The sequence below is a fragment of the Ylistrum balloti genome, unplaced genomic scaffold, assembly GCF_031769215.1.
Source record: "Ylistrum balloti isolate Yb309-2 unplaced genomic scaffold, AGI_CSIRO_Ybal_v1 Utg369754, whole genome shotgun sequence".
NCBI classification, from domain to species: domain Eukaryota; kingdom Metazoa; phylum Mollusca; class Bivalvia; order Pectinida; family Pectinidae; genus Ylistrum; species Ylistrum balloti.
The window spans coordinates 1,651,074-1,723,162 of NW_026781956.1; the positions used below are offsets into that span (position 1 = coordinate 1,651,074).

The 72,089-nt window shown below is 37.3% G+C and overlaps 3 protein-coding genes across 3 annotated transcripts; all 3 read left to right on the plus strand.

The window, feature by feature from the left end:
- Window positions 1–35,471: 35,471 nt before the first annotated feature.
- Window positions 35,472–44,667, plus strand: LOC132543381 (arpin-like). The gene is made up of 6 exons (XM_060206871.1): window positions 35,472–35,563; window positions 35,848–35,923; window positions 36,199–36,331; window positions 36,827–37,042; window positions 37,471–37,616; window positions 44,115–44,667. The coding sequence occupies exons 1-6, from the start codon at window positions 35,472–35,474 to the stop codon at window positions 44,118–44,120; spliced, it is 669 nt and encodes a 222-aa protein (XP_060062854.1). The 3' UTR covers window positions 44,121–44,667.
- A 13,471-nt stretch (window positions 44,668–58,138) lies between these two features.
- Window positions 58,139–59,357, plus strand: LOC132543413 (uncharacterized). Its single transcript, XM_060206915.1, is given in 4 exon segments — window positions 58,139–58,333; window positions 58,887–58,994; window positions 59,192–59,328; window positions 59,330–59,357. Coding segments are annotated over 4 exon segments (468 nt in total).
- Window positions 59,358–68,267: 8,910 nt separating this feature from the next.
- On the plus strand, window positions 68,268–70,103 carry LOC132543376 (cyclic AMP-dependent transcription factor ATF-3-like). The gene is made up of 3 exons (XM_060206865.1): window positions 68,268–68,462; window positions 69,552–69,659; window positions 69,960–70,103. The coding sequence occupies exons 1-3, from the start codon at window positions 68,268–68,270 to the stop codon at window positions 70,101–70,103; spliced, it is 447 nt and encodes a 148-aa protein (XP_060062848.1).
- Window positions 70,104–72,089: the final 1,986 nt, after the last annotated feature.

Sequence of the window (72,089 nt, forward strand, 5' to 3'; positions counted from 1 at the left end):
TGAATCGTCCAATAAGGCGCTGTGCTAGACTATGAAGGTAGATGGTTTGGATGGAGACAATGTGTCGGAGTTGCTCCTATCGGAGCAAGCTTGTCACAGCGAATGCTTTCCCGCGAAACTTATCATCCATCCTACGTCACCACAACACCGTAGATGGGAAAATTTCCCTGACAGTCATCCAATTCATGACAGCGTTTCACTAAAACACTACGTTCACTATTATAAGTATTCACAAATAGTCCGCACAGCGTACATGGAAAACAATCCTTGGAAGACATCACGCCTTCATCTGGTCTCCTGTGGGGTTGCTTTTTTTAACACTTTAAATTAATTTGAGTCGTGTTAATAGTTGTGTCGGGCGACGCTGTGAGAACTGTCTGTAGACCCGTATGTAGTGGGAGAGTGTCTCCGTACGTTAACTTCTCATTGTGTCGTCTGATCTACACTGTTATATCTCATCAGATGGAGCATGACGTGGTGCGTTTGAATCAAAGTAAACTTCAGTAAAACAAGACCAAAATGATCATCGTGTGTGCGGAAAGACTGGGACCATCGTAGCGGATCGTTTGGGGAGATAGGGATAACATCAGCATATGTTTCATGCAGGTAATCCCATTAGCAAGTATTTATACAATGGACAATGTCTTGAAGATAAGTTAAACTGAGCATATTTTGACATATAACGGGAACAAAGAAACAAGATCGGAAAGTAAACCAGTTAAAGCACAAGGCACGGAGTCAGCATGATCACCATAACAATGTGGACACAGGCAAAGGTAGACAAGATAAAGTTTGTACGCGGATATATGTATCTGTTGGATGATTTACGGTGTTGAGACAGATCTCATTGACAATATACAATGTGGACACGACAATATGTCTCTCATTGACAATATACAATGTGGACACGAGAATATGTCTCTCATTGACAATATACAATGTGGACACGGCAATATGTCTCTCATTGACAATATACAATGTGGACACGAGAATATGTCTCTCATTGACAATATACAATGTGGACACGAGAATATGTCTCTCATTGACAATATACAATGTGGACACGGCAATATGTCTCTCATTGACAATATACAATGTAGAAACGCGATATGTCTCTCATTGACAATATACAATGTGGAAACGGCAATGTATCTCTCATTGACAATATACCATGTGGACACGGCAATATGTCTCAAACTGACAATATACAATGTGGACACGAGAATATGTCTCTCATTATATACAATGTGGACACGGCAATATGTCTCTAACTGACAATATACAATGTGGAAACGGCAATATGTCTCTAACTGACAATAAATAATGTGGACACGGCAATATGTCTCTCATTGACAATATACAATGTGGACACGGCAATATGTCTCTCGTTGACAATATACAATGGGTCACGGCACTATGTCCCTTACTGACAATATTCAATGTGGGAACGGCAATATGTCTCTCGTTGACAATATACAATGGGTCACGGCACTATGTCCCTTACTGACAATATTCAATGTGGGAACGGCAATATGTCTCTCGTTGACAATATACAATGGGTCACGGCACTATGTCTCTTACTGACAATATACAATGTGGAAACGGCAATATGTCCCTTACTGACAATATACAATGTGGACACGGCAATATGTCCCTTACTGACAATATACCATGTGGACACCGCAATATGTCTCTTACTGACAATATACAGTGTGGACAAGGACATGTGTTTCTCGTGAAAAAGACGCAGTGTGGGTATAGTCATAGTTACGGTACTACACATTGCTTTAGATTTAATGGGCTCTCGGTTGTTGGAGATATATTGCTGCCGTAAATGGAGTCTCGACTAAAATGCTACTTTTAAGAGCATCTTGTCCTCATCAATAATTCGCTCTCTTTGCTTGATACTTCAGTATTGGGAGGTAATTGTTGGACATTTTGTCTCTGACTACAAACAAAAATGGTCAACATAAATATAAAGGCGTAACGATGTCCAGTGGAGCTTATAGAATAATTCCGGTGTGGGTGTAGTCAGCAATGTTAAAATAGCATATCATTAGAAATATATTCTAGGATGTAGATATTTGGCTGGAGGGTAGTTTTGGGATTAGGAAATCACTTAATAGAGAAAGAAAGAGGTATTTTTCTCCAAAAAGTGGAATTTTGTCATGTTTTGGGGCTTTAACTTTTTCTCTATTTGTTTTCGGACTTTAAATTTTAGGAAAGACTATTTATCTTAATTGGTTTTACGCCCGCTCCTACGGTCTTTCAGGAGAAGGACACTAGAATATCATTCAATATCTGTACTGAGATTAGATTTGAAGGTAGTTAAGGGACTATGATACCCACTTAAAAGTGAAACGTATATTTCATTCATATTGAATAGCTGTAGCGACTATCAAAACTAGTGATTGTCTTTCAGCCACATACATGTTGATAAATAGTCCAAACTATCTGGTTTTAACACTTCTTCTAAGATATTCCGATTAATCAGTTATCTTTGTATATACGATTACCATCTGGATACAATTACAAACCCACAAGCAATATACTGTTCGATCGAGTGCTCCGCAACTGAGGTTTGAAGTATAACCAAAGGTCAACTTTTAAATTGTTTAACACGTGATCAACTGTCAGAGAAAGACGTGTCTAAGTCCCCAACGTGAACAGGTGTCAGAGTAAGACGTGTCTAAGTCCCTAACGTGAACACGTGTCAGAGTAAGACTTGTCTTAGTCCCTAACGTGAACAACTGTCAGAGTAGGACGTGTCTAAGTCCCTAACGTGATCAGCTGTAACGGTAAGACGTGTCTAAGTCCCTCACGTGATCAGGTGTCAGAGTAAGATGTGTCTTAGTCCCTCACGTGATCAGGTGTCAGAGTAAGATGTGTCTTAGTCCATAACGTGATCAGCTGTCAGAGTAAGATGTGTCTAAGTCCCTAACGTGAACAGGTGTCAGAGTAAGACGTGTCTAAATCCCTAACGTGATCAGCTGTCAGAATAAGACGTGTCTAAATCCCTAACGTGATCAGCTGTCAGAATAAGACGCGTCTACGTCCCTAACGTGATCAGCTGTCAGAGTAAGACATGTCTTAGTCCCTAACGTGAATAGCTGTCAGAGTAAGACGTATCTTAGTCCTAATGGTTGTCAAACGAAACTCTATGAAGAACATTGAATGTGTGAAAGCCATACCGAGCATAAAATACAAAAATGCAATTTTATCGAGAAACAGTGACAAGCTTCATTCAAACAAATGTCCTGTCGAGAAGGCGTCAAGTTAACGAGAAGTGGGTCGATGAGAAAACTGCAGTACAAAAATTCCACTTTATGCAACCTTTAGTTTATTTAAAACCATAAACACGTTTCATTGCTCTTTAACATGGTTATTCTCTTTAGCTGCTTAAGAAGAAGAGGATTTCACATAACCAAAACAATTCATCAATAAATCGACTTCTCCTGGGTGAGCTGTCTAGAAGAGTATTGGCTTCACCCCCGGGGAATATAGAATGTATTACTCGCCTGCGTAATTCGTTAAAGGAATTCACGATCTGTTAATCTCTATACCTAATAAAATATTTATAAGGAATTGCTGTAAGTGCCTCACCTTAATCTCTAGAAGTACATACAATGGAACTTTACCACAACCGTTAAAGACTGATAAATAGCAAGGTTACCTAACAAACACCGTAAACGTGAAACATCTGTATCAGTGGTAGTTATACTTCCTCAGCTAGCTCCGGACTCCTAGCGGTTAGTCCTCGTCAGCTAGCTCCGGACTCCTAGCGGTTAATCCTCGTCAGCAAACTCCGGACTACTAGCGGTTAGTCCTCGTCAGCTAACTCCGGACTCCTAGCGGTTAGTCCTCGTCAGCTTATTCCGGACTCCTAGCGGTTAGTCCTCGTCAGCTAGTTCCGGACTCCTAGCGGTTAGTCATCGTCAGCTTACTCCGGACTCCTAGCGGTTAGTCCTCGTCAGCTTACTTCGGACTACTAGCGGTTAGTCCTCGTCAGCTAGCTCCGGACTCCTAGCGGTTAGTCCTCGTCAGCTTACTTCGGACTCCTAGCGGTTAGTCCTCGTCAGCTAGCTCCGGACTCCTAGCGGTTAGTCCTCGTCAGCTAACTCCAGACTCCTAGCGGTTCGTCTTCGTAAGCTAAAACCGAACATTGAGTGTTTTGTCCTCGTCAGCTAACACCAAACATCGAGTGTTTTGTCCTCGTAAGCTAACACCAAACATCGAGTGTTTTGTTTTCGTAAGCTAACACCGAACATCCGCGGTACCCCAGGGGTTACAATCACTACAACAGCGTTACCCCAGGGGCTGCAATCACTTCATCTGCAGTACTCCAGAGGTTACAACTACATCTTCGATACAGGGGTTACGATCACTTTCGCTTTCTGACCCGTGGAACATGTCATGTCAAAATTGAAGGTTCCATGTGCGACACCTTGTAGACAAGACGAAAAGACAAGTTAGATCCTTTGATGTATATCAAATTCTGAACACCTAGTGTTTTGTCCTCCTCAGCGAACATCTTATGCCAAAGGTGAGAGTGAGGTATCTGTTGTTTCGATAACGCCGTTTCCCCTGGATAATGTTTTTTTCCATTCGACAATTAAAGTTTATTTTGGTGGAATTGAACACATTGCTCTACCAGATAATTTGTTATCAAAGCGACATTTTAACAATGGCTGTAAAGACTGATTTCAAACATACGATATTTTCTTTTTTTTCTAACATACGAAATGTAGGGCACTGGTAGTTAATTTTCCAAAAATGAATGACTGTTTTGTACATACTTAGAACAGGGAAACAATACAGCCTGGTGTCGGAATAGGAAGATTAGAGAGAGAGCTGTGCTTATTGTACATGTCCAGATAACCGATTGTTCTGACGCATGTATAAAAATTATAAAACGAAAATCAATTTAAAGCAAACTTTCATGTTTCCTAAAATTACCCTACATGTCCTAAAACACTATGTAACTCCAATCGATAGTGGAATCAGTAGGAGCTGTTACACGGATGTATATGTTTACAGCGTTTCAGTTTTTACAAGAAAAAAAAGAACCCAACAAATATTCTAGATTTCGTTTCACTCTAATTTGAAAATTTGAACATGAAGACAATTGTGTTAAGTACTGGACTTCAGAGGGAATTCTCGGATGAGGAAAAAAAAACAGAAACGGCGCCGATGACTTGTCGTTAGAGAGATCCGTGCTAGCGTTGTATGCCTCACACTGGCATTTTTCATCTTGTCCCCGAAATCAATCGCCGTGTTTACAATAAATTCCTGATCACACACCTGTCTCAATTGATTGACATCTGGAAAGCCTTTCATTTCTAATGTATAAAATAAACTAATTTCCTATTACATTTATTGTAAAATCAACTGGCGGATAACAAAATACAAAATAGGAAGCAGTGACGAATTATATTGATACAGATCTGAGTAGGAGAGACGTTGAACATCTGACTCGATAAAAAAAGCGCCTCTGACAACCGATCATGTATCCCAGGAACCTTAAAATGGGCTTGTCTCGACAGAACTGAGGTCCCGTTTTACTGGTAACATAAATGACAACCGATAATGTATCCCAGCAACCTGTAGTGAACTGGTCTCGACAGAACTGAGGTCCCGTTTTACTGGTAACATAAATGACAACCAGTCATGTATCCCAATAACCTAGAGTGAGGTGGTCTCGACAGAACTGCGGGCCAAAATATCACTGGTACCGTCACTGACAACCAGTCATGTATCCCAATAACCTAGAGTGAGGTGGTCTCGACGGAACTGAGGATGCATGATTACTTGTAACCTTAGTCCTGACGGAGCTGAGGACCCCGTCACTGACAACCAGTCATGTATCCCAATAACCTAGAGTGAGGTGGTCTCGACAGAACTGCGGGCCAAAATATCACTGGTACCGTCACTGACAACCAGTCATGTATCCCAATAACCTAGAGTGAGGTGGTCTCGACGGAACTGAGGATGCATGATTACTTGTAACCTTAGTTCCGACGGAGCTGAGGACCCGAGATTACGGGTAACCTTAGTCCCGATGGAGCTGAGGACCCGAGATTACGGGGAACCTTAGTTCCGACGCTTCGGACTCGAGATTACGGGTAATCTTGTTCCGACGGAGCTGAGGACCCGAGATTACGGATAACCTTAGTTCCGACAGAGCTGAGGACCCGAGATTACGGATTCCGTAGTTCCGACAGAGCTGAGGACCCGAGATTACTGGTAACCTTAGTTCCGATAGAACTGAGGACCCGAGATTACGGGGAACCTTAGTTCCGACAGAGCTGAGGACCCGAGATTACGGGTAACCATAGTTCCGACAGAGCTGAGGACCCGAGATTACGGGTAACCTTATTTCCGATAGAACTGAGGACCCGAGATTACGGGTAACGTTAGTCCTGACGAAGCTGAGGACATGAAATTGCGGGTAACCTTAGTTCCGACAGAGCTGAGGACCTTAGATTACGGGTAACTTTAATCCTGACTGAGCTGAGAACACTATATTATGGGTATATCTTTCATTCCTGTCTGCAGAGCGCTTGCCTATCCATTTTTGAACAGGACTTTCACTTTTCATCACAATCCCAGATACGTGTTTAAACAAAGTTGCGTCCTGAACATCGCCAAGTTACACAATTTGACTTAGAAGCGAATGCCGAACATTCTAAGTAGCGTTATATTAAACTTAATTGATTTAAACAATGATTGCTTCAACTCTTAAATAGCCATGACTTAGCCTACATACAAACCAAGAGAAATGAAACACAGTGACCGCGTAATTGTTACAAATGCTTTCCCGAAGAACCAACACGTTTATCAATGTACAACAGTTTTACTCAAAAGAAAACTATCGACGTAGTTAATCAAATTCACAGAGCATTCAACACGTCTTCACTTCTAACAAAACACCATTTTAGAACATTATACAGCCCGCATGACTACAAACTGTTAAATCGATCAACGGATCTTTTGAGTTTTGCTTTGCGTAGTCATAGATATGTTGTGGTATAAAAATATTGATCTTTAGCTGGCGTGGGTACCGCGGAGTACCTTCCATGAAACAATTATTTTTGTGTAACCATATGGGGTGCTCGAGAGAAGCACTAAAATATGCCACTGAGTTATGGGAGTCATTGTGATGTTGCTGCCAAGTTATGAGAGTCATGTAATGTTGTCACCTCGTTATAACAGACCTGTTATGTTGTCATTATCTTGTCGCAAAGAAATGGGAACTTTGTGATGTTGTCGCCGAGTTATAGAAGTCTTGCTATATTGTCATTGAGTTATGGAAACCTCGTGGTGTTGTCGCAAAGAAATGGGAACTTTGTGATGTTGTCGCCGAGTTATAGGAGTCTTGCTATATTGTCATTGAGTTATGGAAGCCTCGTGATGTTGTCGCCGAGTTATAGAAGTCTTGCTATATTGTCATTGAGTTATGGAAACCTCGTGATGTTGTCGCAAAGAAATGGGAACTTTGTGATGTTGTCGCCGAGTTATAGAAGTCTTGCTATATTGTCATTGAGTTATGGAAGCCTCGTGATGTTGTCGCCGAGTTATAGAAGTCTTGCTATATTGTCATTGAGTTATGGAAACCTCGTGATGTTGTCGCCGAGTTATAGAAGTCTTGCTATATTGTCATTGAGTTATGGAAACCTCGTGATGTTGTCGCCGAGTTATAGAAGTCTTGCTTTATTGTCATTGAGTTATGGAAACCTCATGATGTTGTCGCAAAGAAATGGGAACTTTGTGATGTCGCCGAGTTATAGAAGCCTTGTAATATTGTCGCCGAGTTTACAAGCCTTTAGGTGTTGTCACTCGTGGAATTTGGACATAGTTTTGTTTCTACATTAAATGTTCATTACATAGTTTTTTTCGCGTTGTGATTGTTATTTTTCCATAAGTACAACAAAAACATACTACAGTTGAGTTCCTATTATAGATGGAGATTCAATTGTTACACATTGTTGACACATCTTAATTCGTGAAATACATAAGACAGTATAGATCAATTGTCATTTTCACTAGACACTCATGTATACATGTACTAATGCACCTCTCAATTGATGCAAATGAGGGTGTCTCGCCTAACTCAACTGAGTGGAATTATTTCATAGTTTAAAAATAATAATGATCTTAATTTGATTCCCGATTTTCATACCACCTTGAGCTCTTATGTGGAGTTGCATTATGTGTCCCGTTCAGAACATGTTGCCACACAGATTTATACATTAACATCAGTAATATACAACTATAGTTGTGTGGCAGTGGACTAGCTGTGCCATTTTAGAAGAGGTCAGAAAGAATTAAGAAAGCATAATGATACAGACAAGACTTGTACCATTTTAGAGGAGGTCAGAATGAGTTAAGAAAGCATACTAATACAGACAAGACTTGTACCATTTTAGAGGAGGTCAGAATGAGTTAAGAAAGCATACTAATACAGACAAGACTTGTACCATTTTAGAGGAGGTCAGAATGAGTTAAGAAAGCATACTAATACAGACAAGACTTGTACCATTTTAGAGGAGGTCAGAATGAGTTAAGAAAGCATACTAATACAGACAAGACTTGTACCATTTTAGAGGAGGTCAGAATTTAAGAAAGCATACTTATACAGACAAGACTTGTACCATTTTAGAGGAGGTCAGAATGAGTTAAGAAAGCATACTAATACAGACAAGACTTGTACCATTTTAGAGGAGGTCAGAATGAGTTAAGAAAGCATACTAATACAGACAAGACTTGTACCAGTTTAGAGGAGGTCAGAAAGAATTAAGAAAGCATACTAATACAGACAAGACTTGTGCCATTTTAGAGGAGGTCAGAAAGAATTTAGAAAGCATACTAATACAGACAAGACTTGTACCATTTTAGAGGAGGTCAGAATGAGTTAAGAAAGCATACTAATACAGACAAGACTTGTACCAGTTTAGAGGAGGTCAGAAAGAATTTAGAAAGCATACTAATACAGACAAGACTTGTACCAGTTTAGAGGAGGTCAGAAAGAATTAAGAAAGCATACTAATACAGACAAGACTTGTGCCATTTTAGAGGAGGTCAGAAAGAATTAAGAAAGCATACTAATACAGACAAGACTTGTGCCATTTTAGAGGAGGTCAGAAAGAATTTAGAAAGCATACTAATACAGACAAGACTTGTGCCATTTTAGAGGAGGTTAGAAAGAATTTAGAAAACATACTAATACAGACAAGACTTGTGCCATTTTAGAGGAGGTCAGAAAGAATTTAGAAAGCATACTAATGCAGGCAAGAGTTGTACCATTTTTGAGGTCAGAATGAATTAAGAAAGCATACTAATACAGACAAGAGCTGCTGTACCATTTTAGAGGAGGTCAGAAAGAATTAAGAAAGCATACTAATACAGACAAGGATAAAACAGTTGGTCGTTGACATTGCTGTTTGTAGGAAGGTCGGAAGTCTTAAAACGACGCGGACAACGGAGCCTTATCAGCTGAGAGAATCTGGCGGAAAACTTAAACGTTAGTATACATTCTCCGGATGCCGAGGTTAGCCTTTTACGTTCGATAGTTTGTGTCGGTTATAGCTTCTCATAAAATCTTAGTCGAGTCCACAACAGGATTTTAGAGGACTAATCAATGTGAAAATGTTTACCAGATACATCCTAATAAATATCAACAAAAATTAACCACTACATATCAGACACACATATACCAGACACATCCTAATAATCAAAACCGATATTACATACCGGACACAAATATACCAGACACATCCTAATAATCACAACCGGTATCACATACCATACATAAATATACCAGACGAATCTTAATAATCAAACCCGATATTACATACCACATACAAGTATACCAGACACATCCTAATAATTAAAACCAACAACACATACCAGACACACCCTAATAAACAACACCATCAACACATGCAAGACACGTCCTAATAAACAACACAAACAACACAAACCATACACGTCCTAATAAACAAAACCATCAACACATACCAGACACGCCCTAATAAACAACACTAACAACACAAACCAGACATATCTCAATAAACAATACCAGCAACACATACCAGACATGTCCCAATAAACAAAACCAACAACACATACCAGACACACCCTGATAAACAACACCAACAACACATACCAGACACGCCCCAATAAACAACACCAACAACACAAACCAGACACGTCCTAATAAACAACACCAACATCACATGTCAGACACGTCCTGATAAACAACACCAACAACACATACTAGACACGCCCCAATAAACAACACCAACAACTCAAACCAGACACATCCTAATAAACAACAACAACAACAACAACACAAACCAGACACGCCCTAATAAACAACACCAACATCAAATGTCAGACACGTCCTAATAAACAAAACCAACAACACAAACCAGACACGTCCTAACAAACAACAACAACAACAACAACACATACCAGACACGTCCTAATAAACAACACCGACATCACATGTCAGACACGTCCTAATAAACAACACCAACAACATATACCAGACACGTCCTAATAAACAACACCAACATCACATGTCAGACACGTCCTAATATACAACACCAACAACACAAACCAGACATGTCCTAATATACAACACCACCAACACAAACCAGACACGCCCTAATAAACAAAACCAACAACACATACCAGACACGCCCTAATAAACAAAACCAACAACACAAACCAGACACGTCCTAATATAAAAAAACAACATCACATAACAGATTCTTGTTAATGATTTTGATACAATTTTTGGTGTAAGTTCATCTAATAAACGTGTATATGTTTCGTTAATCCGTTAAATGCCGGATGACCGGATCTCATCATCAAGGCGACAATGTTTGTGATCCAGTAGTGGCGCCTCTGAGTCCGGAACTGATTATCTGTTCCTACCAATACAACACATAAGTCTAAGAAATGCTGGTTTCATTGCAATGAATTTCCATCGTGGCCAAACTCCCTCCTGCATTTTATTCACATCGTTTTTTTATTTATCGATCATTCATTCCTGCAAATCGTAACCTTCTCATAAAACGTGTTTTCCATATTCCAATGTTGATCGCGCCCAGTCCTACATGTCCTCATATTATACCTTGTCTGTGTTGTTTTAATTTGACGGATCTGCATATAAAACAGCACTATTGTAGAACTTCAGAAATGTGGAAGATCCAAATTATGATTTATAGGTCTCGGCACCATCGCCTAGATCTGCGGAATTTCATTATAGACGATGGCTGTCGTGTAAATGATTCAACAAAATGGTGGAGATTCGTAATGTATCAATAATATACCACAGCACGTTATGTAAGACTGACAAGTTCTCATACAGATTGTTTTCAGATAACATTATTCATATTATTTGGAATACCGTCACCCTCATGATTGACATACGCCCAAAACCGAACCTCGGGGTATCTGCATCTTAGAATCCCCATGATTTTTTTCTGGATTCAATTCCAAGCTATTTTCTCTTCATGTCTTTTCTGGGAGCCTGTAACTGCAGGTTAATTTCCTACACAGACCCTGTACAGACTCTATACAACATCGTGATATACTGCTATTGTACCAAAACTGACAACATCGATGCTGTCGAAACAAGGCATTTTGTTTAACTGGAATGGAGTATTCAAAAAGTAACACATTTGCTTTTTAAAATATTAATTCTTTTTTAAATATGCAATTGAGAGCGAGCTGGATAGAGGTTATGATCTATTTCCTGTATCTGTATAATCTATTCCCCTCCTGTATCTGTATGATCTATTTCCTGTATCTGTATAATCTATTCCCCTCCTGTATCTGTATGATCTCTTCCCCTCCTGTATCTGTATGATCTATTCCCCTCCTGTAGCTGTATGATCTATTCCCCTCCTGTATCTGTATGATCTATTCCCCTCCTGTATATGTATGACCTATTCCCCCTTGTATCTGTATGATCTATTCCCCTCCTGTAGCTGTATGATCTATTCCCCTCCTGTATCTGTATGATCTATTCCCCTCCTGTATCTGTATGATCTATTCCCCTCCTGTATCTGTATGATCTATTCCCCTCCCGTATCTGTATGATCTATTCCCCCCTGTATATGTGTGATATATTCCCCTCCTGTATCTGTATGATCTATTCCCCTCCTGTATCTGTATGATCTATTCCCCTCCTGTATCTGTATGATCTATTCCCCTCCTGTATCTGTATGATCTATAACCCTCCTATATCTGTATGATCTATTCCCCTCCTGTATCTGTATGATCTATTCCCCTCCTGTATCTGTATAATCTATTCCCCTCCTGTATCTGTATGATATATTCCCTCCTGTATATGTATGACCTATTCCCCCCTGTATCTGTATGATCTATTCCCCTCCTGTATCTGTATGATCTATTCCCCTCCTGTATCATCTATTCCCCTCCTGTATCAGTATGATCTATTCCCCTCCCTGTAGGATATTTCCCCCTCCTATATGACCTATTTTCCTTCCTGTATGACCTATTTTCCTCCCTGTATGACCTATTTTCCTTCCTGTATGACCTTTTTTCCTTCCTGTGTGACCTATTCCCCTCCCGGTAGGATATATTCCCTTCCTTTAATATCTATCCCTCTTCTGTACGACCTATTCTCCTCCCGATAGGATCCATCTCTCTCCTACATGATCGTTCATTCTCCTGTATGATCTGTTCTCCTTTAAGGATATAATCTCCGCCTATATGATCTATTCCTTCCTGTATAATCATAATAATTTGTGTTTTTTACGAAGCGTGAATGATCAGTGACATTAATAAAAATTGATCAAAATTAATAGCAAAAGAACACATGTATGTCTTTCACGTAGTTTAATAAAATTGTTTAATATCAATATTAGATACTTTAAGAGGAACGTAAAGTCCACTTGTATAAGAATTAAAACATTCTTGTACAGCAGACAAGGGAATTGTCATTTGTATATGTTCAGCTGTATCATTTCGTTATGTACATTTCTTTTCGCATATTTGATATATTACTATTTATGTATAGACGTAACCTTCACAAACTTGCAAAGACTATGAACCCAACAATTCGTTCCGTGGAAGATTTCATCTCATAGTCAAATGGAAATTCTACAGTACATGCTTCACAGGCCACTGAAAACGTTACTAATCTCAAGATCAATGAATTTTTACGATAAAGACAGGTCTATATTTTTTAGGAATTGTGAATGATAATGATTGACGTCTCCACGATGGGTGAAGAGGCTGGCGTCTTCACTGTGGTAGAATTTTGTACTTTATGTATTTAGTAATAGTGATCTGCATTTTCATCAAGAGTCGACAGGGGTAGATAACTGACGAGTACTCTATTTTACACCGGGGAAGCAGTGAGTGGACATTAACACAGTTAGTAGAAGGTTACACGACGAGATTTGTAACTTTCTTGACTTTTGACTTCTTTTATGACTCTACTGTGAATAGTTTCTTTGCTGACATTTGTTACACTTGTTTTTTCACCATAATTATCATGGTCGTATTCATCAGAGTTACATGTATATATCAAGTTAGTGTTCGGGATTTCAGACGTATAACACATTTTGGAGTAGTTTATTAAAGGGCAGTACGTTCAGGTATATGTAATGAGAATGATAATAAAACACGGAACAATAAATCTAAAGGAAATTGTACATATAAACCATACCTAAAGGTAGGTGTACCTACACTTGTAATAGTTTTATTGAATTTTCTTTTTTCCAAGTAATTATGTTTACTTTTACCTCAGCGCTTAAGAATGCATGAAAGTCAGGTGGTCAAATCTAAAACGATTTCATGAAAGTATAAATTTTATGAAGAAAATATTAACATTTACCTTTTTTCGCTGCAGGCGCCATACTTCGAAAAGGGAATAACCGTTTTCTCATAGAGAATAAAGGTACGAGCGAGTGTATCATACAAATTAACAGAAATGAAATAAATTTGTATCGATGAATCTTTGTCAGCGCAATTGAGTTATGTATATGATACAGTTTATCAATTAGTTATATAGGTAATGTCTGTTTTGTCATCAATCATTATATTTTATTAAAAAGGATTTGTCAATATTTTCGTTTATCACATTCTTTTTTTATATTCGAGAAAATCAAGTTTTTTCCAAAATATTCCATATTTATTGAAAAAAGCGAAAAATACTTTGATAATGATGATAAAATTGATATTTTTGAATAAGTAACTTTCATTGTTCAAAACTCAAAGCTCCAAACTGCATAGCAACTCAAAAAAAATTGAAAAGTGGCTGAATCCCAGTTTTGATTTGAATTAAACTTATTTCTGCTTTGATGAACAATTTTAAATGGATCCCAGTTTTTGACACTAAAAAAATCGTCTTTGCTAGGTCAGGAAATCAACTGAAATATCCATTGTCACTTATTCTTAATCTGTGATGTGTGATATTACACGGATTCATTCAAGTTTTTTTTAAATGTAGTCAAGACTTTAAGATTTATAATCACGTGCGACGGGAAAAAGTTGATGTTGTTGACGCTGTTAATCGAATCACACCGTCAACTTCATGAGTGACGTCACAAAATGTGGACCACAAACAAATACATCTACGGCACCTTCTAACAAGCGTGTCGTTTTAGCTTACAAATATAGATACAAAGTATTTAAGAGATCAATCAAAGATATGCGTTAAGTTACTTAATGTTAAATCATGACCTACTTCCAGTCCACCATGACTTTCATAATTCCTTAACGGATCTTAATAGATGTCGGGTTTATATGAGCGACATAAAGCACAGAAAAATAAATACATATAGCAACTGAAAAAAAAGAATACGGAAGTCACGTGATCTAATTGTTTAAAGATGTCGGAGTGATTTGAGCAGAGATTCGTCACGGAATGTTTGAAATGTTCCGTGTGAAGTTACAGGGCCAGAGTTAACAAGATACGTATTTAGTATTCGTCACTAACCATTGGCAGAATTCGACAATCCACGAAGGAGTTTAACGAGGACTTTGTTCCACTTGATCTTAAATATGCAATCGAACAATGTGAAGATATTCATTGTGTCGTTTTTGTTCTCCAGATTTAAGTTCATTCTTGACAAATCATTGGCAAAATAAAAGTTAGAGCAAAAAACAATGGAAAGTTTTCGATGAAATAGTGTTCTACAAGAAAACTGGCTCCTTGCTAAAGGATTGATGGATGGGGGCAGGGGTAATTGGACAAGCTTGCCAACACGGGACAGGCTGTGTATCGTAAAGGAATTGAATCCCTATCCATCATTCCGTAGCCATCTTATTACAAATCTTGCTCCAGTATCTGTACCCATGACTATATCCCCACGATGTTCTCTCGGGCGTAATCGGACCTCGAAGCATCCCAGTGATTGTATTATAATCCGGACTCCTCTCCCGGCGTCCACAAGGAGAGATAAAGTAAAGCTAGGAACTATCGTATCATACCATTACTTTCGTATCGGGTCGTCTGTGCATTTGTATTGAGGAGAAACTTGTACCTTATATGGAGCTAATCGAGTTTGTAACAAGACTAGCGGATATTGAGAGATTACAAAATGTCTCTTGAGACAACTGGCTTTGTGCTAATGTTAAACATGTCATGTGCCAATTGAGGCGATGGCTCGAGGCCCCCGCAGTACAATAGCGTTGCTGTGAGCGGGCCATTATTGGGCAAGATTAGAAATCTGCGACTGGCATCATCATTACATTCATTCTTTCTGCATACACTGCAAAGACAAGATTCTCCTAAAAATGCGGAATAAAAAAATAAATCATTCTTAATAATCATTCGGATGTGTTTCCTGCAACCATACAGCGATCGATGTGATTTCACAATGCTTTGGGAATGAAGACTAGATAGTGAAACAAATTCGAACAGGTCATTTTGACGTAATAAATCGACCTGGTTGTTGGTGTTTTATGAAAAGGGAGTAATGTAAGATGCGGAAATTCTTATGTAGTACACGTGTATCATTTTTTGTGTTAGGACGCAAAAAGGAGTGAATTTGTGTGATACATAGATGGGGAAGTGAACGCTTTTTGTATAATGTATGGAAAGGGAAAATAAACAGCCATGTTAACAAAATCATGATTCAAACAAAAATTGAAAAAAATCTTGGGGGAATATGAAAAATGCAAAAATTTCTATGAGAAGTGTTGAAAAAAGGGAAGAAGACGGAGAGAGGTCTTCTGCTTCATTGACCATTCTCGTCATGTAATTAATTTAACTCCTCATGTAATTGATTTCACCCGTCATATAATTGATTTCATGGGCAATATAAATGATTTCACTCCTCATGTAAATTGATTTCACTCCTTATGTTAACTGATTTCAGCCGTCATGTAATTGATTTCAGCGGCAATGAAATTGATTTCACCCGTCATGTAATTGATTTCATTCCTCATCTCAACTGATTTAATGATGAGTCAATTGTTTTTGCATTAATATCATTATCATATAAGTTTCTGACGTAAAATAAGCGAAAGTTGAAAGAGTTGTTTTTCAACAAATATTACCCATGTAAATATCTGATGTTCATTAACTTTGTATATAAACAAACTTTTGTTCAACGTAAAGTAGACTGGATTATCTGCCGTACTTGCGACTTTCATCCTCTAGATTGCACTCATGGTATTTTTTGATGTGAAGTCCAGCGGAAAGTTGAAAAACAACGACAGACAATCCAGTGTTAATGTTAAGCATCCTACTCAAAATGGCATCGTCTTGTTGTAAGCGTAAACAATCTCTCCCACAGTGCATGGCGGTACCCCAATAACACTGTGTCTTGTGACAACTATGGTAGAGATGAAAGCGCAACGTCGAATTATATGGCGTCAAAGAACGCGTTAATGTTTCTCGAACTTTTCAATAACCAATTTATTTCATGTTTAGACCGGCTTTTTCATTTGTAAAAAAAAAAAAACAAAAACAAAAAAAAACAAAACAAAAACAAAAACAAAAAACCAGAAGGTATACAGCGACCTATTGCCAGGTTCAGCAAGCCGGAGTCTAACATATCACGAGATGATAATCATATGGATTCTGAAGGCCATCTCTAGACTCCATCTTTAAAAACTACGAAGCATACTGCGACCTTATGACAACCTACCGATGGCTGTCCCAGAAGAATTTTTTCAGCTGGGTTCCGTTATTCATCTGGCACTTGTCAGTGGTTAAGTGACTCCGATCCACGGAGAGACATTCTGGAACAAGGCCAAGGAAGAAACGGTGATTAGCATATGTCGGTATCATTAACTTTCCCATAAGCTTGGTTGTCCAATGAGTTTGTTATGTATGTATATGTTAGGAGGAATGACGAAGCTATCCGCCTGGGACGATATTGTAAAAAGTGTGACGTGTTGTCAGCGTTTATTCAGGTGTAGTGTATTGTAACCTCTTGTTACTGTCGAAAAGTCTGCCATTTTAGAACCTGTCAGCATTTCAAATGTCACCTGCTCGTCTGGTTGTCTCACCACTTTTCGATTGTAATACTAGTGACTTGGAAACAATGGTAAATCACATTTATATTTCTTAACCATTAAAACCTTATGGGGCTATAGCTTTGGCGTACGTCTGAAACCCTTCTAAAAACGTTGATGCTTTTCAGAGTCATAGTTTGTCATAGTGAAACTGACGAGAGGTTTGTGAATAGTGTAAACTTATCAACTGTTGACAGAGGAAAAAGTAAACGGAAGATCGTCGCCTGATCAGGTAGACGATTCGACGTTAAAGTGAGTCAGCACAACACCATACACAATGTAACAAACTAGAGACGAACTCTTTCCATAGTTGTCCACAAGGTGCGATTTCCATATTGCTTTGGCAGAGTATAACATGTCCAAACACCGGAAAACTAAGACTTCATATAAGTTTTGCTTGTGAAGTTTAAATGCACACATTTCAGATTTTCAACATTATAAAAAATAAATAAAAGGGACCGATTCCAGATACTCCAACTAACAGTATATCCTTTAAATCAATGTCCAAGTAGGAAGTAAAATCGAAAAAGGTATATTGGACTTGGTGCTGTGTAAGGCTGTCAGCTAGGAGAAGTGCTATTTTGGCTCTTTCTTCACTACGTGGTGTATAAGGCTGTTAGTTTAGAGAGATGCTGTTTTGTCTGAGATTTTCCAATACGTGCTGTGTAAAACTTTTAGTGGAGAATGATGCTATTGGCTGTTTTTTAAACTTCGCGCTGTGAAAGGCTGTAATTAATAGAGGTGCTATTTTCGCTGTTTTTCGCACTACGTGCTGTAAAGATTGTTAATTTGGAGAGGCACAATTTCGGCAGTATTTTATTTTCACTTTGTGCTGCGAAGACAGTTGGTATTGGGAGGTGTTGTATGCATTTTCACTGCTTTCTCACACATTCATTGAGTGTCGAGGTCAGCTGACGACGTACCTTATAAATCTCTTCCCGGCGTACATATCGACTACGGGTGACCAACGTATATTGCACTTCATGGTTAGGTGACCGTCGTACCTTGTGAGTCGTGGTTAGGAGACCGACGTACCTTGTGAGTCGTGGTTACATGATCAACGTACCTTGTGAGTCGTGGTTAGATGACCGACGTACCGTGTGAGTCGTGTTAGGTGACCGACGTACCTTACCTTGTGAGTCGTGGTTAGGTGACCGACGTACCTTGTAAGTCGTGGTTAGGTGATCGACGTACCTTGTGAGTCGTGGTTAGGTGACCGACGTACCTTGTGAGTCGTGGTTAGGTGACCGACGTACCTTGTGAGTCGTGGTTAGGTGACCGACGTACCTTGTGAGTCGTGGTTAGGTGACCGACGTACCTTGTGAGTCGTGGTTAGGTGACCGACGTACCTTGTAAGTCGTGGTTAGGTGATCGACGTACCTTGTGAGTCGTGGTTAGATGACCGACGTACCTTGTGAGTCGTGGTTTGATGACGGACACAATGGCGTGTGATCATCAAGTGACAAACATGATGCAGTTTGACCACTAGTACCAGTAGACCAAAGCTGAATCTTCTCACCTCGTCCATCTCTCCTTCAGGCACTTCAGACTCCTTCCGGGTTTTTTAGTGTAGTTTGATTTAAAGTTGATTTAAATCAGACGTATTTTTTCCTATGAATTATGTATGTTGCTAAAGAAACACCTTCATGGCGTTCTATTTGTTCTGATTTGCCACAGCAGCAATATCAAAATATTTCAAAGGGGCAACGCCAACCCAGCATTTAATCATATCCACCTAACATTTTCCTAAAAATTACAAAGTAGAACATTTTCATAGTCAGAGAATCGACACTTTCGTCAGTTGGTCATAATTCGCAATGTTTGTCTGTCACCTGAGGACGACTCATAATGTAGTCTCCATATGGCCATGACTCGCAATGTACGTTGGTCACCTGACCTATGTATTGCATAAATGTTAAAAGGACTGTTCTGTGTAAACTTCACAACAGAACATTCTTCTTCTTTAGGTTCAATTTGAGTAATAATCTCAATTCTCTCCACAACAGAAGCCTCGATCTCGAATAAAATTTAAATGCAAACAGAAACAAAATAGAAACTAAAGTGTCAGCTCATATTTATTGAGTGTCAACGTGACGGAACCAGGCTCAGGAAAGAAAAGAGTCTTCAACGTTGAACTGACTTCTTGATGACAAGGTGATCAGTTTTTTAAAAGTTAATCTGTTTTGTACAACATTTTTCTGATACCCTGTAATCTATTCTAAAACGTAATTCTATTATACATCAGCTCAGCTCACAATCAACCTTTGTCTGATGTACGGTAACGTAGGACAAACCGATCATCAAAGTAATAACATTAAGGTTATTATGTAAAGAAACATAGCACCTTTACCATAGTCATCCCATCAGAGCTGCGCTTAGCTAGATATCAACATCATTAACCAACAAAACAGACGTGGATTGTAACTAGAAAACGACATCATAATCAATATCTCTCTAATTAGCATCTATCTTACTGCTACATAATTAAGGCCGACGTTAAATGACACGTGATTATTTAGAATGTGCCTGATCTGAGTTAATGCAATAGTAATTTCTGATTTATAACCTGTTGACTACTGCACTGCTGGGTTTAGAGCATAAAAGCTTATATCAATCCATCTCTAGCAGAATAGCAATTACACTGAGGATCATGGAAACAACAGGAACCGAACAGAAACTAAAGCAGCCGAAGGAACTGAGTCAAGAATAATGAAAACAGGCAGTGTTGTGAAACAACAACACGAACAACGAGGATTACATCAACAACAAAAGGAACTGGACATCTCTTGGAATATCAATGACTGTTTAGACACTGAAAAGGCAACAGCAACAGAAGATTTTAAACAACAACAGGAACCTACAAGACAGTGAAAAAAAGGTACCGATAGGAAATTAAATTATAGGAATCGAGAAAGTTCACTAAAGGACGGTTACCGATAGGGCAGTAAATTACAGGAACCGGAACCAAGGGGAGTGTTAACTACAGGAACTAAGGAGTGGTAGTGAACAACAGGAACCGAGTGGACAGTAAACTACAGAACCAGAGTAAACTACTAGAACCATGAGACAGTAAACTGCAGGAACCAAGGGGACAGTGGACTACAGATCGCGAGTGGTATCAAACTACAGGATCAAAGGAGACAATAAACTATAGAAACCGAGGAGACAGCAAACCGGGGAGACAGCAAACTATAGAAACCGGGGAGACAGCCAACTATAGAAACCGAGGAGACAGCAAACCGGGGAGACAGCAAACTACAGAAACCGAGGAGACAGCAAACTACAGAAACCGGGGAGACAGCAAACTACAGAAACCGAGGAGACAGCAAACTATTAGATCCGAGGAGACAGCAAACTATATGAACCGAAGGGACAGCAAACTACAGAAACCGAGGAGACAGCAAATTATAGAAACCGAGGAGACAGCAAACTACAGGCACCGAAGGGACAGCAAACTACAGGAACCGAGGAGACAGCAAACTACAGAAAACAAGGAGACAGTAAACTATAGGAACCGAGGAGACAGCAAACCGAGGAGACAGTAAACCACAGAAACCGAAGAGACAGCAAACTACAGAAACCGAGGAGACAGCAAACTACAGAAAACACGGAGACAGTAAACTATAGGAACCGAGGAGACAGCAAACTATAGAAACCGAGGAGACAGCAAACTATAGAAACCGAGGAGACAGCAAATTATAGAAACCGAGGAGACAGCAAATTATAGAAACCGAGGAGACAGCAAACTACAGGCACCGAAGGGACAGCAAACTACAGGAACCGAGGAGACAGCAAACTACAGAAAACACGGAGACAGTAAACTATAGGAACCGAGGAGACAGCAAACTATAGAAACCGAGGAGACAGCAAACTACAGAAACCGGGGAGACAGCAAACTATAGAAACCGAGGAGACAGCAAACTACTAGATCCGAGGAGACAGCAAACTACATGCACCGAAGGGACAACAGCCTACAGGAAAAGAGAGCTAGTAAACTACAGGAACCGAAAGGAAAGTAAACTACAGAGAACACGGAGACAGTAAACTGTAGGAAACGAGGAGACAGCAAACTACAGGAACCGAGGAGAGGGCAAACTACAGGAATCGAGGAGACAGCAAACTATAGAAACCGAGGAGACAGCAAACTACAGAAACCGAGGAGACAGCAAATTATAGAAACCGAGGAGACAGCAAACTATTAGATCCGAGGAGACAGCAAACTATATGAACAGAAGGGACAGCAAACTACAGAAACCGAGGAGACAGCAAATTATAGAAACCGAGGAGACAGCAAACTACAGGCACCGAAGGGACAGCAAACTACAGGAACTGAGGAGACAGCAAACTACAGAAACCGAAGAGACAGCAAACTACAGAAACCGGGGAGACAGCAAACTATAGAAACCGAGGAGACAGCAAACTACAGAAAACACGGAGACAGTAAACTATAGGAACCGAGGAGACAGCAAACTACAGAAACCGGGGAGACAGCAAACTATAGAAACCGAGGAGACAGCAAACTATTAGATCCGAGGAGACAGCAAACTATATGAACCGAAGGGACAGCAAACTACAGAAACCGAGGAGACAGCAAATTATAGAAACCGAGGAGACAGCAAACTACAGGCATCGAAGGGGCAGCAAACTACAGGAACCGAGGAGACAGCAAACTACAGAAAACACGGAGACAGTAAACTATAGGAACCGAGGAGACAGCAAACCGGGGAGACAGTAAACCACAGAAACCGAAGAGACAGCAAACTACAGAAACCGAGGAGACAGCAAACTACAGAAAACTCGGAGACAGTAAACTATAGGAACCGAGGAGACAGCAAACTATAGAAACCGAGGAGACAGCAAACTATAGAAACCGAGGAGACAGCAAATTATAGAAACCGAGGAGACAGCAAATTATAGAAACCGAGGAGACAGCAAACTACAGGCACCGAAGGGACAGCAAACTACAGGAACCGAGGAGACAGCAAACTACAGAAAACACGGAGACAGTAAACTATAGGAACCGAGGAGACAGCAAACTATGAGTACACTAGGTGAGAGAACTCCGAGGAGACAGCAAACTATAGAAACCGAGAGACAGCAAACTATAGAAACCGAGGAGACAGCAAACTACAGGAACCGAAGGGACAGCAAACTACAGGAAACCGAGGAGACAGCAAACTACAGAAAACACGACGGAGACAGTAAACTATAGGAACCGAGGAGACAGCAAACCGAGGAGACAGCAAACTACAGAAACCGAAGAGACAGCAAACTACAGAAACCGGGGAGACAGCAAACTATAGAAACCGAGGAGACAGCAAACTACAGAAAACACGGAGACAGTAAACTATAGGAACCGAGGAGACAGCAAACTATAGAAACCGAGGAGACAGCAAACTACAGAAACCGAGGAGACAGCAAACTAGAGAAACCGAGGAGACAGCAAACTATTAGATCCGAGGAGACAGCAAACTATATGAACCGAAGGGACAGCAAACTACAGAAACCGAGGAGACAGCAAATTATAGAAACCGAGGAGACAGCAAACTACAGGCATCGAAGGGGCAGCAAACTACAGGAACCGAGGAGACAGCAAACTACAGAAAACACGGAGACAGTAAACTATAGGAACCGAGGAGACAGCAAACCGGGGAGACAGTAAACCACAGAAACCGAAGAGACAGCAAACTACAGAAACCGAGGAGACAGCAAACTACAGAAAACACGGAGACAGTAAACTATAGGAACCGAGGAGACAGCAAACTATAGAAACCGAGGAGACAGCAAACTATAGAAACCGAGGAGACAGCAAATTATAGAAACCGAGGAGACAGCAAATTATAGAAACCGAGGAGACAGCAAACTACAGGCACCGAAGGGACAGCAAACTACAGGAACCGAGGAGACAGCAAACTACAGAAAACACGGAGACAGTAAACTATAGGAACCGAGGAGACAGCAAACTATAGAAACCGAGGAGACAGCAAACTACAGAAACCGGAGAAACAGCAAACTATAGAAACCGAGGAGACAGCAAACTACTAGATCCGAGGAGACAGCAAACTACATGCACCGAAGGGACAACAGCCTACAGGAAAAGAGAGCTAGTAAACTACAGGAACCGAAAGGAAAGTAAACTACAGAGAACACGGAGACAGTAAACTGTAGGAAACGAGGAGACAGCAAACTACAGGAACCGAGGAGAGGGCAAACTACAGGAATCGAGGAGACAGCAAACTATAGAAACCGAGGAGACAGCAAACTACAGAAACCGAGGAGACAGCAAATTATAGAAACCGAGGAGACAGCACACTATTAGATCCGAGGAGACAGCAAACTATATGAACAGAAGGGACAGCAAACTACAGAAACCGAGGAGACAGCAAATTATAGAAACCGAGGAGACAGCAAACTACAGGCACCGAAGGGACAGCAAACTACAGGAACCGAGGAGACAGCAAACTACAGAAAACACGGAGACAGTAAACTATAGGAACCGAGGAGACAGCAAACCGAGGAGACAGCAAACTACAGAAACCGAAGAGACAGCAAACTACAGAAACCGGGGAGACAGCAAACTATAGAAACCGAGGAGACAGCAAACTACAGAAAACACGGAGACAGTAAACTATAGGAACCGAGGAGACAGCAAACTATAGAAACCGAGGAGACAGCAAACTACAGAAACCGAGGAGACAGCAAACTATAGAAACCGAGGAGACAGCAAACTATTAGATCCGAGGAGACAGCAAACTATATGAACCGAAGGGACAGCAAACTACAGAAACCGAGGAGACAGCAAATTATAGAAACCGAGGAGACAGCAAACTACAGGCATCGAAGGGGCAGCAAACTACAGGAACCGAGGAGACAGCAAACTACAGAAAACACGGAGACAGTAAACTACGAGGAGACAGCAAACCGGGGAGACAGTAAACCACAGAAACCGAGGAGACAGCAAACTACAGAAAACACGGAGACAGTAAACTATAGGAACCGAGGAGACAGCAAACTATAGAAACCGAGGAGACAGCAAACTATAGAAACCGAGGAGACAGCAAACTATAGAAACCGAGGAGACAGCAAACTACAGGCACCGAAGGGACAGCAAACTACAGGAACCGAGGAGACAGCAAACTACAGAAAACACGGAGACAGTAAACTATAGGAACCGAGGAGACAGCAAACTATAGAAACCGAGGAGACAGCAAACTACAGAAACCGGGGAGACAGCAAACTATAGAAACCGAGGAGACAGCAAACTACTAGATCCGAGGAGACAGCAAACTACATGAACCGAAGGGACAACAGCCTACAGGAAAAGAGAGCTAGTAAACTCCAGGAACCGAAAGGAAAGTAAACTACAGAGAACACGGAGACAGTAAACTGTAGGAAACGAGGAGACAGCAAACTACAGGAACCGAGGAGAGGGCAAACTACAGGAATCGAGGAGACAGCAAACTATAGAAACCGAGGAGACAGCAAACTACAGAAACCGAGGAGACAGCAAATTATAGAAACCGAGGAGACAGCAAACTATTAGATCCGAGGAGACAGCAAACTATATGAACAGAAGGGACAGCAAACTACAGAAACCGAGGAGACAGCAAATTAGAGAAACCGAGGAGACAGCAAACTACAGGCACCGAAGGGACAGCAAACTACAGGAACCGAGGAGACAGCAAACTACAGAAAACACGGAGACAGTAAACTATAGGAACCGAGGAGACAGCAAACCGAGGAGACAGCAAACTACAGAAACCGAAGAGACAGCAAACTACAGAAACCGGGGAGACAGCAAACTATAGAAACCGAGGAGACAGCAAACTACAGAAAACACGGAGACAGTAAACTATAGGAACCGAGGAGACAGCAAACTATAGAAACCGAGGAGACAGCAAACTACAGAAACCGAGGAGACAGCAAACTATAGAAACCGAGGAGACAGGAGACAGAGACAGCAAACTATTAGATCCGAGGAGACAGCAAACTATATGAACCGAAGGGACAGCAAACTACAGAAACCGAGGAGACAGCAAATTATAGAAACCGAGGAGACAGCAAACTACAGGAACCGAGGAGACAGCAAACTACAGAAAACACGGAGACAGTAAACTATAGGAACCGAGGAGACAGCAAACTATAGAAACCGAGGAGACAGCAAACTACTAGATCCGAGGAGACAGCAAACTACAGAAACCGGGGAGACAGCAAACTATAGAAACCGAGGAGACAGCAAACTATAAGATCCGAGGAGACAGCAAACTTTTAGATCCGAGGAGACAGCAAACTACATGAACCGAATGGACAGCAGCCTACAGGAAAAGACAGCAAACTACAGAAACCGAGGAGACAGCAAACTATAGAAACGGAGACAGTAAACTGTAGGAGGAGACAGCAAACTACAGGAACCGAGGAGAGGGCAAACTACAGGAATCGAGGAGACAGCAAACTATAGAAACCGAGGAGACAGCAAATTATAGAAACCGAGGAGACAGCAAATTATAGAAACCGAGGAGACAGCAAACTACAGGCACCGAAGGGACAGCAAACTACAGGAACCGAGGAGACAGCAAACTATAGAAACCGGGGACACAGCAAACTATAGAAACCGAGGAGACAGCAAACTACTTGATCCGAGGAGACAGCAAACTATTAGATCCGAGGAGACAGCAAACTACATGAACCGAAGGGAGAAACTGAGGAGACAGCAAATTCTAGAAACCGAGGAGACAGCAAACTACAGGGAGGAGACAGCAAACGAGGAGGAAAGTAAAGGAGACAGCAAACTATAGAAACCGAAGGGACAGCAAACTACAGGAACCGAGACAGCAAACTACAGGAACCGAGGAAGGCAAACTGCAGGAACGAGGAGACAGCAAACTTATAGAAACCGAGGAGACAGCAAACTACACCGAGGAGACAGCAAATGATAGGGACAGTAAACTACAGGAACCGAGAGCTAGTAAACTATAGGAAAGTAAGACAGCAAACTAGAGAACACCGGAGACAGCAAACTACAGAAACTGGGGACAGCAAACTATAACGAGGAGACAGCAAACTACTAGATCCGAGGAGACAGCAAACTATTAGATCCGAGGAGACAGCAAACTACATGAACCGAAGGGAGAAACTGAGGAGACAGCAAACTACAGAAACCGAGGAGACAGCAAATTATAGAAACCGAGGAGACAGCAAATTATAGAAACCGAGGAAATAATAGAAACCGAGGAGACAGGAAATTATAGAAACCGAAGGGACAGCAAACTACAGGAACCGAGAGCTAGTAAACTACAGGAACCGAAAGGATAGTAAACTGCAGGAACTAAGGAGACAGCAAATTATAGAAACCGAGGAGACAGCAAACTACAGAAACCGAGGAGACAGCAAATGATAGAAACCGAGGAGACAGCAAATTATAGAAACCGAGGAGACAGCAAACCACATGAACTGAGAGGACGGAAAAATACAGGAACCGAGAGCTAGTAAACTATAGGAACCGAGGAGACAGCAAACTACAGGAACCGAAAGGACGTTCAGAATAGCATCATGAATAGTAATACAGGGACAAAACCAAGCTTCTAGCTAAAGTGGATTTAGGAGGTGTACTTTTCCGCTCAAGTGTTTGATAAATGTTGTTATGTGCTGAAATTAGTCATAGAACTCAATGGTGTAGTCTGTGCCTTACCCTCAATATCACAGGAAGGTCGTTACCTCGTCGGAGTCATCAATATTTATAACTTTGGGACGTTCGCTCTACAGCTGTGCTCACCATCACATCTCAATATAGATATAATCCGTCTTTTTAACATCATAGAAACATCCTGTACATCAAAACATAAGCTAGACGTGCCCCCCTGATGATAAGTTATACCATTGCAGACGAAAAGTTTTTTTTTCCATCTGTTGTTTAGGTTTTAATCCCACTGACATCAGCGTTTTATGTATGACGTTGAATTTCTCTAGACATGTTCCATTCCGTCGTCCCTATTTACTAACCAAAGATTACATGTTCAGTAAAACACGTTTATAACATATCTCTGGGGACCACGAGGATCAGTTCGTTATGCAGTTGTGACAATTTTTGGAAAAAATAATGCAGGATTCGTTATCAGAAAATGAATAACAATAATACAAAAGTTAATTTGTTCATTTAACAACAGCACTTTTCCCACATACGGAACGACACGCACTATGTCTCGTTTGAAAACATTCCAACCAGCCACTGTTAGATTCAAAGTCAATTTCTCCAAGTCGTATTGCGAATTCGTCAGATTTTGCCATTAAAAAAAATTCAGAAAACGGACTTTTTTATTCCCTTTTTCTACAAACCATTGAAATAGAGTCTCCGCAACAGTTTCAAATGCACTCCGATGCCATTTCCTACTCAACGATTACTTTAGGGCAGAATCCTTTTTGCAGAATTTCATTGCGATTGTTTCTAACTAGAAAAAAATGTAACAACATACATATGGTTCATGATATTTCTGTGTAAGCCATTGAAATAGGTTCCTATATGTAGGAGACGTCTGTACAGGATGCTTCTAACGAGAGGTTATTTTGTTGCTATGACACTAAGTGGTAAAGGACAAGCGTGTCTTTGTAATGTTACGGTCCTGAAAACACCTGATGTACCAAGTTTTTGTTTTTGTTCAATGGCATCTTGAGACCTAATTTTATTAAAATTGATATAAAGACTGATGAGTTCTGGGCCATTACATAACACCTGTTATATTGACTTGGCTACCATGACAACGAAAACTTTTGTTGAAAAAATCCTGCATGCACATCTAATCATGGTCTTTGACATTCCTGTGAAATTTAATTGGTTCTCAAGTTTAGGAGGAGTTGTCTGCCCTTGTTTAACAGACTTCGTTGAATGGAAATTTATAAATAATTTGTCTACATTATATAAGCACTATGACTAGTATACGATTGAAGCACCTCGAGCCTCCAGTGATTTAAATAATACAACAAGGCAATCGGAAGCTGCTGGAAGGAATCCATCCATGTTTAAAGTATTTGGTAGGAAGTGAGTTTTAATTCATTGTATACAGATGAATAATCATGTCTGTGTCAATATATTGATGTTGTTTTTGCGTGAGATGTCGGATAGGATTTTACTTACAATACATGACACTGTCGATAGTAACAAAATGTCACATATTGAATTCCTTTCAGGAACAAAAACAGTTCTGTTCTGACGACCCATTACAATAATCACCTAAACGTCAGAAGTAAGAGAGTGGAGAGTACCCTTATCAAGATTCTACAACATTGATAATGACTATCAGACCAAAGGAAATTTCGTATAGTTAAAACCAGGGAACAATACAGACGAGCACACAGTGGAGGGCTTTAATCGTACAGAAAACTTCCTCAGATAAAGATTAGAATATACATCTGATTTCTACTCCTTTGCCAGAGCTTAGGTCTCATGAAGACTCTGTCCATGGATGATATAACTTATGGAAACGTTCATACACTGAACATGATAGCAAAACATGAGTCTACACCTTACCTGGTCAAATTATACTAAAAACGGTTTGACCAGTCCGCATTGCTGCCTCGTTTAAAGCTGGGCATCAAAGAAACAGTTAATGTCAGTTTCAAGGTACTTTACCACAATATATTCATACCAGGCAATAAAAGATGTACTGGTCAATATGAAAAAATGTAGTATAAAAATGAATGTGGCGTTATCTCAAAATGGTAGAGAAACATTGACCAAGGGCGATACCAAATAGACCAAAACAAAAGCTTCACGATGGATTAATATTTACCTGAAAGATCATGTGTTAATAAGGATCTCAAGTTCTCTTCCATTTGAGATATACTCTATGAAACTTGTCATATTTGTTTTGCATTTTAAAGACTCGTTTCATATACAATTTGCATGTACATGTATCACAAGGTTATAAGTTGATCTAAAAATATACAAATATATTAAGTTGTTTAATAATACACTGTACTGTGTAATGTAATGTTTGCCGTTCATTAGTCAGTCCATTTGTAATTCTATTGATAAATAGATTCATCGTGATACACTTACCCATTGATGTCGGTATAGACTTTGTAGACTTATATACAGAAATGTGGTAATAGTCTTAATCGGACAAGCAATGCTTAGCAGTTTTTCAAACAGGAAGAAGAGGCAGTTGTCTTTTTTTTTTTTAGCAAAATTATTCTATCTTGCACTTTTTAGAATGATCTATTAGGGGTCAAGCTGGGAGTCTGTAGTAAAATACCTGGTGTTGAAGGCTTTAATCATGGCTGAATGGTAATCACTTATTCAATGACAAAAGCACGTACTGTAACTGTGATTAAGACTGATGTGGTTGTCACCTTGTTAGTTCTCAGAGTCGAGATACAGTATATTGATAATAAATGGTGGCTCATCGTGACAGAAAAATTATCGGCCAACACGAATCGGGTTTACATTGTAACCTATCAATTACTGTTATCAATACAGTGTATCGGATAGCAAGTTTCATTATATAACAGCCAAGTAATTTATCATGTTACGGGTCGATCATGTCAGAAACTGCGCCCACTATTGGTAAAGCACTAAATCGGCATGAATTTGACAACAGGTCGTGTAAAACACATACAAGCACGCATGTATCCTATTGAAACACTACATTGTTTAAATGAGTGACACATGATCATCGATCATTAATTATATAGTATATGAACCTGGCATGTAACATTCCCTACTCACTCCCTGGTAGCCAAGCGTAAAGATAGATTTTTATTGAAACTTTTCCCAGGACACCCGATCTCAAATTAATAATATACGATAGGAGAAAAAATGTATGGACGACATACAAACTCAACATTGTAATGTATAGATAATTGGTTATGGATCTAAAGGTAATTTCCCAAAGTAATTATGGACCTGCATCGATGTGCATCCTCGATGGGGTTACTCAATGTTGGTTGTTTGGCGTCATCGTGCAAAGTAAATGATGTGCCCAGTCCAATGTGTGACAAGAAGAGAACATAATCCTTATATTTACACTAGATATCAAAGGGTTTTCATTAAACATATATAATGAACCGCCATGGTCTTATCACAAACTTCAGAACTATTGAATCAGAAACGATGAATATTCTGTCAAAAGAAGGACAAAGCACTGTAGAAGAAATATCGGAAGAAAGGGTGAAATATACATATGTATAAACATAGTTTGGAAGGAAATAAAACGAAAAAGACCAAACCATTTTATATAGTAAAGTAAATCAAGATATACAGACAACAGTGGCTGAGGAGCATACACCAGCCAAGATAAGCTTGTCTCACTTAGATCCGTAGAAACCTAAATGTGAAAGACAACATAGATACGTTTGATGACTGTTAAGTAAAGAAATGTAACGACCAAATCCGTGTGAAACAAGTAGGTACAATTGTGAACAATACAACCTGCAGGACGGTTGATGTAATTTTCAGTAATAGTGTTTCTTCATTTAACAATGGTTTAAACTATGTGGTAGGATCCGTGTAAATGTAAACCTGTTATGAAACAGAAGAGTTAGTTTTTAAAGTTTTGATGAAAACACTTTTACTTTTGATGAAGTAGGTGATGTTTGATTGGCACACGAATGTTAATTAAAGATGCTTTTAGATCAAAACAATTTTGAAAATCGGTATGAAATATGGAAGCGTGACCTAGTCATCAGAAAACGTTCCGCATGCGGAAGTTCCGGAAGGGGTAGCGTCTTCACCTTCATCGACGACACACGTCATTCTAAATAGTTGTCAAACCAAGTAAGAACTGTCACGTTCTCAAATGAGAACAAGGTAAACAACTATAGAACACAATGTTATAATAACAAGCATCAAACACGTCCAGCTTCATCTATTACAAGGGAATATAATGTTTCTCAACGAGATCATTATGACTTCAACCTGCATTTGTCAGTTGCCAACGTATAACACGAAAATTACACGCTCTTATCAAACAGCTCTGTTGAAAGCTTTACCAGTTGGTTTCCTTGTATTTTTTGTTAAAGAAGCTTCTTTTCGTAGAAAAAGATCGAGGTAAACAGTTGACAAAAAAGCATCTTTCGCTTCCGATGCGATGGAAGTGGTCGATATAATTACTCGTTATTTAAACACATGTAGACAATATGTCATCAATATATCTGAAAGTGAAATTGAAGACCTTCACTAGGTCTTTGTTGCCTGTTCTCTGGACTTTTAAAAGCAGTAAGGAGAGGGGGTATAGTTTGTTTCTATAGATTGTACAAAAATGCATGATACAATGATACAGCATAGAAAACTAGCTAATTTAACTGGATCATACCACTTTTACGCCCTTCTAGAACTTGTCGGTGATGCTAGGGGACTAAAATTCTGAAACCTGGAAGGCGACTGAGGAAAATCCAAAATGAACTGGCGAAGGTATGCCAATAATTTGTTGGAAGATCCTACCACCAATTTCGGCGAAGGGTAGTTTATAACCTTATGCTTTGACCATCGTTCAATTTTCTTGAAAAAAGAAAACTATAATAACAAAAGAATAAAAGAGGTCCTTCAGTTTAGGATGTCGTATGGTAGTGTGCTAAAGGGAAAAGCAAGTGTGCTGAAGAAATGCTTTAGACGAGAGCATTGAATATCGATCAAACGCTGTTTGTAGTTCTTTAAAATCCACCCACCATTAATCAAACTTCTTGTGTAAACAGTATCGCAATAACACTGTAAATGAGCGAGGTCCGTGTCTTTCTTATTAACAGACGATCTAAATAATTGTAATACAGAATCATGGTTAGCTGGCATTCTTTTTATCAAGGAGATGAACTGTAGGTTTTATCAATGTTGTTTCCAAGGAAAATGTTTTTAATAATCTCCATGTCATTGTTTTCCCCCCTACACTGGTTCAGAAGACAGTGAGCCTGTTCTACGAGGGTAACGGAATCCGGGTTCGGCCTACCACAATTCATATCAATTCTGTTTTTCCAAATATAGCTCAAAACATTATCTCCTCTATCAAAGTTAAAATACTGTTGGTATTGATGGTGTTCCTTCTGAACTTTTTAGAAACTCTGGTTCTGATATCATTGTTCCTCTGTGAAGCTTGATTAATCGTTGTTTTAATCATTTATAGTTCCCACATCTGTAGGGGAGGCACGTGCAGTCCTAGTCTACTTACTGTAGTACTTAACCCCCATATCTAAGATTGTTGACAGAACTATGTGTCTAGATGTCTGCATTTGTTACTAATATTTTTCATCGTGTTCTTTGCAGCCTCCAGGATTTAAATGTCAGTATGCCACAGTGTTATCGATCGACCAGTCCAATGTTTTGACTGATTGCCTTACTCATAATATACTAATCAGGAAGTTGGGGGACAACTCAATTATCATTTAAACCAAGACGTAGTAGAACTGTACTCAGGTTTACCTAAATTATGCATAGATTTAAATAAATGTACCTGTGTTTATTTCAATCATATTTGTGTCCCGTGGAACATAGGTATAGATACATCAGCCTGATTTATTTGAAGATGTACTCAATTTACTTGTACCAAGGTAAAAGTGATTGATACCTAAAGTTGGCTTCAGTCTAGGTAAAATAAAATGGAACAAAGGTATGACTGAATGGCACCTAGGTTTAATTACTTGATTATAGATTCAAAGAATTAAATATGTGTTAAAAAGGCGTTCTATACCTGAGGGTTTAAAATAACCAGGTATCGTCTAAATATATTCAAACATTTATAACTTTCAAAATTTAAAATGCATTTGTCTGATTTCAGGAATGAGAGTAGAGGTGTCCAGGCTAATACATTTCTAAGCCTTGTACATTGTAATTTTACTGTCTACATTTCTTTAATTAACTTCATGTACTTTATGTAAACACTACACCAGTATTACTCTTTATAACATATCTTTATATCAACACTTTATGGTATATTTGTCTTTATCCGTACTTAGGTTAAACTCGTGTCTCTTTTGGGTTTTGTAGACAATGCAAAGCATATCGAGATTTATTTAAAATATTTTTGATGTTTTAATCACCATCTTCCATACAACAACTTTTTGTCCCTTATAAAGGGCCTTCGGCGTCCATCGTCCGAAGGGATTATCCAGACACCTAAATTTACACTACCGTTCTCGATTTTAGTTTATAACTTTGTATTTGTTTTGTGTTCTATCTATGTGATGTAATTAATATAATATCTGTGTCTTGATAAAGGGGCAAATTGCCTCGTAAGTTTGACAAGTCGCGTGTCTGTACTGTCGTTATTACTTCATTGATCATATATATATACTATTACAACTAGCCCATCTTATATGTCTCGTCACATTCAAAACGTTGTTTATATACCATTTAGATATGATATAACTCATTTACAGTGAAAAGGGTTAAAAAAAAACCGTGTACTTTGCGCAAGTCTGATATCATTGTGTTATAACGATAACTACAAACGTTATGTTTAATGAGCTTCATCAAGAGAATTTGCAATACAAGTGATTCACTTTCATCAATCTCAAACAAACAAACACACACACACACACACACACACACACACACACACACACACACACACACACACACAAATTAAAATTATTATCGGAGGTAAAAAAATATCTGTGACGTCAGAGTTTTGCTCCTGATGAAATCATTAACGTTGCTTTATCCTATTAAATGTTCACCAGCCTTTATGATAACATCAAAATCTCATGGACCAAATCCAGATGAACAGGTCCAAACTTTGACCAAGTTTAAAGTAATAAAACAAAAAAAAAATCAAGTCGCTGGACCACCTCCTAAATTTCAGACGATTTTATTTTATGCATTTGCCTATTTTTTATTTTAACTTGATTAAATCTCGTACCTTTTTCGAACGGGTGTAACAGGACAATCAGCTGTCCATATAATACAATAGTATAGGAAAGACAACTCCAGTTTGATGATTGTTTTGCCTGTGTATGTTTCTTCTTTTAAACAGGCATATTTTTAAAGTGACATCAACGTTGTAGAAACGAAAAGAAAATAGTTACAGAAATGACAGAAATGGTTGAAGAAACGAAAGAAATAACTCCAGAAACAAAGAATGTAGTAGAAAAGAAGCGAGAGAAAGTCATACGAATTTTGCAAGACGTTATACACCTGGGGAACATATACGTTTGTAAATATTCTAATCTGTCAACTACAAAGTTTTCAAGGTGTTGTATTGCGAATTTTTAGACTTCACAACCGTCAACTGCCAAATTTTAGACGGTAAGAAACGTTCTATGTTTACAAATAGGATTAGTAAAGTATTGTTTTATTTAAATAGCTCAGCTCGGATCTTCTCCAATTTTTTATGAAGAAAACTTGTAAGAATTAACTTTCTATTTAGTTAAGGTTATCGGGGATAACAAAAATTGTACTCGGGTAAATTTTACGTTCGCCAATTTTTCAATTTACTCAAGTCAAATTGCAGTTATCCCCTGATAAACGGATGAAAAGGGAGAGCTGATGCTTAATTGTGATGTTGAAAGAGGGCCAAGTAACTTGTGCCAAAATCATTGGACGAACATTAGTGCTAATAAAATATTAACTTTGGTAATAAAAGCATTTAGCTTACAAAATATTTACGAAAAAAAAACTTCTCGAAAAGATTAAAACCAATTCTTTATAAGGTATAATGTTATGAAACCCTCCTACAAACATTCGTTTCATGTAAATTACCTCAAATATACACAACTGTCTCATTTGTGTGTGCTATAACATTTAATTTAATGATAAAACAGGTCGAGTATGTATTGTATTGCCGTTAGAAATATTGTTGATTCTCCTATGAACGAATATCTCATTTTTACAATGCATCCATTCTTCACTCCTGCTTTTAGGTTACGTTCTGTATTTGAAAATCGTCGAAGTTATGACATTCGCCGATCACGGTGACTAAAGCGGGATAACTCTAACAGTATTACTGAAACTACCCCGGAAGTAAACATCACACTACAGCGGCATGAGCCGCCTGTATGACAATAAACCCTTGGCCAATCTGCCCGTGGGTAATGTCCGCGTGGCGAGGGTGTGGTGTGAGGCAGCATTAGTAAGGTAACTTCACACTGGACTTAGCTGTATAGTGAATCGATCGGTGTGGGGAGTCATCTCTCGATTTTACGTTAAACTTGGAACAAGTTTCTCTTTGACACACATAGGACAACTCAAAGAAATGTTTCATATTCAAATAGTTTCCTTTTAATAAGTTGAATCGTATCTCGTGGTGTGTTAGTATGATGACCAGTTAAACTTGTAAAATGGAAATTATTTTAAATAACAGACATTTTCATAGAATTAGTCCCCTGTGCTATGACCATACGTAATCATTCTCTTTACAGAGGGGAGGGTGTTATCATCGAAGGCATCATCAAAGGGCGTGGCAGAGTGGTGATTACTGACATCGAGGACTCAAAGGTAGGCTATTCATTGTATGTGTGTTACGATTATCCATTTAGTTCCTGCATTTATTTTTTGCGTGATTTGGTGTAACATAACGTATACAGAATTTCATTCTGTGCAACATTGTTTGTGTATAGCATTTGACGTATATATTCTTTTCTTTAATTATCTAAAATGACCTTCGATGTATTTAGCTGACCTTTTCTTTACGGCATGGGTAGCCATGCACTTATTTCAATATATTTAGATGTACATGTACCATTGTAAAGATAATGTAATACTCTCTCCAGCACAGATACTATCTCCTATACGTCAGCCTAGACAGGGTACATAGGCGCAAGTTTGATAGCAGTGGGAATGAGGTGGAGCCAAACTTTAGTGAAACACAGAAAGTGAGGACCGGATATCTCAACTCCTCATACAGTAAGTAAGAAAGTGAGGTCTGACTACCTCAACTCCTCCTACAGCAAGAAAGTGAGGTCTGACTACCTCAACTCCTAGTACAGTAAATAAAAAAGCAAAGTCCGACTACCTCAACTCCTCTTACGGTAAGAAAGTGAGGTCCAAAGTGAGGTCCAACTACCTCACCCCCTCCTACATTTGTAAGAGAGTGAAGTCTGATTTCCTTTGCTCCAGGATAATAAGTAAGAAAACAGTCTGGAGGACAAGTGGACATAGTCCATTGAGGTACAGGTAAATAGAGAATGTGTAGGTACGTTAAAGTAAGATATACATAATAAAGATGGTCTGTTGATACACTGAACCTCATTCTACCAACTTTCTCTGACCTCCGTCATGTTACATGTTCCACGGTAATTGTTTCATTGTTTTTTGACAATGTGATTGTTTTATGAACTTGAATGACTGTACTTATTATGGAAAAAATCAAAGTTGTGACTAATGCATGTTTATGTACAGAGGTGGAAGCTAAAGGACAGACTGATCGTCTAACTAATCAAGAAGCCACCAACCTACTGGCTAACCAAGAGCTGTCCACACTGACCAGTAAACAACGACCCTCTGGATGTGACCAATGCCTGTCACTATGGTTACAGGAAAGTGAGGCTGACAAACTAGAGATTACCGAAGGAGATTCTGTTCGAGTTAAAACGAGAGGAAATGGACCATTAATATGTAAATACCACACTGACTTGCCATGTAAAGTCATTGACAGATATTTTTTATCAGATATGGAGGAATGATTTAAGTGTTCTGATAGGCCACCTTGTCTTCTAGTTGCTAAAACAGTTTCTGGCTGAAGGGTTATGCCATTTATGGAGTCAAAACTGTAGGATGCTACTTCTTAGGTCAATAACAGAATATATGCTATTCCTAAGCCATTTTCTAAAAATCAAAACTTATCACTGATCTTTTCATTGAAAATAGAAGTGTAGAATCTGTAACTCATCTTGAATGAAAAATCATTTGGGTTTGCTTTCTTATTGTATTTGTTTCATGTTGAAAATCGTACCTCCCTCTGTGTATTTTGATGATACTTTCATTCCGTTGGAACTGATGTTAACATTGGCTTTCATTTACACTCAATGGTTGTTTGTTTACAGTTAGTATTGCTAAGATGGATAATCAGTCAGCAAATGTATCCAACTTTGCTGGTGGAGAACAGGTGGGCGGGTCATGGACAGACAAAATCATGGGGCTTAAGTCAGATACACCTGAGGATGAGGAGGAAGAAGATGACCAGGACTGGGTATGTAATGTCTGTAGACAGCTTTATCAACATTTAACATCGATTGAACTTTTTTTATAGACAATGAATCTGATTTAAGCTGCTAGTATTTCCATCATATTGATTTTCACAAGTTGATAAACATTATTAATTCATTACTATAATTAGGATAATTAACAGTTTATACAATTTTACATTGATGTTTCTTTTACTTTCTTTATTGATTTTGTGTTGTAATCAAACACTTACGATTCAAATTTTATAGGTAGGTAATTTTTATTTATCTTTAGTGTTAACTATGTATAACACTATGATGGACAGACATTGCCTATCTGCTCTTTGGATGAATTTTTGTGTTTTTAACATAAGTTTTGTATTTATAGTTCACAGTATATTTTTTCACATTTCATACATACATAGCTGATGCAATTAGATTCATTCTTTGTGATACATTGAAAGGTGTAATTCTCTGGTCTTTTGTTTGAATTTTCCTCATGTTTGATGTTGACACTCTTTATATTTATCCCAGGATTGACAGAGTTTGTTAATCTCCAGGATGAACAATGTATTATTGACAGAGTTTGTTAATCTCCAGGATGAATACTGTATTACTGACAGATTTTGTTAATCTCCAGGATGAATACTGTATTACTGACAGATTTTGTTAATCTCCAGGATGAATACTGTATTACTGACAGAGTTTGTTAATCTCCAGGATGAACATTGTATTATTGACAGAGTTTGTTAATCTCCAGGATGAACATTGTATTATTGACAGAGTTAATCTCCAGGATGAACATTGTATTATTGACAGAGTTAATCTCTAGGATGAACATTGTATTATTGACAGAGTTAATCTCCAGGATGAACATTGTATTATTGACAGAGTTAATCTCCAGGATGAATACTGTATTATTGACAGAGTTTGTTAATCTCCAGGATGAACATTGTATTATTGACAGAGTTTGTTAATCTCCAGGATGAACATTGTATTATTGACAGAGTTTGTTAATCTCCAGGATGAACATTGTATTATTGACAGAGTTTGTTAATCTCCAGGATGAATACTGTATTATTGACAGAGTTTGTTAATCTCCAGGATGAACACTGTATTATTGACAGAGTTTGTTAATCTCCAGGATGAACATTATATTATTGACAGAGTTAATCTCCAGGATGAACATTGTATTATTGACAGAGTTTGTTAATCTCCAGGATGAACATTGTATTATTGACAGAGTTTGTTAATCTCCAGGATGAACATTGTATTATTGACAGAGTTTGTTAATCTCCAGGATGAACACTGTATTATTGACAGAGCTTGTTAATCTCCAGGATGAACATTGTATTATTGACAGAGCTTGTTAATCTCCAGGATGAACATTGTATTATTGACAGAGTTTGTTAATCTCCAGGATGAACACTGTATTATTGACAGAGTTTGTTAATCTCCAGGATGAACATTGTATTATTGACAGAGTTTGTTAATCTCCAGGATGAACACTGTATTATTGACAGAGTTTGTTAATCTCCAGGATGAACACTGTATTATTGACAGAGTTTGTTAATCTCCAGGATGAACATTGTATTATTGACAGAGTTTGTTAATCTCCAGGATGAACACTGTATTATTGACAGAGTTTGTTAATCTCCAGGATGAACACTGTATTATTGACAGAGTTTGTTAATCTCCAGGATGAACACTGTATTATTGACAGAGTTTGTTAATCTCCAGGATGAACACTGTATTATTGACAGAGTTTGTTAATCTCCAGGAAGAACATTGTATTATTGACAGAGTTTGTTAATCTCCAGGATGAACACTGTATTATTGACAGAGTTTGTTAATCTCCAGGATGAACACTGTATTATTGACAGAGTTTGTTAATCTCCAGGATGAACATTGTATTATTGACAGAGTTTGTTAATCTCCAGGATGAACATTGTATTATTGACAGAGTTTGTTAATCTCCAGGAAGAACATTGTATTATTGACAGAGTTTGTTAATCTCCAGGATGAACACTGTATTATTGACAGAGTTTGTTAATCTCCAGGATGAACATTGTATTATTGACAGAGCTTGTTAATTTGTTAATCTCCAGAATGAACATTGTATTATTGACACAGTTTGTTAAACACTGTATTATTGACAGAGTTTGTTAATCTCCAGGATGAACACTGTATTATTGACAGAGTTTGTTAATCTCCAGGAAGAACATTGTATTATTGACAGAGTTTGTTAATCTCCAGGATGAACACTGTATTATTGACAGAGTTTGTTAATCTCCAGGATGAACACTGTATTATTGACAGAGTTTGTTAATCTCCAGGTTGAAGGTTGAAGATTGTATTATTGACAGAGTTTGTTAATCTCCAGGATGAACACTGTATTATTGACAGAGTTTGTTAATCTCCAGGATGAACACTGTATTATTGACAGAGTTTGTTAATCTCCAGGATGAACACTGTATTATTGACAGAGTTTGTTAATCTCCAGGATGAACACTGTATTATTGACAGAGTTTGTTAATCTCCAGGATGAACATTGTATTATTGACAGAGTTTGTTAATCTCCAGGATGAACATTGTATTATTGACAGAGTTTGTTAATCTCCAGGATGAACATTGTATTATTGACAGAGTTTGTTAATCTCCAGGATGAACACTGTATTATTGACAGAGTTTGTTAATCTCCAGGATATTATTGACAGAGTTTGTTAATCTCCAGGATGAAGATTGTATTATTGACAGAGTTTGTTAATCTCCAGGATTTGTATTATTGACAGAGTTTGTTAATCTCCAGGAAGAACATTGTATTATTGACAGAGTTTGTTAATCTCCAGGATGAACACTGTATTATTGACAGAGTTTGTTAATCTCCAGGATGAACACTGTATTATTGACAGAGTTTGTTAATCTCCAGGATGAACATTGTATTATTGACAGAGTTTGTTAATCTCCAGGATGAACATTGTATTATTGACAGAGTTTGTTAATCTCCAGGATGAACATTGTATTATTGACAGAGTTTGTTAATCTCCAGGATGAACACTGTATTATTGACAGAGTTTGTTAATCTCCAGGATGAACACTGTATTATTGACAGAGTTTGTTAATCTCCAGGATGAACACTGTATAATTGACAGAGTTTGTTAATCTCCAGGTTGAAGATTGTATTATTGACAGAGTTTGTTAATCTCCAGGATGAACATTGTATTATTGACAGAGTTTGACAGAGTTTGTTAATCTCCAGGATTGTATTATTGACAGAGTTTGTTAATCTCCAGGATGAACATTGTATTATTGACAGAGTTTGTTAATCTCCAGGATGATCTCCAGGATGAACACTGTTATTGACAGAGTTTGTTAATCTTGAACATTGTATTATTGACAGAGTTTGTTAATCTCCAGGATGAACATTGTATTATTGACAGAGTTTGTTAATCTCCAGGATGAACACTGTATTATTGACAGAGTTTGTTAATCTCCAGGATGAACATTGTATTATTGACAGAGTTTGTTAATCTCCAGGAAGAACATTGTATTATTGACAGAGTTTGTTAATCTCCAGGATGAACACTGTATTATTGACAGAGTTTGTTAATCTCCAGGAAGAACATTGTATTATTGACAGAGTTTGTTAATCTCCAGGATGAACACTGTATTATTGACAGAGTTTGTTAATCTCCAGGATGAACATTGTATTATTGACAGAGTTTGACTCCAGAGTGTATTATTGACAGAGTTTCTCCAGGATGAACATTGTATTATTGACAGAGTTTGTTAATCTCCAGGTTTGTATTATTGACAGAGTTTGTTAATCTCCAGGATGAACATTGTATTATTGACAGAGTTTGTTAATCTCCAGGATGAACATTGTATTATTGACAGATTTTGTTAATCTCCAGGATGAACATTGTATTATTGACAGAGTTTGTTAATCTCCAGGATGAACACTGTATTATTGACAGAGTTTGTTTATCTCGAGGATGAACTTTGTATTATTGAGAGTTTGTTAATCTCCAGGATGAACATTGTATTATTGAGAGTTTGTTAATCTCCAGGATGAACATTGTATTATTGACAGAGTTTGTTAATCTCCAGGATGAACATTGTATTATTGACAGAGTTTGTTAATCTCCAGGATGAACATTGTATTATTGACAGAGTTTGTTAATCTCCAGGATGAACATTGTATTATTGACAGATTTTGTTAATCTCCAGGATGAACACTGTATTATTGACAGAGTTTGTTAATCTCCAGGATGAACATTGTATTATTGACAGAGTTTGTTAATCTCCAGGATGAACATTGTATTATTGACAGAGTTAATCTCCAGAATGGACATTATATTATTGACAGAGTTTGTTAATCTCCAGGATGAACATTGTATTATTGACAGAGTTTGTTAATCTCCAGGATGAACATTGTATTATTGACAGAGTTTGTTAATCTCCAGGATGAACATTGTATTATTGACAGAGTTTGTTAATCTCCAGGATGAACACTGTATAATTGACAGAGTTTGTTAATCTCCAGGTTGAAGATTGTATTATTGACAGAGTTTGTTAATCTCCAGGATGAACACTGTATTATTGACAGAGTTTGTTAATCTCCAGGAAGAACATTGTATTATTGACAGAGTTTGTTAATCTCCAGGATGAACACTGTATTATTGACAGAGTTTGTTAATCTCCAGGATGAACACTGTATAATTGACATGTTAATCTCCTGGATGAATACTGTATTATTGACAGAGTTTGTTAATCTCCAGGATGAACATTGTATTATTGACAGAGTTTGTTAATCTCCAGGATGAACACTGTATTATTATTGTTAATCTCAAGGATGAACATTGTATTATTGTTAATCTCCAGGATGAACACTGTATTATTGACAGAGTTTGTTAATCTCCAGGATGAATACTGTATTATTGACAGTTTGATGAACATTGTTAATTGACAGAGTTAATCCAGGATGAACACTGTATTATTGACAGAGTTTGTTAATCTCCAGGATGAATACTGTATTATTGACAGATTTTGTTAATCTCCAGGATGAACATTGTATTATTGACAGAGTTAATCTCCAGGATGAACACTGTATTATTGACAGAGCTTGTTAATCTCCAGGATGAACATTGTATTATTGACAGAGTTAATCTCCAGGATGAACACTGTATTATTGACAGAGTTTGTTAATCTCCAGGATGAATACTGTATTATTGACACAGTTTGTTAATCTCCAGGATGAACATTGTATAATTGACAGAGTTAATCTCCAGGATGAACACTGTATTATTGACACAGTTTGTTAATCTCCAGGATATACATTGTATTATTGACAGAGTTAATCTCCAGGATGAACACTGTATTATTGACAGAGTTTGTTAATCTCCAGGATGAATGCTGTATTATTGACAGAGTTTGTTAATCTCCAGGATGAAGATTGTATTATTGACAGAGTTAATCTCCAGGATGAATACTGTATTATTGACAGAGTTAATCTCCAGGATGAATACTGTATTATTGACAGAGTTGTTAATCTCCAGGATGAAGATTGTATTATTGACAGAGTTGTTAATCTCCAGGATGAAGATTGTATTATTGACAGAGTTAATCTCCAGGATGAATACTGTATTATTGACAGAGTTAATCTCCAGGATGAATACTGTATTATTGACAGAGTTGTTAATCTCCAGGATGAATACTGTATTATTGACAGAGTTTGTTAATCTCCAGGATGAATACTGTATTATTGACAGAGTTGTTAATCTCCAGGATGAAGATTGTATTATTGACAGAGTTGTTAATCTCCAGGATGAAGATTGTATTATTGACAGAGTTAATCTCCAGGATGAATACTGTATTATTGACAGAGTTTGTTAATCTCCAGGATGAACACTGTATTATTGACACAGTTTGTTAATCTCCAGGATGAACACTGTATTATTGACACAGTTTGTTAATCTCCAGGATATACATTGTATTATTGACAGAGTTAATCTCCAGGATGAACACTGTATTATTGACATATTTTGTTAATCTCCAGGATGAATACTGTATTATTGACAGAGCTTGTTAATCTCCAGGATGAACACTGTATTATTGACAGAGTTTGTTAATCTCCAGGATGAATACTGTATAATTGACATGTTAATCTCCAGGATGAATACTGTATTATTGACAGAGTTGTTAATCTCCAGGATGAAGATTGTATTATTGACAGAGTTAATCTCCAGGATGAACACTGTATTATTGACAGAGTTTGTTAATCTCCAGGATGAATACTGTATTATTGACAGATTTTGTTAATCTCCAGGATGAACATTGTATTATTGACAGAGTTTGTTAATCTCCAGGATAAACATTGTATTATTGACAGAGTTTGTTAATCTCGAGGATGAACTTTGTACATAGTTGACAAAGTTTGTTAATTTCCAGTATTTACTTTGTATATCATAGACAAAGTTGTTAACTTTGTGCATTGATGACAGTGTTTGTTTTGATATTTTCAGGATTAACCCTTAAATATCCTTGAATCATCTGATATCCAGTCACCACTGTCCTGAGGCCAGCAGATTGTGGGTAAAAAGGATCTACAGAGGAAACATTTCATGCTAAACTATTATTGTATATTATTTAGACTTTGTTTCCTGGTCGTCTGGTCGTCATCTCTCTTGGATCAGTGGATGGAAGAAAAGATCTGTTTAATTTCTCTGAGAAGTGATTATAGAGGAAATGTTTCACATAAAACTGTTATTGTATATCATTTTCTGGGTCGTCATCTACTTGGATTTGTGAATGGAAGAAAGGATCTGTTTTAAGACTCTGTGGATCAGCAGTAGGATGAAATGTGCTGTTCGATTTCTGGAAATTTTTGCAGAGGAAATGCTTCAAGATATACTCTGTTCCATTCAATGTGTTCTTTATTGAGGGTTTATAAACACAACACACAACATAACGACAAACGTAGAGGTGTTCTGTTGTGTCAGTGTCGAATGGACTTCTCTGTGCTTGCAGTTTATAGGCCATTTATTTTATGAATTAAATAAAGATATTCCAGTGAGACATATGCTATTTTTTATAGAATCATCCAATATACAATTCTGTATAAATGGGAAACAGGATTCCTTTAATTGATTCACTTGTTCTACTGCCGAATGTCGTCATGCGTTTTCCGTCGTCAACAATTGACACAAATCACGAAAATCATGATACCGTGACAATTACTAAAATATCTCCGACTAAAAGGGAAAATAGTTCTCTCCCCTTGTAGTGATTCAGTTGATGACTTCTTTGTTATGTTAATGCAACATATTGTCGATAAAGGGTGACAATACAGGTCTTGTAATTTATGATAGAAGCATGAGTTTTAGTAGAAATGGTCGAGACTAATAACAATTTTAGGATTTCGTTTTTTTTCCAAGAAATTTGTGAAACACAAATGTTCATTACCAAGTCATTACTTTTCTTTTCATCATGGAAATAGTAGTGTCTAACTTGTAATAAAACTGAATAAAGGTTTTTTAAGTGTATGTAAGTAAACATTTCCCCAGCATACACTGGTAGAAGTTAGACAACTGCACAGCGGTTGTTGTTCTCCAAATAATTAACCACGACAAACCTCAAGTTATTTCAGTCGCGCGTAATTTGGATAAAGATAAACCACAACGTATATTTAAAACAAGTTCTTCTACTTGATCGATCCATCACATGAGTCAATTTCCAACCACACCAACAGATATCAATGCTTTTCTAAACGACCTTAACACATTCAACATTCGATTCGTCATTCAACAACCACAACCTTGATGATGCGTCCGTATTGAGTGAAGGTCCCCACAACCTTGATGATGCGTCCGTATTGAGTGAAGGTCCCCACAACCTTGATGATGCGTCCGTATTGAGTGAAGGTCCCCACAACCTTGATGATGCGTCCGTATTGAGTGAAGGTCCCCACAACCTTGATGATGCGTTCATATTGAATGTAGCTCTCCACAACCTTGATGACGTGTCCATATTGAATGAAGCTCTCCACAACCTTGATGACGTGTCCATATTGAATGAAGCTCTCCACAACCTTGATGACGTGTCCATATTGAATGAAGCTCTCCACAACCTTGATGACGTGTCCATATTGAATGAAGCTCTCCACAACCTTGATGACGTGTCCATATTGAATGTAGCTCTCCACAACCTTGATGACGTGTCCATATTGAATGAAGCTCTCCACAACCTTGATGACGTTTCCATATTGAATGAAGCTCTCCACAACCTTGATGATGCGTCCGTATTGAATGAAGCTACCCCAAAACCTTGATGCGTTCATACTGAATGAAGCTCCCAACAACCTTGATGATGCGTCCGTATTTTGAAGATAGAACAACAAAAACTTGGAATGTATTCTGCTTTTAAAGACAGGTCAATAAACCATCTTGGAATGATTTTCTCATAGTCGTACAGTTTTGCCGGACTGGTCTTGACGTTTGGTTGGAAAACCGCTACCATACAGACTCATTTACATTCAATTGTTCGCAAAGGAAGAGTGCATTTAAGTACTTCAATAAGGTATTAGTATGTTCTAGTATGAGTAAGTGTCCTCCATGCAATTGTTTACCTTTTGTTGATTCTCCGTTCTTGAGTAACTACTAAGAAACTATCCAAATCTCGTTTCTGACCAAATATCGTTTATCGGTATAGCGACAAATTGCAAAGTTCGAGTAATTACCAATTCCATTCATGTAGGGAATAGCGGGTTGTAGCTATGAGGTCACAGTAATCCTCGTGACATTTGCGATATGTTCGGTATTTTGACTTGGATTTATCCTTCTAATGGTACATAAGTCATAATGTTGGCAATTTTTTATTCCATTCTGTTAATATTGAGTCCTTTCAATCTCTAGTTGAAAATTACAAGAAACACGAGTGATCTTCACAATGCAATGGATCGTATATTTAAAAAAAACAGTGCAAAGGCAATGTTTAATGCGCTCACTGTTTGTCACACTTTTTAGATTTTTAGTGGAAATAGAATGGTATGGAATACGATCGGATCGTAATAAATTCTGACAGCAGCAGTATCGAGTAGTAATAACAATATTACGTCACAATTCATGATAAACAATAGGTTGTCATTTAGGATTTGTGTTCCTTACTGCAATCACAATACAAAAAAAGCGCTCTTCGCTAAATGCAAGCCCATAATCATTCGTTAACTTCATTGACTGAAGTAGTTTTCCACGACGATTTTAAAATTTAACAATTGAATCAATATTTTTATATCACAACCCGACTGTCGTGTGATGTAATACGTCACTCGGTATGTAATACTTCATATAAAACAATTACAGGTATAAACCCGGTTTTAATGTAAGATACAAACGTGTAGCTATCGTACAGAAGGGTGTCGGTGATGTAGCAGAGACAAACGTGTAGCTACCGTACAAGAGGGTGATGAAGCAGAGACAAACGTGTAGCTATCGTACAAGAAGGTGTCGGTGATGTAGCAGAGACAAACGTGTAGCTACTGTACAAGAAGGTGTCGGTGATGTAGCAGAGACAAACGTGTAACTACTGTACAAGAGGGTGATGAAGCAGAGACAAACGTGTAGCTATCGTACAAGAAGGTGTCGTGATGATGTAGTACAGCAGACAAACGTGTGTAGTACTATCAGAGACAAACGTGTAGCTATCGTACAAGAAGGTGTCGGTGATGAAGCAGAAACAAACGTGTAGCTATAGTACAAGTGGGAGTCGATGATGAAGCAGAAACAAACGTGTAGCTATAGTACAAGTGGGAGTCGATGATGAAGCAGAAACAAACGTGTAGCTATAGTACAAGAAGGTGTCTTTGATGAAGCAGAAGACACCCTAACGGAACACCTTGTCATGTTATCCTTATACTGTTTTATTAGTATATGAGTAAATATTTCTGTTGTTCATATTTTGTCCTGTTTTCATCGAATATGTATTCATTCCGTTAATACATCGTGTTTGCCGTTTTCGTATTACATTTGTATCACTACACAGTGTTATTGCAAATTATAATTAATTATCAGTTAAACAGTGCTGACGAGGAACATGTGTTGTTGTTGTTGACCAAGCCTCACTAAAATGACAACATAGGTGAGTTCCAACGAATGTCCACTATGATAAGGTTATATCTAGTTCAGCGTTCACTGACGCAATAATCATTTTCTCACACCTATAAGTCAATGGAGAGGTGTCGTAATTCTCACTTGCATAGACAATGACATCGATTGGCACCATCCTCATACTAAGGAATACTAATTGTGAGTTATGTATAAGCTGGCGTTACTCTGACTTCTGACTGACCTACCTAACACGTGGTCACTATCGATTCACGACCATATACGGAAATGATTCATTTACTTCCATTCACAAACCATAAATCAATTTATATTTATTCTATAATAAAGTGATTTCCATTTCTTATCAAACACATGTCACTGTCTGTTCCCCAGACCGGACGTCTTCGTCTTGTCTCCTACTGTTATAGTGTCCCACATAAAAAACATAATTCGGTATGTTTTGGTAAATAACAGTGTCTTCGTTGGGGGTTTGAAGTGATTGTCAAATTGCCTCTTTGTGCTTCATTTTAGAAGTAAACTTATTCGAGTGAACAATCGGTAGCAGAAGGGCAGAGTATGAACTACGTAAGTATAAGATGAACATTGTAAATACACAAACAAAATAAGACTTAAACCCCTATTCCAGAATCCATTCTCATGATCAATAATGAAATTGTGCCCTACTCAACCTTCTTTAAAACTTGTCAGTTTCAAAGAAAAATATAAACATTAAAATTAATAGTGTGTCGGAAATTCATTAAGAAATTGGATATAATGTAGATCTTTATATAAGATTCATCACCATAAATATTTGGGTCTGTTTGGTTCGGGTCTATTGTACAAGCTGACTTCATATGACTCAAATGAAATAGAACGATTCTCAATAATTGTTATATTACGGCAACCATAAAACCGGTAGCGGTCAAAACGCTGTTGAGGGAAGACTTATATAAATTCAGCCTTGTATGAGATGGTAATCGTTAGTTCCCATGGGTATGGCGTTAATTTGGTATTATGAAAGACCTTATCACTAAACTCGACGGAGTTTTGTTAACCAGAAATTCTTATATTCTAACGAATTCATCGTCAATGCTTGTGCTTTTTGGCTTAAAGAGACGTACATTTCACGAACTACACTCCAATGGTTTAAAACCATGCATATATTTACGTACAACCGTTCACCGATATTTAATTCGGTATGGTAGTATACCGAGCTCATTTATATATTATACTATTTTCAGAAGTACATGTTCAAAATTGGTTGGATATAGTGCCAAAATAAGACTGTAACTGATTCGCTAGTATGTCAAGATTCAACATCATCATAATCCAAACTCGAATTCAATAAAACTAGGGCAAAATAGGACTCAAAGAAAGATTGATAAGGCGGCCTCCAGAAAAAGTGCAAGGATAATAAGACCAGGCATTCCGGAAGAGTGAGCAGCAAGGAGCAGCAGTTAATCACCATTGATCACTGAGGCATGTCAAGCTAGATTAGAATAAGCAGGAAATGTTATTATAGTGTTTACAAACAATGGTCAAGGTATTAGATGGCTTATCTACAAACAATTACATATCGATGAATGTTGTGTGGTAATAGGATCAATGTTTAACACTCGCTCTAAACAACTAATTATTTTAAGAAACAATTGACCAAACGGGTTTAAACAATTCTAAAAGTCAATCAATCGGAGCATGATATCCTTCCAGCTAAAATGGTGTAGTTTTTTTAAAATAGAATCCACATGTACATGAACAGGAGTACGCTGATGCAAAACTTTTTGTAAAATTATCTATATCTATCAGTTTCAGCGTTTTAATGTAATTTGAAAGCTTGGAAGCAATGGACTAAGAAAAACTGGCAGAAATAAACATTTTCTATTTGATGAATTATTTTGGAGTGTGACGAAATAACATAACACTATATATTATACTCTAATTGGTGTGTCGACCTATTTTTATTATAAGTACATTCACTTCTGGCAATCAGTGGACACAATCTTCATCCCTGCCTATCTACAGTTACACATGTACTTTAATGGCCTTAATGAACTTGTCAGCATTTCACTGAAGAAAACCTGCATGAGCAAGGGCGTTAAAGTAACATGTTTTCTTGCACTTGTACCCGTTTGATGACAGGAACGCTCATTTTACACTACATTTATATACGGCATTGTAGTCTGTAGAGCCTGTATTGTGAGTATATAAGTTTAGTGAGGGCTACAGGTAGATGGACGAAAGATTGGTGAAACCGAACACCTGCGTCTGTAACCTAGGTCCCAGTGTTCCGGTAGGTAGGAGTAACACACACGTTAAAGGGCAGCAGGTACTATTGTATGTTAAACTGAAACAAAGATGCGTGTAAATAGGATCTCATTGTCTTTATACAGATAAATCATTTTTACAATGTTATTTAACGTCATTTATAAGAGAACAATTTCGTATTTGATACTAAATATTTGTATACCTGAAGAAAGTATGAACGTGAAAATAAGATTATTTTATAAGGCAATAATACTGAATATGAAAAAAATGAGACTATATTGTTAGCACGTCTGAAACTCAATTTAACCGTTTTGATATATTCAAAATAAATTAGTTTAAATACTGTATGAAATTTAGTTAAATATTAAACAAAAGACAATGAAAGCAGAATATAATTTCCTATTGGCAATCGATGGAGAAAGCACTATAATGAATAATTGTATCTCTAAGTGTAAGACTTGATCAAATTAACGACAGAGTTTGATTAGTTCTGAAGGATTTGGGTGTACGTCACACAGAACACCATGGTAATACTAACTCCGCCTTTGATGTTCGTAGACGTCGTGGACAGGTTAACTTGTAAACGGATGACAGTAAAAATTGAGCGTGCTGGATTTAGCTCCGACTGTCATAATTATATTGGAAACTGTCACTTGTTGGTTTATTATAGGGCGCTAGCTAGGAAGCTGGTTCTGTAGGTTATCGCAGTTTATAGTCCTGTAACGACAACAGATATGCTTCTCGGATCCGAACTGGCCATCACTAATTTCGCTTTTATTGAAAATTGATTGATTTTTAGAGTTTGTGGACAAATGACAGAAATGCACAGGATTATTTAACAATGTATGGATGTTAAGGACTTCCGCTCAAGTTCATTAGCGTGGTGGGCCTGTGTGATGACGTCACATCGATTGTAAATGCCCAACCAATGGGATGAGGCTGTACAAAGACCACTTCTACTCATATATACGGGGACGTCTGGAGCTCTGGATCAGATCACTACAACTAAGAATGAAAAATCCGGTAAGTACACTTTATACTTCTGCTTTTTATATTTCTACAGAAAAGACATAACTTACTGAACTAGTTTTTTTCATAAATATTGTGTTCAGTTCTATAAAATCACATCGCATGCCTTTCTTTCTTGTAAGAAGTTTCATATTTAAAACTTTTAGATACAAAGCTACATTTTTTCGTATTGGGACTTGTTTTCAATAAAATTAACGGTTTCTATACAATTACATCTTCAAACTTTTTTGGCACTTTTATGCGCATAAATGGTCTGTGATTGGCTAGACATGGCTAGATATAATTCTTAACGTTCAATTGCATTTTTCTAATTAAAGTCGTGAAAACGCGCTTAAAGTTGATATTAAATATGAAAGGTGTGTTTTGTAAGAATGGTTTGATTTCTGGATGACGATATCTCCGGTGAACTTTGGTGGTAAACATACTATATTTATTTACTGACAGAAATATAGGAATTACCTGTGTCGACTTGTTATTGTATCAATACAGGACTGAAATTATCCAATAACTTTGGCAGGTAAGACTAGCACAAAAATTGTTCTTTCAATTGTACTATCATCAACAATTTACGGCCGAGTAGAACGATTACCGTGAAGATTTCAGTTTACCTTCTTCGAACTTTCTGTTTCTAGATCGTAACATACCTTTTTCACAAACCTATGACTTTTACATATCGTTGTTAATTTGGTATCCAAGGTTTTTTTCCCAATATCACGATTGTCGTTATATACACGTACGTCAACCATTTTCTATTTTTACGTATTTTACTTCAAAGTAAAAGGTCGGATAACAGCCCTACCACAGTTATTTCTAAGGTAGCAACAGAACATAATTAACATAAGAGAAACAGGCTCCTTGTTTGATATTTTAGATTCAATTCTTGAAATCAGCTTACGTATGTTGATTAAATTTTGAAAATTTTGAAACACTACTGTTTATCACTTAATTTTCGTGAGGGATTATTCATGTTTATTCGCGAGCAGCATCATTCACGATTTAAAATCCCTCGCTCATATACTTTCGCTGATGTTATCCATAAATAAACGACTTTTGTAGTGTATTATACGCGAAATCATTCATTCGTGGCAGACACTTACCTTTTGTGAAAGTAAATACTCGCTGAAATTAAGTGATTTACAGTATCAAAGAAGCGCTCCTCTTCGCAATCCTGTTATAATTTGAGCAGCTTCCAGCTGGAGAGACTCTTTAAGATCTGTCTCTTGTTGACTACAGTTACCGAGAATGATGTCCCCATATTCAAGTAGACTTGTTTGTTTCCTACTCTATGTAATCGTTAAAAGGCTTTATTAAAACATTATAGTAGATATGATCATGTCATTTTCCATCCTTAGACAAAAATATACCAAGATACTGAGAATTGGAGATATACAACCGGTCTCTTTTTCCACTTACCGTCACTGGTCCAGTTAGTGTAAGATAAAATGTTAATATGCTATATTAGACTATACTTTTACATTTTCATCAATGTATGTTGATACGAAGGTTTCAGATTTGAATTTCCTCTCGAAAGTGTACTCGTGTTTGGTATATATCCTATGTACAATTCTTATCTATGTATATACATTGCGATCCAGGTGTTTCATGTAATAGACAATTTGCCATTATGATCAAGTTGAGAATACTCCCACTGTCTATCAGTGCAATTTCCAACATTCATTTTTGGGAATGTCGGTGTGGTGCAGTTGATTGGATAGCTGTTGAAATTCATGGCTAAGCGATTTGGTGCATGTTATAATATCAATAAATCAACATTATGTATCATATAAAGTAATGTATGTTGATCCCAGGGTTTCAGCTTAGAATTACCTGCTGTAATGGTAACCGTGTTTGATTTATAACTATATATAAAATATAAATGTCGTATCGCATCGATATAAGATAAGACTAAGGAAAAGTTTCATGGTTGTCATCATGTCGTTGACATTCCCTGGTGAGATATTACGAAGTTTCTTAGTAGGCTTTGTAATTTCCTTGTTTCTTACTCAGTTTTCGCTTTGAGAACGTGACATTATTTGGGTTGTCGTAAAGCTTATCCTTCCGGAATTACCTGGTCTTATTATCTCCATGTATATCTGCCTTTGTTCATATGTTATCAGACTTCGATAATTTTGAGTGTGTACACATTGTCTACCACGTTTGGTGTTTATGTCATTGGGTCCCAGTTTCTCCTTAAAAGAACCGTTGAACTGTATCGGGACATTTTTGGTTATATCAGTTATTTCGTATCGTAACGGCCAGCTTGTTTTATCATATAGGCATCAACGTAATCACTCCTATAATATCTATATACATGATTGTCGTACTATAGCGTTCTATTTATGACTATAATGTTAGACATGGTATATATCGGTTCGTCACTCCAGACAGCTTCTCATCAAACTAATGTTGCTATGAAGCATTTTAATACCGACAAATCAATATTGGTATAAATTGCATATCTATTAGATAATTGAAATTCTATACATAATTTATGTCTCGAAACATGATCTTTCGCGGCCAGTAATACCATTTTAGATTAATTGATTTTTTCTTTATCTTCTTTTTTAATCTTTATATAAATGTCATTGATTACTTATAGGATTGTGTTGTGATAACGCCCAAGAAATACTAATAGACAAATATTAACTAAGAATCAATAAACCGAGGGCCAGACTATCAACAAATGAATGATTTTCATTGTAAATCATTTGTGTTTCGGCGTCTTTTGTCATCTATGACACCGCGTGTAAACCTGTGCCAAATCCAAGTAATGTTATTCTCTACCATGAATATACTGTACAAAGAATGACTATTTTAATAGACTGATATCGAACTTCAACAAAGAAACTAGTATTTCCAAACAAAATAGCTTTCTGACCGTTTGAACTCATTTATCTTTATCAACAATCCGGAAAGACGGGAAAATGTGTTAAAATTGAAGAAAAAAAAATAGAATACTGATTCAGTTGTGGAACTGATCGGAGAGTGAACAGACTGCATGCTTTATTGAAAGTTTATCACAGAGCTTTGAATGTGATCTTATTTGTCATTCAGTTTAATGGTGAAGATTCAGTAGTATGTAGGGCTGCGTCAAAATACTTTTTCTCTATTTTATATCTTTCGCATGCTAACATGCTTTAGACTCTCAAAGCTCGATCCTTATCTCCAAATGGACCGTACAACTACACATTACCCATATGTTGTGCTTTTATAATCGAAATTTTGAATTTCCTTCTGACTTTATCACCACTATTCCTGCTTTTCACACAATAGTACATGTACATGTCTGTTTGGCTTAGGACTGTTATCTACTTTTCCATCCCGAGATACGTTCATATCGTTCCTAGTAATGACAACACAATCATTTCATTTGCAGGTAGTTTGGCTATGTGTTGGAGTTTGGTGTATAACGGTGATGGTGAGTGATGCGCAGGCCCGCCCCAGTCTCGCGCTGACATGTGACCACCGTGAGGTGCGCGAGTCCTGCCTTTACGGCTGTCTGGGCTGTCTGGAGGTATTCGGGGTACAACTGTATGACATGGCGGCTTGTTGTCATGACTGTAAGGTGACCAGGGCGGTCCTTGTGGATGACGGTCCTGTCAGATGTTCGGACAAATACATACACGAATCCTGGATCAAACGCTTCGGTAAAAGGAGAAGGAAATACCGAAATTACGGCAGGGGATCGTTGTCATGGTAACAGACAAATTACTAATCAGTATCAACGTATCAACAGCTGATTTGTGTGGAAGTTTAAAGTACACAAAATAGAAACCACTATCAGTTGAGTCCGTCTGTCTCCCATGAGAACAATTTGATCTCAATAAACGAACTGGAGTTGGTGGAGCTTAACTATGATACCATCAAGTCATCAGTCGAATTTGTTTCCGTCATATGATCAATGAATAAGTCAATTGAATTATAAAGACATTAGAAATCGCCGTCCGGACTTAATGTGCAATGGTATGTCGAATAGCGCGAAATGTTTCAACAAATTTGTACATATAGATTAACATTTTATTTATTAAGAAGTTATTTTTAAATTAAAACGTCCAGTAAACCAATCGTATTTTCAGATTTATTTTTTCATTTATGTTTATTTCAGTCATGCGGTCGTTATTTATGAATTTGCAGTTTTTGTAATAATAAAGGTAATTGTTTTTCGATACATAATGAGCTGCGTGTGCACGATGTAGGCACACACTGTGTGATGTGAAAATCCCATTTCTTGATTGATATTTTAAATGTTGTTAGATATAAACCATATATTAATGTTTTAACAAGCATCCAACACGTGACCAAGGTGTATACCTATCAAGTGACGCCGTAAATGGTGCTCATATGCATGCTACATTGTCGCATGCCCTGTGGGCACATCACGTACACAGATGTGAAAATGTCAGTTTGACTTGACAGGCTCCATTGACAGAGTTCATTATCAGTTGTAGTTTAAAATCAAACTGACCTGTCCAATCACCGAACAACACCTTGATTTTTTTTCATTCCAGTCCATAATATCAGTTGGCTAATCGTAACAAAATAATCTGTCTGTGCCATCGTATCGTGCATTGTTCGGGTGTACGAATGTACGAACCCTGCGCACACGATATGCGATCCTCAGCATACATCCATGTAAACATTGTTGGTTATCATATTTTACCTCGAGGTCGTATCTATTTACATCGTTACAAGATGGCAGTGCCCGTGTGCACTTTATCAATGACAACGAAATCGGCATTAAAAAGCATGAAGGATTGTCTCTCAAAAGGCAATTACTCTTAAAGTTGCATATTGGTTTTCAAATACTGAAATCATCTGGATTTCTCTACCAAACCATCCATATACATCCAAGAAACATACTTCAACTGCTTGAATAGTATGATAATGTAATTTTAGATTTCATAACCATTGCCTTGTGTGTGAAATCCGCGCGTAAAAACGGTCCAATATTCCGCAGTTACTGTTGGTGAAATTCCAGAAGCACATAATGTCAAAACAAGACTGTGTCAAAAAAATTGTCTCGAGTTTAATTTTTCAAGTATCTTGAAAGACATTTACCGTGATGTTTTAGAAGGTAATTTTTGACTAATGTCAAGTATCTTTACAACCGTAAGATATATACAATGTTGTGTAAATACCACTGCATGACACGTGTCTTAGAAATGTAGTTATATCATTACAGACGGTATGGTAGTGTTAGTCGTCGCCCTAATACAAAGTCTCCGAGAATTCATATTATATAGGTCTATATCATATAAGAGAGGCAGAGTATGTAAGTTTATCATATCTCTTCCAGTAAAAGACATATCCACAATAACACATTTTTTTGTATAAATTATATCGCTCAAATGGAATAAAACTGTGATTTAACCAAGTGATTTTATATCAGTTATTGAATACTGGTACTGTATAAGACCAACCAATTCTGATTAATCCATAAAGCTAATATAGCTTAACATGTAAATCCATGGGGAGTATATAGAAACGGATTGATTGATTTAAAATAACTATGAAAATATTACACTATTACACATTGTAAATATTGTTCATAGTTTTAGAAAAATATGAAATCACTTTTGAAATTTGTATATGTACCTGTCATTTCCATAAGATATCTTTTCCTGAAGTTGAAAACTTTGTTATGTGTTTGTAGTTTACTCGGTAAAATCCAGATTCCGCAGCGAATCTTAGTCTTTTGTCACCTTGATTTATTAAATAGGAAAATAGTTTCCAAAAGAATATAATACTAGACAATTACCATTGAAACTATCAAACATCGTTGAGACTCAGCCGTCTTATTCTGTTACAGATCCATAACAAACACTGATTTCACTCTTGACACGATGGATTTTGAAAATAAATCTTATCAAAATAAATCGAATTACTTTGTTCTGGGCAACATAAAATTTTGAATGTATTGTCTAGACCAATCGTAAAAACCAGTTAGTAAAGAATCCTTTGCTGCTGGTAGAAATTCCTCACAACTAGGGCGTATAATTCATATTATACGTTTAAAAACATATTCATATCATACGTCCCTGAGAACGACGAAATAGTTTACAAACACTATCAGCTCTCAGAGTTTAAGCCATAAAACGAAAATTTCAACATTGAAATTTTGTTCTTTTCTTTTTGGCCCAAACAGAATGCTCTCGGTTTTGTTGAAACTGTGTGTGGAAGACATTGAATTTACACTGGACATGTTCATTTTACGTACCGCCATCAGAACATGACACACAGCCATTGTTTCGGTAGTGTAGGGAGTTAAGTCAGCAAATAGCTATATGATAGGGAATTTAATGAGAGGAATTGTAGTAGCATACTCGAATTAACGAACTCTTGTTAATGTTTTGTATTTCATCTGTACTTTAAGTTATTTTAGCCACTTCCGGTCGACACCGATCTTTTATATTCATAAGAGTGGTCTCCCTTTAAACATGTTACCCGTGTTCCTATGTGTAAAAACAAATAATTGACACAGATTTTAACTGTCACGAAGGAAATTATAGGTGAAAAGAAATGCCTTCAGGGAGAAAAAGGAAAAATAAATGAATAAATAAACAAGTTAATAAGAAATAAGGAAGTGAAATCATATAGTAAAATCATGGTACGACCGATTACCGAGTACCTGTTTTTTTTTTTCTTTCTGGAATATTCTTGATTTTGAAATCATGTCACGTGTTGTTTACTCATTCCAAAAATTCCAATCTTGTGTATGTTTATCTCTCATTCAATAACTGTTCATTGGAAAAATAATTCTTATAGCAGATTTCCATCTAGTTAAAAGCAAGATCAAATGACTAGCTTGTTTATATAAATACGTAATTATAGGTAGAATACCTTCATTTCACAAAAAGTCGAAATTGGAAGAAATATTATGTTATAATATTGTTTACAACGCATAAAGATTTTCCAGTGTCTATAAATAGACAGGAGTGGCGTTTTATATATTTATATATATATAAGAATCTTTCGAGCCCATGACTGTTGGTCATTTGAGAGAGTACCTTTGACGGATAACACTTTGGATTCCAGAATATTTAGGAAAAACACATCTCTCATTCAACATCCTGGTTAAGTCGGATATAGAAGCCCAGTACCAGATAATAATATAGCTTCGGTATTTACGAGAGGAGACCGCTAAACTCTAGAGAATGACGAAGGACTTTCAGGTCGAACAGGTGACAATAGATGACGAGAGACTGGTGGAGGCTCAAAGAGTAGCCATGGAGACCGGGAAATTGACACCTCTCGTGAAGGAGGAGTTAAAGTACACTATACTCTCCCGAAGGGAGGCAGACGGGAAAGGTCAACTAGAGGTCATTTTTGATGACCCTCAGCAATACCAGGTATGTTCTGCTATTATCAATATAACTTGGTGGTTATTATTTGGAACGGTTCATTCAGCCATGTTTTACACTTCACAAATAATACACACTTCTTTTACACCCCCTCTCCCCCCCCCCTCCACAAAAAAATCTTTATATAACAACACTCATGTTAATAAAATGATATATATGTTTTGTTAGTTACATAGTTAGAATTCCTGTACAGTTACGTACCTATATAACTATGAATCGATAGGAATCTATTTTGGTAACTACCATAATAACTATAACTCTCATACACTGACCACTCCTGGGCGTAAGGAGTGGTAGATACGTAACGGTAACGAGGAACAATTATAGCGACAGGCAATACGTGCACGTGACATGACAAATGATAAGTTATGTATATCCATGATGCAAACGTACTTATTATTTTTTATTGATGAATTTAGTCACACTCTCCCTTTCACAGGGATGACTTGGTAAACAAATCAATAGTTGATGAAGGACACTGGAATACTTTCTATGTTTCAATTAACCTTGGTAAGATATCATCTTATTATCATTTAATTAGCTGTCCCAAGAGGAGGAGGAGAAAGTGGAGAGACGCAGACAGCAGAATAGGAATGCTGCCAGACGATTTCGTCAGAAACAAAAACGAACGTCACGAGAATTTATCAAGGTCGGAGGAATTTGTATGCCGTAAGGTGTCTCTGTCTAACACTTGTAATAAATAGTTCATTGGTTACCTTCTTTAACAGCGAACTATTGCGTTTGTGTGGTCATGTACGGTACATCACATCAATCAATCTAACCTTGTTTAATATTTTATTTTTGCTATATCGTTACACCATATGTATGCATTTCTTTCTTCCGCAGAAAATTCAGTCCCTGGAGTGCATCAATACTACGTTACGGTCCGAGCTCAGTGATTTAAGGCGAGAGAAGGATGAGTTAAAGAGCGAGCTTCACATTCATCTTCTCCACTGTCCAAGCCTCGGACTGGATCACGCCCCGGCATCGACGTCACTGCCTCGACAAATGACGACATAGTTACATGTGAATGTGGTATTGTGTGACATTTAACCACCACACAAAACAGCTGGTGCTCCATCGGTTGTGTGTCGACAAAAACCGTTTATAGCGACTTAAACTGTGTCTACATTAACAAATACAACTGACATTGACAAAAGCTACGCATATGTGTCGACGCAAACAGTCTACATCGACATAAACTACAGTGTATGTCTACATTGAAAAATGCATATGTACCATGTTTGTGTCGACACAAACAGTCTACATCGACAAAAACTGTCTACATTGACAAAAGAATTGTGTGTGTGAACCCATACTGTCTAGATCAATATAAACTAGATATCTACATTCACAAAAGCTGTGTGTATGTGTGTTGATAAAGACTGTCTACTTCGACAAAAACTATGTGTGTACCGTCACAAACAAATAGTTAACAATGCGCATGTCACCATTTACGTAACATTTTCCCTGGCAGATGCACGGATACATATTCCGGAGAGGAGGGATTTTCCTGTTGTTGTACATCAGAAGGAATCCTCAGTTAAAATATTATAAAATGTATTTTATTTTGCTTTCCTCACTAGATCTACCTATGATCAGATGATGTTGATCTCTCTTGCGCTAAATAAATGCATTATTATTATCACAAGCTGATACATTAAAGATGTAACAAACAACTTATTCATGATTATGTAGAATATGTTATATGTGCCATATATTAATACAATATTGTATGTTTTGTATACAAATCTGTACATCTTTATCCCGAATAAATTTATTATTATATTATCATTATTATGTATTTCTAGATCAGTCCTATGTAACAACACAAACCTGAAATGCCAAAGTAATATGAAAAATTGATATGCATGTATATATAGCTCAATCTCCCATGTAAATATCACGCTTAGGCACGGCTTGGTGTCCAACACCATTGAATATTATATGCAAAGACTACCTCGTGTGTTTCTGGTTCAGAAATTTTTCTCAAATGATTTTCTGTAATTAATTTTCATTTGCTTGTGTGGTACAGTGTACTTAACCTTTTAAGTACGTGTGCTGCTACATCTGTGTGCGTGGACAGATGGATATGTGTTTTATGTTTTATTTTTTACACAAAATCATTATGTTATGGAGATATGATGATAATAATATTAGTCTTTTTGCGACAAATTAAATTGTAACACAATTTAGATACAATGTAGATACCATGATATACAAAGGGACTCGTGGTACTCTGTCCGCCTGACCACAGTTATGATGATATATGGGAGGTTGTTACGTGTATTATTTGTATAGTATTTGTATGCTATATTTAACGGAAAAATCTTGTATGAATTTCAGACAGTGCGATATGAACATGCAATATCTTAAGTAGTGAATGTATAATTTATTGATTTTCAGAATATCGTGAGATTTATTTCTTCTACAATAAATTATATGCTTTTTACTACTTGTGCTTGTTTTAATACCAACACCCAGCATCTTAACACCCAACAAACAATTACACACCAGCAGAGACATGCACACAATATCTATATATAGAACACATATATACACGTATGTAGTAAGTGCTGATTCAAGCTACGTGGCGATTTTTACCATAGCTCTTCTTATTAACCTTTCTGATACCGGCATTAACCGGCACAAACCGGACTGTGCAAATAGAACCTCTTCATACAGTAATTTCTAAAAATAGATGATTATGCTGACAAAACAAATTACCTCCCTTTATTTTGATAAACGTATTATGCATTAATGGCTGGTAAATCCCATTAAAACTGCACATAAATCTATGCATAGAACTTATGAACTGATATACTGAATTAGTATATTTAAAATACATGTATATTTTATAGGTAAATGTGTCTCTGTCATTGTTACGGTCATCATTTATGATTTTATCTGTATCTCACATAGGAAGATTGCGTAAACAGAACAAGGAAATTTAGAACATAATCAACAAACAAAATAAGTTATAAGGGGAAAGCCTGAGACAAATTAAGTGGTTCCCCTTTATTAGACATTATTTACCAATGTACAACTGTGTTTAAAGTGATTAATTATGAAATTTAGTACAAGTAATCTGTTACATGTTGTGTACGAGATGGAGCGCTCACGTTGTATAAAAACATTTCATCTTAGACGAATTTGAAAATATTACAGTGATCTCGACCCGATAACATACTGAAAATATTACAGTGATCTCGGCCCGATAGCATTCTGAAAATGTTACAGTGATCTCGGCCCGATAGCATTCTGAAAATATTACAGTGATCTCGGCCCGATAGCATTCTGAAAATATTACAGTGATCTCGGCCCGATAACATTGTGAAAATATTACAGTGATCTCGGCCCGATAGCATTCTGAAAATATTACAGTGATCTCGGCCCGATAGCATTCTGAAAATATTACAGTGATCTCGGCCCGATAGCATTCTGAAAATGTTACAGTGATCTCGGCCCGATAGCATTCTGAAAATATTACAGTGATCTCGGCCCGATAACATTGTGAAAATATTACGATATCAAATATTGTACATGTAGCTAAATAAAGTGATAATCCTCGATAAAAATACATGTCTTGATTACAAAATATTAATGGATTTGTAAATTTCCAAGATGAAGAAAATATTTTTTTCCTCTTAAGTATAAGAGTCATAATGATTATAAATACATGTGTGTAAAACCTGAAAAATACTGCGCAAATTAACACTAAAAATAGACCCATTTAAATATCAATACTAGCATAAACGCTCTCTACTGCACCGCTTTACCGTAACAGGACATCCTAATTAATGACTCGATGGAAAATCAATCAATCAATGATTAACAAAGTAGATAATAGAATGAGACCGGTCATATCTGGTGCGGCGTAGTTGTGGAATTCACCGTACATAATACACACATACATGTGTACATAGTAGTAGTCACCCGCAATCACACCGTTGCGGTGTCTATTTATAGTAGTCAGGTAAACATTGCATTACTTGTACCTAGGTAAGCTTAAACATATTTACATTAAGTGTTAGTGTTGTCCACTACATCACAGTTCTCACTGATCGTTCTAATACCGGCATTAACCGCCATAAACCGGACTGTTCGAATGGAACCTCCTCACACGGTAATTCCTAAAAATAGATAATTATGCTGACGAAACCAAATTACCTCCCTTTATTAAATATCTGTTCGTTATCCAGCCTAGCGTAAGCGAATTCAACTTCCAGTGAACCTTAGAACGGAGTGAGTTCTACAGCGACAACAAATATGGAATTAAGATAACAATGAATAGCGTCAACGAATTCAACATCCAGTGAATCTTAAAAAGGAATGAGTTCTACAGCGACAACAGATAAGGAATTAAGTTAACAGTAAGTATATACTATATTTACTTGATGTTTGTACTGTATAAACGGGTCCATAGATAATTCTGGACTTGATACCAACAATATTCAGTATTCAAAAGGCACAGTTAGGTAAATGGGTCTATCTACATATCTACATCACTCTAGTGGACCATATAAGACAATCTGAAATCTATATCAACTTATATGTTAAACTATCTAGTGCGAAGGCAATCTCGAAACTGCCTTCTTACACAGATATTCATTTTCAATCTTGATACTATGCAGTATTAAAAGTCTTATCATCTGCCCACTCATCATAAAAAATTTCCATCTCTCTTCTTCTTCAGAGTGCGCAGCACAATGAAGAATGACAAATACAGACATTTTTGACCCAATCAGATTTCTTGTAATCATAAAAGCAGGTCCCCGTGGGTTGCTGACAATTTTTATGCACGGATAAGCTATTTTTAAACTACAATAATGACGTCATCATCATCATGATGGGTAGTAACGCTACCCGGATGCACCTATATAAAACCTTGTAGTCTGAACATTTCGATGCAGTTCTCACCTCATGATCGAAGAACGGCCAGCAAGGAATTGACAACTTCATACGTAAGTGACTTTTTCATATTTCTAGCTGGTTTGGTTTTCGTAATGATATCATAAAAAGTCAACAAAACACGGATTTTAGTAAGTTCTTCTCATGAAAACAAATTTGTTATGTTTAGCTGACACCTTTAAAAACATCTACTATATATAAGACAACAATGATAGTACTGTAACAGAGAAGCTGATGAAACTCACGGCGTTGCTATTACAGATGCTTTGTAGTATGTCACATTTCTGTAACACTGATATATATCAGGTCTCTGTGGTTACTTCCATGCATGCACAGTGTATACTTTGTACTCGTGAATTTGAAACATAAAATTCGAACACTTCTATATCGTACATAGGGTAGGTGGAATGTGTAGTCAGGACAGTGCCCTGCTCAGATTATCTTGGTCCACCTAGTCGTTATTTTAACTTTATTTAGTAGTAAAAATAATCATACAATTATATATAATTATGTGATGTAGTGTATATCGTACATAGGGTAGGTGGAATGTATAGTCAGGACAGTTCCCTGCACAGATTATCCTGGTCCAGCTAGTCCTTATTAGGGGAAGGTATCCAGTGATAGGCGCGATATTATTCGAAATACATGTACTACGATCTTACCGTCGCAAATCTTTCAGATCTTCACTTCGATATAAAAACACTTTTGGAATATCACTTGAAAGAAAATATGTTGCTAAAATTAATCTTTCTATAAACTAAATATGCTGAATATACAATATTCTATTAATAAATCTAACGTACCATGTAAATGAGTGCGCATGACCTAAAGCTTTTATTGCTGAGTAAACCGCCATATTTGTGTGACGTAACTATGAAATATGCGCGCCAAGATTTCAAAAAATTACAAAACGTTGCGCTTAGTATATCACTTAGCTCGTTGGTAGGAAAAATAGCGTGTATGTAAAATAACTCAACGATTGTCGTTATTAAGGCATAACAATTCTAACGTCAATAGCATCAAAAATCCTGTTTGTATCTCTAAAGTGCACATCATCCTGAAGTGCGGATATGGTTTATCACTCCACGAAAAGTACCCAAATCTGACCTAGATATCCAGATATGGTTTGGCCTATCACGAGCTCGTGAACGGACTTCACCGAAAGTACCTGTGGTTTTTCAATTGCCACGCGTTGTAGGCTGTAGAAATCTAGGTGCGCATGACACTTGTTTACATTACACTAATATAAGAATCTGGTCATGCGCACTCATCTTTTAAGTGCCTGTGAGTACACCGACAGCCTACAGTAATCATGTAACAGGAAGATGGCTGTATGACAGAAGACACATAACAATGGTAACAAACATATTAAAACTAGAAACAATACATCTAGCTGTAGATAAACTACCTTACATGTTTACCACCAATCACACAATTAAAGAAACAACCGACAAAATTATAATCATAAAACATGCCTACGATTTCTGTATGATAGTCGGGGAGAGTGTATCTCGGCATGTCCGAAAAAGTGTTTACATGTAAGGACATGTAGAGATTAAGTAAGTTGTCTAAACGATGTTGTTCATAATAATCCATGTCTGGTACACTAGCGCTTTACTCCCTCTAGAATCTACAATGAGCCGAACATGCCGCCATTTTACTTCTAAACGACGAAACCAACTCAACGACAAAGAATTACCAATGAGATTCTGGGTTGTGGATAAAACCTGGCAATCGGGACAATTTGATAAATTCGAAATAGTGTGTAACACTGTGTTACAAGTCAAACCAACTCTCGTATCTCCTTCTGAAATGGTTTTATGCCATCGGACAAACTCAACACTTGTTAGCCGTTCGGAATACCCTCGCATCACCAGGAATGTCACTGGGGACGGCAACTGTTTTTTTCGATGTATAAGTTATTTGATGTGTGGTTCCGAGGAGTTTCATGACGTTGTGAGACACTGGGTTGTATCCAGTATGTCTGCCCGTGATGTTGGAATGTCTATTTCTCGGTATATCCACAGTACCCGTATGAATAGAAAAGGCGTCTGGGCCACAGATTACGAAATAATGGCCACGGCTAAACTTCTCAAAACGGATATATATGTGTTCTCTAAGTATGCAAGGGACTGGAAATGGATGGAATTTAGATGTAGTCACAGGAGACAAAGGCGGAACATTCCACGAAGGTCAATATACTTACATCACTATCGTCAATGTCATTTTAAACTGGTGTTTTCTGTAAGGAACATTAGAAATGTAAACGATTAATAAGTATAGCGCTATATTTCCCCGTGTTATAGCTTGGCTTTTGTTATGACTGTGATGTACTCCATTACCACTATACTGATAAAATACATATGGTGTGTGACATGTGTCGTGGCCGTATCAAGACATTGTTATTGGAATGAAATACAAAAAGAGTTCTTGTGTTTAGCTTCACAAATTGTTTATAGGAACTTTCGATATCTATAGTCTTAAGAAGATAATACGTTTCTGTTGTTAAACTATTTTATAAAATGATCATCGCAATAGTTTTATCATATGTTATAAGAAAATAAAGATCAGTAAAGAGTTCTATGTACAATGTACAGCCTTTTATGGACCCACTGATGGCTACATTATCATCAGTGTTTTGTTGATAAGGATGTATAAGACTCAGAATCTCTATCATTTAAAAGATAAGAAAGTCAAATGTGAAATGTCTTTCAGTTTCAAATTCTCAAAAGATGTTAGAAAAATAAAAAGCAGGATCAATGAATTGTATAACAATGGAAAATAAAATATTCAATGTGCTCAAGCAGTTTGTTTTATAACATACATAGACAATTGTAGTTAATCAGTATATGTTACAAATACTGTTACAAAATCACGAATATGGATTTCACCAAAGGAAAAAAGTGTTTAAAACTCAGAAATGTCATAGACAGGTGTTGTCTTTAAGTTTTGTAATGAAAAGGATCGCCGAAAGTTTTCATGTCTGAAGAGCAATCCAGTCCGATGTTCATATGATTCAGTGCCCGTTATAATTGTTCTCAGTCAGCAGGAATCGCCTTGAAAGTCAGTCCAAATAATGTCAAGTTCTCAAAACTAGAAATGATGTAGGGAAAGGCACACCGCCAGACAGACTGACGAGCATGGGACATGCAGACCGTTAAATAAAACAACAAAAATCTCTAAGCATACTACATTGTAAGGAACATCAAACATGCCGAACTTAATATTACATGACTAACCCAATAGGCAGAATGTGATGGGTGACGCCTAAATATTTTGATTGACAATGTGATTTGTGACGCCCAGATGTTTTGATTGACAATGCGATATGTGACGCCCATTGACAATGTGATGTGTGACGCCTAGATATTTTGATTGACAATGCGATATGTGACGCCCATTGGCAATGTGATATGTGACGCCCAGATGTTTTGATTGACAATGTGATGTGTGACGCCCAGATATTTTGATTGACAATGTGATGTGTGACGCCTAGATATTTTGATTGACAATGTGATATGTGACGCCTAGATATTTTGATTGACAATGTGATGTGTGACGCCTAGATATTTTAATTGCCAATGTGATGTGTAACGCCCAGATATTTTGATTGACAATGTGATGTGTAACGCCCATTGACAATGTGATGTGTGACGCCCAGATGTTTTGATTGACAATGTGATGTGTGACGCCTAGATATTTTGATTGACAATGTGATGTGTAACGCCCATTGACAATGTGATAGTGACGCCCAGATGTTTTGATTGACAATGTGATGTGTGACGCCCAGATATTTTGATTTGACATCGTAATGTGTGACGCTTAGATATTTTGATTGACAATGTGATGTGTGATGCCTAGATATTTTGATTGACAATGCGATATATGACGCACATTGACAATGTGATCTGTGACGCCCAGATATTTTGATTGACAATGCGATATGTGACGCCCATTGACAATGTGATATGTGACGCCCAGATGTTTTGATTGACAAAGTGATGTGTGACGCCTAGATATTTTAATTGACAATTTTGATTTTTATGACAATGTGATGTGTGACGCCTAGATATTTTGATTGACAATGTGATGTGTGACGCCTAGATATTTTGATTGACAATGTGATGTGTGACGCCTAGATATTTTGATTGACAATGTGATGTGTAAAGCTTAGATATTTTTATTGACAATGTGATGTGTGGCGCCTAGATATTTTAATTGACAATGCGATATATGACGCCCATTGACAATGTGATGTGTGACGCCCAGATATTTTGATTGACAATGCGATATGTGACGCCCATTGACAATGTGATATGTGACGCCCAGATGTTTTGATTGACAAAGTGATGTGTGACGCCTAGATATTTTAATTGACAATGTGATGTGTAACGCCCAGATATTTTTATCGACAATGTGATGTGTGACGCCTAGATATTTTGATTGACAATGTGATGTGTGACGCCTAGATATTTTGATTGACAATGTGATGTGTGACGCCTAGATATTTTGATTGACAATGTGATGTGTAAAGCTTAGATATTTTTATTGACAATGTGATGTGTGACGCCTAGATATTTTGATTGACAATGTGATGTGTGACGCCTAGATATTTTGATTGACAATGTGATGTGTGACGCCTAGATATTTTGATTGACAATGTGATGTGTGACGCCTAGATATTTTGATTGACAATGTGATGTGTGACGCCTAGATATTTTGATTTGACGCTGTTATGTATGATTGGTCGCGTGCACTTTCAATTTTGCCATGACCTGTTTCAGGTGTGCTTAATCACAGAATCCTTGCCCTTTGGTTAAATTTTGTGTACAATGAAGTCATTTCACTTGTATATATGGTGAAGTATCTAATCGTTTTCGTGTGTGGTCCATCAGATCTCACGAAACCTTGTTTTGTATATTGTTTTGAAGTTCGTATTTTCGTCTCGACAGAGATTAGGAATCTTTTTTTGATAAACTTTAATTATTTACAGATAAAGGCAATTTCAAAGATGGAAGAGACATCTTCAACGATCTGTGAAGATTACGACGGTACAAAAATTCTCGAGGCAGCTTTTGTTGCTATGAAAACTGGGAGTATCACACCTATTATCAAACAAGAGCTGCGGTTTATAATTCAGTCAAGACGCTTGGCAGAAGGCAAATCGGAACTGGATGTCAGTTTTGTTCCTCCAGTAACTACAGAGGTAAGCCACAATACTTTGTTCCCTTAGTCATAACAGAGTAAGGCGGCATTTCTTTGTTCCTTGGTTACTACAGAGGAAGGCGGCAATTCTTTGTTCCTTGGTTACTACAGAGGAAGGCGGCAATTCTTTGTTCCTTGGTTACTACAGAGGAAGGCGGCATTCTTTGTTCCTTGGTTACTACAGAGGAAGGCGGTATTTCTTTGTTCCCTCAGTTATAACAGAGTAAGACAGCAATACTTTGTTCCTTGGTTACTACAGAGGAAGGCGGCGATTCTTTGTTCCTTGGTTACTACAGAGGAAAGTGGCAATTATTTGTTCCTTGGTTACTACAGGGGAAGTCGGCATTCTTTGTTCCTTGGTTACTAAAGAGGAAGGCGGCGATTCTTTGTTCCTTTGTTACTACAGAGGAAGGCGACAATACTTTGTTCCCTCAGTTATTACAGAGTAAGACAGCAATACTTTGTTCCTTGGTTACTACAGGGGAAGTCGGCATTCTTTGTTCCTTGGTTACTACAGGGGAAGTCGGCATTCTTTGTTCCTTGGTTACTAAAGAGGAAGGCGGCAATACTTTGTTCCTTGGTTACTACAGAGGAAGGCGGCAATTCTTTGTTCCTTGGTTACTACAGAGGAAAGTGGCAATTATTTGTTCCTTGGTTACTACAGGGGAAGTCGGCATTCTTTGTTCCTTGGTTACTAAAGAGGAAGGCGGCATTCTTTGTTCCTTGGTTACTAAAGAGGAAGGCGGTATGTCTTTGTTCCTTGGTCACTAAAGAGATTATCGCCAATATTTTGTTTGTTTAGGGTTAAACTATCAGTTATATTAACGTTTACTAAACAGAATGCTAAATACATGAACATAACTACAAGAGCTTAATTTCATTATATTTCGACGATAAAAAATTAAATCTAAGTGAAAGTTGAACTTTTATCACTCAATGAAAACAAAAGCAAAAGGCTAGCCACTTTTGTCTTATTATTCTCTCTTCAAAATAGAGTTTATGTTTTGAAATACTGACTACTTATTAGCAGTACTTGTTAACAGACTAACACTTATGTTCATCACTATACGTTTGTATGTTTGTTTGATAGCTTACTCCCGAAGAACGCATTAAGAAAGAAAACAGACGAGAACAAAACAGAAAAGCATCTAGAAAATTCCGGAGAAAGCAGACCGTCTTAATACATAATGTTAAAAAGGTGACCGTTCTTTTTATTTCCATGTATTCTTTTCTAAGTTAACAACCTCTGTTATTGAAGGTGGATGTGTTTTATATTCAACGTTTTCGTCAATTTTATTTTCCAGTTATAAATAAGATCACAAGAAATTGAACCTATTAACGAATCATTATGCACATGTAATAAGGTTCAATGATGTAAAACTTTAACAGGTTATTCATGTTAATTAGTATAACACATTTCTAGTAATAATCATCTTTAGAACGGAAATGAGCCCGTTAAACACCCTCAATAGTAAATGAAGTCTGTTATTTATTACAGAGAATGCAAACATTGTCATCAGAAAACACACGACTGACTAGAGAGCTGACAACGCTTGCACAGGAGAAACACTCCTTACAAGAGAAGCTGCGGTCTCATCTAGATGTCTGTGGTTGTGTTATTACTACGGCCGTGTTAGTGTGACAGCAGGGATACACATAACCGGATCTAACTTTGTGTAAATTTACATGGCGTGTGTGTGTCGTAGTTGAACTCGAAGACGCTCACGTTTTACGAACATCTGGTCTCATTATCCTTTCTGCTTACTTTTGTGTTGTTGAAATACGAGTTCATTATCAAGACAGTTTTGCTGTGTTAGTGAAACGTTAGCGAAACAATCACACCGGATAAGCGGATAACGGATGGACACACACGGGTATTCCTCGACTGGGCTCGCCATTAAATTCTCAATCGTGTAATATATATCTACACACAAATAAAGTTAAATGTAGTATCATACTGATGTGATTTAAAATGTCAGGAAACATGAAGACTACTTAAACCCAGTTATCTTATTTTAACTGAAATTGATTGTTGTTTTCCAATGGCAATGATAGACGTGTGCTATATTTTTGTTACGGGTGAGAAACAAAACAAAGCGTATATCCAATAATTATTTAATTACTGTATCACTCTACAAATTTTCTTAAAATATTCCGATGTCTTTTTGTGCTGATTTGTTAAAGAAAGGCGTACATCATTTCTGATGTTGTTCATATGATATTATGTGAAATAAAAAGCTAAGGGAAGGAGCTATGTATACCAATTTATACGAACCATTCCATTTAAGATGAAGCTTTATTTCTTTCACTACATTAAGGCATTTTCCAAGGAAGTACGTACATATTGTTTGCTTTCTGGGTTTATCTCAATATGAACAGCAAGAGTCATAATGAGTTTCATTGAAGTAGTTCGTGGATATATGTACCTCATTGAACAGCAAAGAGAGGTCCGTCGAATATCATCTCGCCAAAAGACAACCACCTCAACAGATTGGTCCGCTTCTCACTTTCCAGAGAAAACACAAAACACCTGAGATGGTAGATTCCAACCATTCACCACGGATCTTCATCAGAGGTTACACAGGCCAACGCTCTACCGACTGAGCTAATGAGGCAACCATGCATAAATAACGTGTGAATGATATAAATTCATTTCTATAGAATGTATCTATTCACAAACTGTTGCTTTGTATATAACACATGATTAAACTGTTTTCAGTGAAAATACTTCAGTAATATTTTCCCCTCAAACCCCAATTTTATGACCAATTGTGACGTCAGTAGTAAATGTTGATATGACGTCACATACTCCCAGATTACAGCTTGACGTAACCTAAAATGCCATTGATAAAGAGCTATTATGTGACATGGGAATCTATGTTCCCTGCAATAAAAACTACTGACTTTTTGCTGCTGTAGTAAAATATTAAATTTGTTTCATATCATAATAAATACATGAGATTCGCTACATTTTTGTTTTGTTTTTCTTGCCATGAATGAAACATCCAGGTTTGATATAGTTTGGTGTTGCTACTAGATAGACATAACAACACAGATCTCAATGTAGATATTTATCAAAGAATGACAACATTGATTTTAATACACAATACTCGATACAGTTTTTCATGATTTTACGTTACAGCAATTCAGTCAATTTTTGACAACCATGTATTTTACAAGCACGATAACTAGCACTATTATACCAGTCTATTGTTTATTTAATGACATGTTACTGTTATTTAACACTTTAGTAGTCTGTGTGTACTTGACAGACGTGGTTTCATGTGATCATATAATACGTGACAATATGTAACGCATTCCTACCAGTTTCCGTTGTCGTGTTACCCTGAGACGCTCTAGTCAGCAATGTAAGTGTCTCGTTAAGACAGTTACGATGTTTTAGTTTGTTTGGATTTTGACATACGCTAATTACGATAGCAAAAAATGAAAACCCGTTATCATTGTCACGTGTGATTATGCATGATTATATCAGAACAAACCGGTAAATTAATAAGTACATACCCACAGAAAGATCCGTTATCATTCTTTTACCTTTTTCATGTTAATAGTAAGCGTGCATACTCTACAGCCAATGAATCAATTTCATGTGTATAGACACTATTAAGAT

Coding starts and splice junctions, on each gene's coding strand:
- LOC132543381 (XM_060206871.1), top strand. CDS start 35,472: ATGAGCCGCCTGTATGACAATAAACCCTTGGCCAATCTGCCCGTGGGT. Junction 35,564..35,847: donor TGTGAGGCAGCATTAGTAAG/GTAACTTCACAC, acceptor TTCTCTTTACAG/AGGGGAGGGTGTTATCATCG. Junction 36,332..36,826: donor ATATCTCAACTCCTCATACA/GTAAGTAAGAAA, acceptor GTTTATGTACAG/AGGTGGAAGCTAAAGGACAG.
- LOC132543376 (XM_060206865.1), top strand. CDS start 68,268: ATGGAAGAGACATCTTCAACGATCTGTGAAGATTACGACGGTACAAAA. Junction 68,463..69,551: donor TTCCTCCAGTAACTACAGAG/GTAAGCCACAAT, acceptor TTTGTTTGATAG/CTTACTCCCGAAGAACGCAT. Junction 69,660..69,959: donor TAATACATAATGTTAAAAAG/GTGACCGTTCTT, acceptor TATTTATTACAG/AGAATGCAAACATTGTCATC.